The sequence below is a fragment of the Ahaetulla prasina genome, chromosome 1 (assembly GCF_028640845.1).
Source record: "Ahaetulla prasina isolate Xishuangbanna chromosome 1, ASM2864084v1, whole genome shotgun sequence".
In the NCBI taxonomy this organism is placed as follows: domain Eukaryota; kingdom Metazoa; phylum Chordata; class Lepidosauria; order Squamata; family Colubridae; genus Ahaetulla; species Ahaetulla prasina.
The window spans coordinates 53,582,403-53,644,842 of record NC_080539.1 but is presented as its reverse complement, the minus strand read 5'-3'; the positions used below and the strand labels follow the sequence as shown (position 1 = coordinate 53,644,842).

Sequence of the window (62,440 nt, the reverse complement as noted above, 5' to 3'; positions counted from 1 at the left end):
TTTTACAATATCCTTCCCCCAGGAGTGGGGAGGGAATGGGAATTTTGCAGTATCTTTCCCCTGCCATGCCTACCAAACCATGCCCACCAAACCATGCCCACAGAACCGGTAGTAAAAAAATTTGGATTTCACCACTGGTTGGCACCCACAGCCTTTCTAATCCTTCTCTTTGGAAATGAAAGAACAAGGGTGGGTGCGCTCCCCCACTCCAATTTAAACATATTTTAAATCTTATCATGCTAATGCAGTCTATTACATGCCCATCTGAAAAGCAGATTTCAGATTTCGTTAATGATAAAGGATGGAAGGGTATGTTCCAAGATTGCAGTGTAGTTTAGGTTTTTTTACCGTAATTATCAGTTTGTGGGCAGCCTTAACAGTTAAAATAACTATTAAATAACTATAACTGTAGGTGTCAAAACACTACTTTTGAGACATCTGATTTGCTTTCCCCCCCCCCCCAAAGTACAGATTTAGGTAAAAGTAAAAACTTGGGTGAGCTGAACTCTTGGTGACTTCTTTGGTACATCTGTGTAGTTTTTTGGCAACAGTACTGCTGGAATAAACTATTATTTCCAGTCCATGTGGTCATACCCTTGTTGTCGGTCAAGGTGGCTGAAAATTATGGGAAATTTAGCCCAGATGGAGGGCACCAATTTTAGAAAGATTCAGATTTAATTGACAAGTGCCTTATATTTTGCCTTTTGAACTTGAGACATATTCTAGTAAGATAAAAGTTTAATGAAGTTTATTTCCAGGTAAGTGGGCAACAATTTCCTCTCTATATTAACCTGCAAAATGTAAACTACTGATAAAAGATGTAAAACAGTTAAGTCAGTGGTCTTTCCAGTGGTAAAGCTGGAAATTGAAAAAGACCAAGAAAATGGAGGTACATATCTTGAAATGATGGATTTGGAGATGATTATTAAGACCATCATAAGTGGCAACAAGAGCCTATAAATCAGTCCTGGACAAAATAGAATATGATGGCTCCATTGAGGTAATTATTGAAAAAGGGAAATTAATAAACTTTGTGCCTAAAATGCGAGTGAATGATAGGCAGGATAAGAGAGGAGGATAAAGTAGATTGACAGGTCCAAAGAGATTACTGAAATGTCCTTGAAAGAGCTATTTTCAACTTATTAAAGATAGATCAAGATGGCTGTTTTTTGTCTATAAAGTTCCCACAAGTTGTACTGGGTTCAATGACAATTAGTAACTAATAATATTTATATTAACTATATTAGGCATTTGACTGCTCAAGGATGCAAACAAGGAAAAAATAGATTGTTAGAACAACAATTTGAAATGAAACCCTGTTTGACGGAAGATAGTGTGGAAGAAACTGAAATTGGCAATGATAGTTTCAAAAAGAAAACTTAAAAGAAAGCATTGCCATTTTCATAACATGGACAGGAAAACTGAGTGGATGCAACTGATAAGAAGCTGGGATCAGTGCTGGACTTCATTTAATATTTCCTTATAGTCCTGGTACTTCCTGATAGCACTCCCTGATAGAGGATTGTATAACTCATTCCAAGTCATCTGTAGGACTAAAATATCATACACATTGTTGAGGCCATGTCTCTGACTCGTCTTTAGTTTTCTTATGAACTGGGTTCAGATCAAGTCTGCTTCTGATATATGCAAATATGTTTTTAATATATTTTTATATTATGTTTAATATGTTTTAATATGTTTTTATTTTACGTTTTTACGTAAGAATATTTATTTGTACATCTACTTGTATCTTGCATTTGTTTTGGTTTTTTAATGGAATAAGAGAACCACACAAAATTATTATAATTAAGTTTTGAGACTATAAAATATAACCAGTGGTGCCAAAAACAACTTCATTTAGGTATTCCATTTTGATTGCTGCAAAAACTGGCTAAAACTTCCCCAAAACATGCAGATGCTGCATTGTACTTTATACTCCTCTGTTCATAAACCTCAATATACATCAGTGTTACTCTTGTAAATATGATTTGCTTTGCAGGTATATACATAAAAAAATAAAAACTGAAGACTATCCACATTCTTTATCTAAATAATATTCTGCAATTCTGACATATGTTGACTTTGTATATAACATACAAATGGATGAAGACTATTGCTTAACACAGTGTAAGCCGCCCTGAGTCTTCGGAGAAGGGCGAGATATAAATTCAAATAAAAAAAAATATTGGCTTTGCACATATTTATTGCAGATAAATTTATTGCACCAAAATAATTTTAAGATCCTGCTCTAGTTTTTTTAGGATGTGTAAACTTTATTACAACTAATTAGTGAGTGAACTCCAGATATTGATGGAAAGATGAAAATGAAAATGAAATGAGGAATGAAGAACAACAGATCCTGCTTTCCTCTAAGCCAGGCCTCGTGTTTGCATCTACCAATATTCTTGTCTTATTTGTGAATAGATAAACACTGAGGTTTCCTGAAGCAACTAAAATGAAGCTGGCCTTTGTTGTTTTGAATGTACAGGCTAGGAATGCTAGAGAGGAAGAGCTAAGCGAGCTCAATCCTCTCATTAATTATGCAGAAATCCTATTAAAATACAAGCATCGATTGTGTTGCTTCTACCTCAAGGGAACTTTATATTTAGATTTTAAATAATTTCCCGCCTTATTTGAGGAACGGACAGTTTAAAGATGTGTTTTTCTTTTGGAAGGAAATTTTCAGTGCATAAAAACTTGCCTTGCAGGAAATTATGTCCAGGACAGAGGTCTGCTTAAAATCTTGCAAATATAACCATGATATAGTTCTGTTTCTCAGCCACAGGGAACCACTGACGGGGTAGATTTAGAAAATAAAATTATGATGCATGCTTGTTACTTTTATTTTTTTACATAAGAATCATTTGTAAAAGGCTTCAAATTGGAAGGAGAGGACCCAGTAAAATTATGTTTGCTGTTAATATGTCAAGCCAATTAGAGGAGAAGAAAAAAATAATAATCCCACTAATGGCATTCTGACTTGGGGGTGTGTGGAAAGATAATATAGCATATCAGTCCCGTGCAACAAGAAGTGAAATTATCTATACCACATAGATTTCCTAAAAGTTGGCTTTCTGTCATTTCAGGGGGGAAAAAAGAGTTGTAAACCAGATTGTACCTGTTACAGTAGAAGAACAAATGTGTTCGCTTGTTTGCTCAGAAACTGTCTGACACTGCTTTACTTATCAAATCAAATTCAAATAGGGAATTCTGAAAATTTGTCAACAAACAGCCCAGTATTAAATGTAGCAGAAACATATTTGGTGGTTCCCAAACTCTTTGTCCAGTCTGACTTCTTAAAGATTCTTAAAAAGATTGTGTTTATTTCAAAACTATAAAACCGGGAGCAGGAATAGAACAGCAGAGTAGAACAGCAATCTCTAGCATCATCTCTATTTCTAAAAATATCGCTGGGCCTCATGCAGGCTTTCTTAGAAAATAAAATGATAAATATTTAATTAAATGTGTGCTTTCCTCTCAAAAGAAGGCAACAGGCCGGGAGTGAGGAGCATCCTGGCCGACTTAAAGGATTAATGGGAATGCTATCATTTATTTATTCATTTTTATCGCACCTTTATTTTTTTTATAAATAATCCATATTTTAGTTTATGGTAGATAGATATTTTGTGAATGTTAATGTCACATTGGCCTCCAATTTCTGATCATTCCCTCTCACTCCTAGATTCTTACCTTACCTTACCTTGCTGTCATATTGCCATTTCCAAGTCCTCTTCCCATTATGAAATAAGAAAGTGTACCAGCTAATTTCATTGTTCAGGATTACCTCTGAGAGTGTGCAAAATGAATGCATTGTTCTGCTTTTTCGTGGATCATCCACACAGTTTCCCTTCCTTGGCTCCAAAACAGCTACTTCTCGTTTATTGAGGATATGTGTCCTCTCAACAACGCCTCCATTTGAGGACCAGCCTGCTGCTGAGGCCAGACTGAATCTCAGCAGGAAAGTGATATTTTCCATTGGAAAACAGAATAAGACTCCTTATGTAAACATTCTGTGTCAGAGGGAAGATCCTGTAAGATGGCCACTTTTTTTGTATATGTAGAACTCTGTGCCTCCATTGCCATTTCAGCTTTGGCTGCTGAAGAGAACAGAATATCACCCAGAAAACCTCAGTTTTGGGAACAGGGAAATCCCTTAGTTTCCCAGAAGCCATGGAGGACATGGTCAATTTTCCTGGCTGTCTTACGTTGTGGTTGCTGACCATGCCAAGGGAAGGGAAGAGTGGGTCAGTTCATGGGGGCAGTGTAATGATGGAGTTGGATGCAGGGCTGTAGAAGCACCACTCTATCTTCCTAGTAGCAGTAGCAAACATCACCCTTGTGTACGGGCAACAACTCTGCCAATCTTGTTGCAGGGACACTGCAAGGACAGGATGAAAGTGCAGGTAGTCCTTGACTTACAACAATTCATTTAGTGACTGTTCAAAGTTACATCACTGAAAAAAGTGACATGACCGTTTTTCACACTTACAACCCTTGCAGCATCTCATGGTCACATGATCAGAATTAGGATGCTTTGCAATTGGTTCATATTTATGATGGTTGCAGTGTCCCCGAGTCATGTGACCGCTTTTGCAACCTTCTGACAAGCAAAGTCAGTGAGGAGGCCAGAGTCTCTTAACGACCATATTACTAACTTAATAACCACAGTGATTCACTTAACAACTGTAGGAAAAAGGGCGTAAAATGAGGCAAAACTCATTTAACAAATATTTCACTTAGCATCATAAGTATTGGGCTCAATTGTGGTCCTACATCAAGGACCTGTACATCTTCAGGGCTGTGCAAATGAGCCCTAAATAGCTATAGGGTAAAGTTTCATATTTATAACCATTAGTTGCAATGTTCCTATTTTTATTTTTCCTGTAGTCCTGTGTGATAGATTAAAAATAGGACAAACCAAATACAAATTTTCTCAGAGGAACCTAAAAATGTGTATTTGCTGTAATAGAACACTTCTTCTCTAGTCTTTGCCTGAGACAGAAATTAATAAGAGAGAGTGGCTAACAATGTTTTACATTCAAATATACATCAGAATATAAGTATATATCATAACATAACATAACATAACATCAGAGTTGGAAGGGACCTTGGAGGCCTTCTAGTCCAACCCCTGCCCAGGCAGGAAACCCTACACCATCTCAGTCAGATGGTTATCCAACATTTTCTTAAAAATTTCCAGTGTTGGAGCATTCACAACTTCTGAAGGCAAGTCGTTCCATATCCTCCATTTCACTTTTACTGCTTAGTGTTGAGACTCCACAGCTGGGAAAAATAAAGCAGGAATTATACAGATTAGGAAGGTACCTTTAATTGTAGTATGTAAATAGAAAAACCTTGGGCATTGTGAAAGAAATTTCCGATCTTCATCTAATGGTGAATTTGTTTAAGGCAGGCAGGGTCTCTGAATTATTTCAAATGCTTCTTCCTAGGTTTCCTGTCATTGAATTAAGTCACTGTTTTTAAGATAAATTTCCAATAGTTCTCCTGTCCCCAAATTATTTATGCCTTCTTTCCCTTCCATTACTTTTCCAGCCTTCCCACAATCTCTCATACTTATGCCAGAGGATGGAAGGAAGGAGAGATCTGATCTCAATTCATTTTGAACACTTGCATATGTTATACTTGCTAGGAATATTATTCCAGGCTCCATTAGATTTTATCCTGCTATCAGAGCATTTATATATTTGAAAAATGTAAATGGCTATCTATACAGTAGCACATAAAATGCCCTAGGTAGCTAACACACACACAATCCTCCCTCTATCAGCTCAGTCAGCACCATAACACTGTCCTCTTAAAAATCAAAGATGAGCTGTGCTCATCTTCCATCCTGACCCAATACTTGAAGGAAGAGCCATGGGAGGCAAAAAGGGAAAAAACCCTCCATATCTCGGAGTGGGGAGGCTGTTCCATAGGGTAGGCATAGCTATAGAAAAGGCTTGCTTCCTAGGTTCCACCAGATGACAATATTCAAGCGAGAACTGGGATGAGCTCACTATAACCAATCTGGTGGGATTATTAGATCAGGTTTTTTTAGCTTGGCATGTCAAAAATTCTGAAAATGCCTAACTTGATTTCTTTCTCCCTCCCTCCCTTCCTCCCTCTCTCCCTCTCTCTCTCTCTTTCTCTCTCCCTCCCTCCCCTTCTCCTTCTCCCTCTCTCCCCCCCTCTCTCTCTCTCACACACACACCAAACAAAAGAGAAACAATTTTTATTGTTGGTTCTGATTCTGATTTAGTTATTTTCTGTTTGTTGTTGCATGTTGTCCAGAGCCCTTTTAGATTTGGGCAGGTTGTAGTGTAAATAAATTTTTTAAATGGATATTGTATTATACACGTTTCTATATTTAACGGTTTGTTTCTAAATTTTAGAATTTATATATATTTGAAGTAAATCTGTTTCCAAGTGATACTCTCTCTTTTACTGATGCGGAAATCTTCTTTTACTCTGACTACAAGCATAACTCTTTGCACCCACATCAGTCTTCCATTCAGAAAGTAATATATTTGTTGCGTAGATATAGGGAAAAGAAAGAAAATAGAAAAAAAGATTGTAAATAAGCAGCTTACAGGTTTTTTAACAGTTTTTTTAACATTTCTTTTTTCCATATTAGTTGAAAAATTTGTATGATTTTTATTTGATTAAAATATAAAAAATATATTTGTTACACATAAATGTTTATGAGGAGTTGCAAGGAATAACTTCTATTAAAACTGCTAAACAACAGCTTTCTCCTTTCCTTTCCTTTCCTTTCTTTTCCTTTATTTATTTATTTATTTATTAAATTTTTATACCGCCCTTCTCCCGAAGGACTCAGGGTGGTGTACAGCCAAAATAAAAATAGAATATATACAATTAAAACAACATTTAAAACATAGCATATTGTAAAGGCTGATAGTTAAAAATTTAAATTTTAAATTTTAAAATGTTAAGAAAACCCAATTAAAATTTAACACTATTATTCCAGTCCCGCTTGAATGAATAAATATGTTTTAAGCTCACGACGGAAGGTCCGAAGATCAGGCACTTGACGCAGGCCAGGGGGAAGTTCATTCCAGAGCGTCACTGCCCCCACAGAGAAGGCCCTACTGCTGGGGGCCGCCAGCCGACACTGTTTGGCGGACGGCACCCTGAGGAGACCCTCTCTGTGAGAGCGTACGGGTCGGTGGGAGGCATAGGGTAACAGCAGGCGGTCTCGTAAGTACCCGGTCCTTGGCCTCTATCCACAAAAAGGTTGTCCACCCCATTATAAATAATGGCAATCTTATTCAAACACTATCTGCATACTCCTAAAACTGGAATACTAGTACAAATAGTAGTACAAATAGTAGTACAAATTTTCATTGCTGAAGTATAAAATGGGATTTCATAACATACTGAATTATGATGAAACAATGTAATGAATTTTGGATTGATGATGTAACAGAAACCCAGCCTATCTCTTCCTTTCCTTTCCTTTCCTTTCCTTTCCTTTCCTTTCCTTTCCTTTCCTTTCCTTTCCTTTCCTTTCCTTTCCTTTCCTTTCGTCTTCCTTTTTCTCTTTCCTTTCCTCTTCTTTTCATACAGATGCCCATGACACTGAAAGCAACTTGTTTTGTTATATAAATGGCCACATAATAAATTTGTACCCTAAAGTAGCTTATCTAGCTTCATCAAAATTTAATTAAATCATAGTAAAAACACACATGCAAACAAATGGAAACCTGGCTACAAATCACATTAACTAAATTAATGAATTCATAACAAGAATTAAGAACATTAATGATTTGTACCCAATCCAAGTTAATTAAAAACCAAATTTTATGGCTCTACAAATAGTGATTATAGCGAATTGTGTCTTTGTCAACAAACATTATTGAAACAAACCATTGAGGAAAGATATACGTGAGCTCATTTTATGGATGCCAAGAACAATTATTGCATTATCTTGATGATCACTTAGGAATAATAACTCTTGAGTACAGCTGCTAATTTTATTGAAGCGAAGTTTCAATAAAATTAGTTGAGCAATCTTTTTTAGTCTGAGACAGGAAGATAGGGTGAAGTTGGACAAAATATGCAGTATGAAGAAACTAACTGGATCAACAATGAAATGGTTATTCCATACTTGGTCTTGTTATTTCTAATTGGCTTTTGGACAAATCATTCTCCCTTAGTCTTGCCTACCAGACAAGGAAAGCTTCGGGTAAAATGAAGGAAAATGTCAGATATGCCTTGAGTTCTAAATGAGAATAATCCTATGAGTGGACCTAGACTCTGGTAATGATTGATATAAACGCATGATACAGAGAGCTAGATTTTCCTGTATGTTAATTTAAAGTCACTTCAGTAGCTATTTTCAAATCACACATAACGGATGCATCTCAATTCTGCTTTTTAAATATTTATGTTATATTTTATAGGCCATCAAAAAGGGATAATAAATGCATTGTAATTTTTCTGATGGCAGCTAGATAATGAGACAAAACTAAATTTGTATTCCAGACAACAAGAATTTATCCTATTCCCCATCTCTTTTTCAATGGTTTTAAGACTGCTTCTAATTAATTATTTGAATTATACTTGCAGAGGTTTCTGACACATTATCAGTCTTGAAGATTGCACAAAATATAACTAAGGAAGTGGCCTTCAGCTATATAGGGTGGTTTGTCAGATGCTTGTAGCTTTCCAGTGTTTGCCATTTTAGTCAAGAATGATCAACTGGAACTTTATGTTGCTTGACATACAGTATATGGCTGATTTGTTTGGTGATAACTCTGAGATGCAAAACTAATATGTAAATAAAGAATGCAGAAATAAGCATCTTTATCACTTTCTCTTTCAGGTATGCCTGGGAAATTTGTATATTAAATTTATATATTTAAACAGTTTGAAAAGAAAAAGCCAAAATGTTAGTATTGAATATCAGATACTGGAAGGAATTGATAAACTTCTAGAAAAACATCTGAAAGAAACCAGCAATTAAAAGAAGACCACATTTCTCAAAATTTAATTGCTTACAGAGAAGCCCTATTTCTAGTGTCTTGGTTTGTTACTCATTTATGACTATGATTGCAATGAAACACCTTTGTAGGTATGATTTACAGAAAAATATGAAAATAAAATTACACCTATAATTGACTGACTTGGTTAGCATTTAATTCAGGAATATCTGACTTGAATATAAGTTTAGACTAAACCTCATTCCTAGAAACTGAATCTAGCATTACTGACATACAGAGTAGGAAATCATTGGCTCACCAGTTGATCCAGGACTCCCATCCTAAATAGTAAGAAACCCTGGGAAATATTTAGAAACATAGATAACACTATTTTCTGCCTTTCCTATATTGTCTTTATACATTCTTAATACGAATAATGAAATATCATGGGAATGTGCGATGGAGCAAAATGATGGTCAGAACCAACTGAAGATCAGTTATAATGAATAAAAGTTGACAGTACTGTTCAGGACAAAATCTAGTATTTTTCTGTTTCCGTGCAAAAAAAGTAGTTAATAATTACAATTCATTTTTGGTGCCTCAGATTTGGTATATATGACTCCTTAATTTATTGATTTGTCTTGATCATATTTCTGCCTTGCCCTTAAATCTTAGTACTGTTGTTGTTTGTCTTCTGGAATCCTTAATCTTCTGCTTTGCCTTTATAACCAGTTTATGTTGCTCTTTGAACCCAATTGGCTAGTAGGAAATCTATTAATCTTCTCATTGTTCCCATCATCCATCACCTTCCATTTATGATTGTATGATTGTAACTTTGTTGCTTGTATCCTTACGATTTATATTGATATTGTTTCCTGATTATTTGTACCTTATGACTATCATTAAGGGTTGTACCTTAGAATTCTTGATGAACATATCTTTTCTTTTATGTATACTGAGCGCATATGCACCAAGACAAATTCCTTGTGTGTCCAATCACACTTGGCCAATAAAAAATTCTATTCTATTCTATTCTATTCTATTCTATTCTATTCTATTCTATTCTATTCTATTCTATTCTATTCATGTTTTGATTTAGATTTATCCAAATCTAGGGTTCTCAGACTTTGTGATATCATGGCAAAATTGACCAATGATTTCTGTGCCTGCCAGATGAATAAAACTCCCAAGACAATAGATATCCAGGAAGAGAGTCTTTGTTATTGCCTCCACTCACTGGAATAGTCTCCCCCCACAGGGTATGCAAATCCCCACTTACCTAGCCTTTCAAAAGATCTTGAGGACTTTGCTTTCTCAATTCTGATGGGACATTGTAGAGTGGCCTGCAACTCTAGGGGTAGTTAGCACCTTCTCCTCCATCTTTTAACCTTTAACTTATTGTATTTTTGTTTTCACTTGCCTACTTTTATTGATGTATTTTTTTACAGTTTTTATGCTTTCATACTTTTAGTTGTACACCACTCAGAATCCACTCTGAGAGTGTGATGTGCCGTATAAACTTGATATATAAAATATATCTACTAGGAGATAGTAGAAACACATTTTTGGCTGAATGGCCACACCCAAATTTGTCTGTTCAAAACTTTTGTTCTTATGCTAAGAAAAGGAAACAGATGAAAAACTGATTTACCATCTTGATGATCCAATCTTATGTGAGGTAAGTTCTGAACACTTCTGTGACACCTCTACCTATGTTGCTCCTGAATCACAGGAGACGAACACACGGTTTGAGAATCCCCTACTATGTGAATTAATCAAAGTTGTTTTATTAGGTTGCTACTTGATAAAAAGATGCTGGGAAAGATTGAGGGCAAAAGAAGAAAGGGACGACAGAGAATGAGGTGGCTGGATGGAGTCACTGAAGCAGTAGGTGTGAGCTTAAATGGACTCCAGAGGATGGTAGAGGACAGGAAGGCCTGGAGGAACGTTGTCCATAGGGTCACAATGGGTCAGACACAACTTTGCAACTAACAAAAACAACAACTTCAGGAACAGCCAGCTGTATATTGATTTGTTGCTGTTTTCTTTTTGGCAGATGGGGATACTTCTGAACAAAGCACTCAGCCACACCCACCACTTTTTTGATGTTCTAAGAATGGCTATGGTCCTGGAGACAAACTCATAAATAAAATTAATACTGGTATCTAGCACTTTTCTCAGCAGTATGTTATTTTTCCTCTCTCAAACATTTTAAAGGAAAAAATGTTTGCAAGAAAAAATGTTTGCAATCCTATTAGTTAAAATTCTGAGAAATCAAGAAAAGGACTGTGCAGATGTATTGCTTCCTCCTTCATAAGCATGGATAAAATCAAATACATGTACAACTATACAGGCACATTCTTTCAGCTATGCAAATCCTAAATTTTTTGTTTCAAATATGTTCCTAAACCATATTTGTGAGCTATTTGTCCTCTTGCCAGCTCTCCCCCCAGTTTTTTCTAGGTTGCCTCTATCTTAATGAATGCATGCTGTGGAATCAAACAAAGCACTCCAGTTGAGCTTTGAATAGAGCAAAAACCATTTTATCCAGTGCCATAAGTCTTCTGTCAATACATTCTACCGCAGCATTTGCCCAGCAGCCTGAGAGTAAAACTGTATGATGGAAATTCATGCCTTAAATATATTTCTTTCCTCCATGCCTTTCCATTTTGTTGCTGTTGTTAAATTATAGAATGAAGTTATTAGTGCTCCAGGCAGAAGTAAATTAGGATAAGGCTGGTAAGCTTCACTTTCAAAAAAGCCTTACAGAAGGCTGTCATAAAAGCAGCATGTGTGTGATGTGTTTGTGTACATGCTGATATTATGGGGTGTCATGGGGAGTTTCTCCTAACATCAGTAGAGGTTTTGTTTCAATTTTTCTTCTCTACAAACAGTAGAGAAAGAGACCCAGTTTGGTGTAGTGGTTAAGGCAGTGTTTAAGGTATGGTAGGTGCAACTTTTCCAGGAACCTCCATTACATAATCCATGCATATTTATTTATTAGTATATTTTAAAGAATAACATTGAAAGCAGCTATGATATCATTATGATACAATCTCCACAAACAATTATTTTAAATATAATGAAAAACAGAGTTATGTGTATGAATTAAACAGACTGGATCCATCAGTTAAACTGGCCAGAGTCACTTACAGGAGATATTGAAATGTAATAAATAAATGAAATCCTGAATCATCAGCTAATGCCAAAGGAGTTACTGTTTTCCAGCAAATTGTTTTTAAAAAGGTCATTATATTCTTCCCATAACCAACCCTACTCAAAAGAAGAGTAGCATTTGAGTCAGTTGATTTTTTCAACCATTTTTTAAAGGAATCTTCATACGGGATGCCTTTTCATTTCATAAATCAAAATGAATGTGAAGACTCATTTTTATGGAGGAATCTGATAACCATGCAATCACTTTCACTGGACTTGTCTATGTAGTATTGCACATGGATGGTTTGCATTTCTGGATGCAGGAATTCCTGAATTCCTCCAGCATAGTTTAAAACCTTATTCCCCATTCTTTCATTTGACCAGAATTGTCTGGATTAAGTTTCAGTTTCAGAAAGAGAAACAAATAGTTCAAAAGCCCCACTACCTGAAGCAATTGTGCTTTCTTTGAGTCAAGTACTAACCAGCATTGCCCCAAACTTGTTTTCCTTTAAAGAAGGAATCTTTATCTTCAAAATAATTTGCTCTGTGGGAGAGTTGGAAAACAAAATTGCTTGAAGGAATACCTAAAGTTGTTGTGGAAGTCTATAAAGTAATATAATTTGGAGCTACAATGTAGATGGAAGAAATATAAGCTCTGTGATCAGGTTTCTAAGTAATTAATGAGTTCTGAAGAATAAGTGCATCTTCAACAATGGATTAATCCTGTTCCCCCTTTAAAATTCTCACATTCAGACAGAATCTTTGTGCCCCTTGAAAATCATGTAAATTTTCAGAGATACAGTATATATATATTTATTTTGTTAATTAATGGACAATTCCATTTAAAACATTGTGAGTTAATCTACTTTTCTCTACAATTTGCAGATGTGTTAATCATTTTTTTAAAAAATGTTGGCTTTTTAAGTTTTAAAACTTAAAACTTAAAATATTGGCACCTTTTCCATATATATGCTTTGTCTATTCTGGTTTACTTGTGTGGAAAACATAAGCAAATCAATACAATAGCTTTTTGCAAAGTTAGAGGGAGCCTGTTTGGTGAAAATGGAGCCCATTTCCTGTTCCTTTTATCCTCAAATTACTTTTAATTTCTAGGAAATATCAATTTCTCTTCTTCATACCACTGAACCACCATAACTTTCCCAAGAAGTTTCAAAAAACTGGCAGTTTTTCCCAGCCTGGTGTTTTCCAAACAAGTTGAAACTTAGCTTCCAGCAGTTGCTAGCATGGCTATTCGTTATTTAAGATTTCTAGGCATTGTAGTCTCACTATGTCTTGAAGGCAACTGATTGGGCAAATTGGCATAACAGTTCTCAGAATAGTAATATACTCTTTCTTTGTTGCAGTTTAGTGCCACAGTGTGTTCTAGCTATGCTTTCCACAGCTTCAGTTTCAGCCTTGAACACTTGGATACAAGCAGGGACCTTGTAACTTGCAATTGCAGTAATGCTGCTAATCACTGGTACAAAATATCTAGCTGTCCTAACTGTCTTGCTGCTTTTTATCCATTCCCTATCAACAACTGAATGGCATGCATGCATCAGTTAATTAGACCTCAATATGAGAACTGTAGAATTTGTGATTCCCAAGAAACAAGAATTCTTGTAACCACCAAGAGAGACCAGTATCCACCAAAGACTATGGATATTATTCAGCTCAGTCTGATTTCCATGCTGATACCAACAGTGAAGAAACTACTGATTAGGTGAGACATATAAGAATTATCCTGATAAAACATCCACACCATCAATAGATAGCTTATACTTGAGAAATGTCAAATATCTTTTTGCTGTTTTTTTTTAAATCAATTGAGGGCTAGGTGTTTATTTTTTTTAACTGTGTTTCACCAGCATTTTAAAGGTGTATAGGTTTCAACTCCCAAATTCCCTGGCCAGTTAAAGATCACAAATCAATATTGGGGAGGTTGAGAAACACTGACTTTTAGTCAGGCAATTATCACACATTTCTTGCCTGAAAATAGCAGATTTTTGGCAGTCAAAAGTTTTTTTTTATTGAAAAAATTTTACAAGATTTTTTCCCCCATACATCCCCCCTCCCCCCAACCCTAACCCTTCCCCTCCCTCCTCCCTCCTTCTCCCATCCCCTCCCCCCCCAACTTCCCAGAGCAAATACAGGGTATCGTATCTAACAATCATAAACTAAAATATAATTAACATAAACTCCCATCCCTCTTCTTGAACCTTAACTCTTTTCCATAAAAAAAGAAGAAAAAGGAAAATATTAATACTAATACAATTATCTTCTATTCATTTAAAAGCTATTTAGTATTTTGTTATTTCAATCTCCATTATATATGAAAGATATTATTTTGAAAGGTATTATATATATCTTTCAAAAATAATCTTTCAAATATGGTGATAATTCTACCTTCTCATCTAAGTCCATTAAATTTAAAGTCCTATCTTCTGTAATAAACAATATCCCATCTTCCAATGTTATAATATCAAAAGTTATTCCTCAGTATACCTGATAATCTATCATATTTATATCTCCATCATACTTAATAATAAACATCATCTTTCCTTATATAAATTGAACATTTACCTCATATTCTTCCCCATATTCCCCCACCATAACTTTCTAAACAATTTATACCCCATTTATCATACAATCCATAACTTCTTTCTACTTTTTATATTCAAAAATATCGCTTATAATTTACCCTATCCCATGAAAGGAAAGTCTTTTCATTTGAAAATATTACTTCTTTACTCCTTGCTGTTTACATTTAATAGTTACAATCATACTTTGATCCTTCCCTATGGCTTTCTGGGTTTCTTCTCCCAAATTTACAGCCCCAATTTTAGGTTGTATTTGCTTTACTTCCTTTTCCCCTTTTTTAAGCATTCCCACCTCTCCTTTCATCTTAACTTCTAACAATGGCAAACTTCCAACCTTCAATACTTTAGTATAAAAATCTCTTACTTTAAAAACTGTATTAAGACAATATCTCCCTCCCTTATAGTTTACTGTTAATCCAGCTGGTACATTCCATCTGTACTATATCTGGAAATTTCTAAGCTGATCCACCAGAAAAGCATATTCTTTTCTATTTCTTAACATTTTAGGAGGAATTTCTTTCAATACCAATACCTCTTGTCCCAATACTTGAATTTTATTTTTGTAAGAAACTTGTGAAATTTCATTCCTAATCTTACTAGATGTAAAATAAATTACTACATCTCTTGGCAAATGTCTCTGCTTTGCAACCCATGAATTAACACGGTAATTTTTTTCAATTTGGATTTCAAAGTCTACTGGTTTCTGTCCAATCAGCTGTGCAAAAGCCTCTGCAAAAAATTTTTTAAGTCCTCTCGTTTATTTTCTTTCAAACCTCTTACTCTCAATGTAAATTCCATAACTCTGTATTGCAATAGAACCCACTCTTCTTCTGCTCTCTCCACCTTGATCTGGAGCACCTCTATTTTATTTTTTAAGTCCAAATTAACTTGATTAATTTCTTCAACTCTATCATCCAACTGCTTTATATTCTCCACCTTGGTCTGAAAGTCATAACATAAAATAACATAACAACAGAGTTGGAAGGGACCTTGGAGGCCTTCTAGTCCAACCCCCTGCCCAGGCAGGAAACCCTACCCCATCTCAGTCAGATGGTTATCCAACATTTTCTTAAAAATTTCCAGTGTTGGAGCATTCACAACTTCTGCAGGCAAGTTTTTCCACTTATTAATTGTTCTAACTGTCCTCTATTTTGCTTTTTAAGTTCGAATTAATTTGATCCATCTCGTCCACTTTTTCACCAATTGTTTTGTGTATTCAACCAGAGTCTTAAATGCTACCAGCACTTCTCTTATCTCTTCATCCTCAGCTGCAACAAAGTCTTTAGTTTTCAATATTTTCTCCTCAATTTCCTTAATTTTTTTATCCCGAACAGAAATTTGAGCCTTCAGAAATTCCTTCAACTCCTCTTGTAATTCATATAGTTGAACTATCGGCGCTCCAACTTCCTTGAAAACAGCAGGCTGTATTTGTACAGAAGCCATCTTACTTTAATTTTATAATTTGAAACAAAGTCAAAGTCTTTCCATAAACACAGTATTTAAGATAAATTAGGTCAGTTGTATAATCCTTCTAGTTTTCACTTTATAGTTTCTTCATATAAGCGTAAATCCAGCAAGTTTAAGCAAAGTTATAAACTGTAACAGTGTTAATAAACACCTCTTTGACTTTCACTTTCACGCCCATTATACTCAGACGCCATTTCCTTTCTTCTCAAACGGAATCCACACACGGGGTTGAGGTCTGGTACTTACATCTACCTTGCCTCCTGACATTGCTCTGTCTGGTTAAGTCAAAAATCCATTTAAACTCAATATTGATCGCAGATGTGGTCGTGGCATTTTGCTCTGCCAAAAAAAGACAGAGGCGTCCTGGATCCGGAGTTCTTTGGGTCCCCAAGGGAGCCCTCCCCTTCAAGCCTCCAGGATCATTCCTGGTGCTTTTAGGGGAGCTCTACCTCCACCCAATCGCTCACCCGAGGGAAAGGTTTCCAAGCCGCTAGACAGCTGATTTTCACTGTCTTGGCTCTACGCGATCCAGGGCTGGCAGTCTAAAAAGACCGTCCTCAATGACCAGCGGAGCCACAGGAAGTCTGGCAGTCAAAAGTTTTTGTAGGACAACCAAAGAGAAACATTATAGATCAGACGTAATTATGAGCCATATCTATTCAATGGTTGCATTCAGTTAATGACATCAAATGTTTTAAAGTTGACAAGCTCAGTTTGCACAATATACTAACAATTTCATAGCATTACATTGTTTAGGAGGTGATGGTTTTGAATGATGCATGAACTGTGTCTTATACAAACCTAGGAAGTGGACTATTGAAATGCATTGTGTGAATGCAGGAAGTAATAAGCCACTACATCAGGAATTTTCTGCATTCAAGGCATGTGCTCTATTACTAACCTCTGATCCTTCCATGTTGAGCGTGACAGAAATCACCCAATTTGCACAAGGAATTGTTGGCCCAACTTGAAAGAAGAAAAGCTTCAGTGATGAACCAGTGAAGCAGCCACTGGTGAGCTTCACTTTTCTGACCCTCTCCCAGTCCAAGACTATGAGTCATCTGAGCATTTATAGTTCACCTACAGATTCCAGTGCCCAAGAGAATATTATTAACAGGGCTTGGGAGATCACAGGTTGATCCAACAAAGAGGAACAGAGATATATAGGCTGTCTTCTACTAACCAGGAAATCAAAGCAGACTTCAGTAAAGTAGCCAGATTTTAGCAAGATAAAGCAGGACATAAATTAATCCTATTCCAGCTGTGAAATGCAATATTCCATGACTTATTTCCTATGAATGTGTCTGTCAAGCTTGCAAATTACACTGCTGATTTTGAAAACTTTGTAAGTTATGTTCATATTACATGCTAGAGTAGACTAGTCAAACATGTTTGTTTGTTTGAGATGCAGTGTATAATGGTTAGCCAAGCATTGCCATATAAATACTATCTGGATCAGGCTATTGCATTAATCTGTATGGTTGATTGGACAGAAATAATTCTATAAACACACCATTTATGTTTTATTAACCTTTATTTGGGATTTTAATTGCAATTAAGTTTTACTAACTTTGATTTAAGATTTAGCATGTTTGGAAAATCCATATGTAGGAAAAATTTTCTTTCTTTCTCCTTCTTTCTTCCACTTTATGACTCATCCCATTACAGCCTGAGTATTGTAGTCAATTTTTTAAATTGTTAATTTAACAAACAAAAATAACAACTGAAGATACAATAAAAAATGAAAGAACTATATGCGTAATGGTGAAAATAAATTTTAAAAAGAAACAAATATAGCTTAAAGAACTGACTAGCATTGAAATCTATATTCCACTTATAAGGCAAGATGTTCACTTGTTAATTGAATACATGATAAAATATCTCTTCCAGTATTTGAAGTACATTATCATCTATTCAAGTTTCTCCAAGCTAAACACACTCAGTTTCATTCACTTACTTGAGCTTGTTTTTATATCTCTGACCATATCTATTCAAATTCCTTTGGATTGTTAGTATCCATAATGTAATACAGATGACGTCTAAGCTTTGCATAAAAAAGAAAGGAACTAAACAATTTGCAGAACACAAGACTTTGTGCTGTTTGAGGGAAAAGTCTGACAACAGTCTGTAGCTGTTGTCTCTTATTTCTCAGGATTTATTTGTATCTTGTTGCAGTTAAGAAGCTCAAGGAATAGATATTCCTCTCAGATTAATCTATAAGCAGATAATCAGTTTGTAGCTGGATGATGTTGTATAAATTTGTTAATTCCTGTGAACTCTTGACAGGAAGATATATCCACAGCACACACTTTTTCATTTAAAAAAGTAGATTTGTTCTAACAGTTAATGTTGAAAGGCAATAAGAATATATATCATTTCTGTTGTTCTTAAGATTTAAATTTCTGTTTGGTTTATACTTCTGATAAACATTGTTAGCACATTTGCTAAATATTTTGAAGTAAAAATCATGATTTTTGCAAATTCCTTGTTAGTCTCAGACCCGTATGGGTGAGATTCAGTATAGTTGCTCCATTCACAATTGGTACAAAATGTGGCAGTGTGTCTCAAGCAGAACATTCTGTATCTCTGCTTCACAAGCTGCATTGCTTACCAGTCTTTTTCTGGGTCCAATTCAAGATGCTGATGTTGACCTTTAAGTCCTTCATGTTATGAGACCAGCTTAGTTGAGAGACTGCCTCTCCCTAATTTCCTGTGCCCCTTCCACCAGATTCAGTAGAAAGGGCATGTTACAGGTTCTGTTATTTAGGGAACTGGCCAAAAGGCAGCAGGCTTTTCTGCTCCGCTGCACACATTGTGGAATCTTCTCTCTCAGGGTAATGTTGGCCTCATCACATTTTTTGAAGGTCCCTTAAGATCTGATTATGCCAATAAGACTAGGAATCCCAGGGGACTGGTGAATTTGTGAGGTGCCTCTATTATTATTATTAAAACCATTTGTCCATTATTTCCTTGGTTTGTTAGTTTTTTATAGTATTTAATGTTTTTCATGATCTGGTTTATGTAATTATGTACTGCTTTAGCTTTATTGCACACAGCCCACCTTTGGTGAAATTGATGGCTAATAGTAAGAGAATTGATAGTTTAGATAGATGTAGATAAACTGAAAGTATGCTCACAGAATGCAGCTATTCTTCTAAGACTTCTATTAATAAACCTCATTCATTGTTAGGCAAGGGTATTTGCTTGACTGTTACAAAATATTCAAATATAGATACATGTGATTATTTTAAATATTCCTCATGCATTCAAAAAAATACTCCATATTCTGGGCCAATTATTAATTAACTTCATGGCAAGCTATTATGGGATTGAAATGTCCTTTAGCTGCAGCAAGAATGTTTGCCTGCTGCATAACTGCTACAGCCATTCATAAATCTGTGGAAAGGAGCAATTATAAGGCTACATTTATGCACTTTTGGAGCAAATCATGTGCGTAAAATGCCATAAAGTTGCATATGCATAGCATAGTATATAATTCTTCATTATTGCATTTTTATTCAAAAGTAAGTTTCAACATGTTTAGTAAAACTGAATTGAATACCATCACAATGCCCCATTCTAAGAGTGGAACACTTGGACATTGGAAATCAAAGTGTCTTTGTAAACTCTGTTTTTGTTTGCCCATGTCAGAAGGCTATTTAAAGGGACAGGAGAAATAGGCAGAAAAATCCTGTTTCTACTCTGCCTTCATAGGGGATAGCAAATAATTCCAGCCATTCTAGCTGAACTCACAGCCCTTAATCCCTCTTTCATATTTTAAATTGCCAACCTGCTGTTTGATCTTTCTGCTAAATGAAAGGGGCAGGTTTCATTTTCCAAACACAGCAAGAGAGTTCTAGCCCTCTAGGAAAATTAACTTTCCTGGTTCAAGTCCTCAGCCACTCATTAGTTGTTCACATTGCCATATTCACTTTTAGATTAAGCAGTTTGATATATTTTCTTCTATAATACTTTCTGGAATACTATTTTAAGGTAAAGCTTCCCCCTTGTGTTCCCCCTTCTGCCCCATTTCATGAGCAGAGAAGCAGCTACACTGAGCCATACATAACCTTCTCTTTCTGACAGCTCTGAGTTCTCCTCTTGTCATATCCGAGACATTACCTTTGTTTAGAGACTTAAGACAGGTTTGTAGCTAATAAAGCTCTATCCATCAACATGGGGATCAATTTTAAATATTTGCCTTGCCCTAGACCTAAGTATTCCACTTGCAGCTGCTATTCTTTTTTCCATAGTTTTAACAGATACAGTATTGCAGGAAACAAGACAAAATGCCATATACTTGTAGGTCTCTGGGAAATTTTAAATAGGTCAGGAAGGTTTCTGAATCCATATAAACAACCACTCCCTTATGTTCTGCCATATCTCAACTTCTGAGCCAAGCTGGGCCGGTTCAGATATGTTGGAACTACAATTTCTAGAATTTTCAGATGTTTGAATTATTTTGTATTTTTGTTTCATATTTAGAATAGAATAGAATGGAATAGATTTTTTTATTGGCCAAGTGTGATTGGACACACAAGGAATTTGTCTTGGTGCATATGCTCTCAGTGTTCATAAAAGAAAAGATACCTTCATCAAGGTACGACATTTACAACACTTAATGAAAGTCATAGGGTACAAATTTAACACTTAATGATACAACACTTAATGATAGTCATAGGCTACAATTAATCAATCAGGAAACAATCAATTAGAGTATAAATTGTAAGGATATAAGCAACAAAATTACACTCATAAGTGGAAGGAGATGGATGATGGGAATGATGAGAAGATTAATAGTAGTGCAGATTTAGTAAATAGTTTGACAGTGTTGAGGGAATTATTTGTTTAGCAGAGTGATGGCGTTCAGGGAAAAACTGTTCTTGTGTCTAGTTGTTCTGGTATGCAGTGCTCTATAACATCATTTTGAGGGCAGGAGTTGAAACAGTTTATTGTCCAGGATGTGAGGAATCTGCAAATTTGAATCCTTATTTGAATTAACTCAGATACAGAGATGCGTTAAGTTCCTTCCTCTTTCCATCATGTTTTTATCACTATAATTCAAGTCCTACTCTGGATCAGAAGCAAAACATATTTTCTATCAGAACAGCTGAGCCATTTAATCAAACTCGTTCACCTCCATTTTTACACTGGAAATGGATTTAATTTGGATTTCTATGTCAGTTATGCTTCTCCTTCTGGATAGGTTTCACTCTAGCTAAAGCATCTTTTTTTTTTATTTCATTTTGTCACAACAGTATACACAAACATTGTCGTAAATAAAACAACATATCATGAAGAATATATATATATATATAAGTAAAAAAATATGCATCAGCTATATTAATGTGATATAATGAAGGGAACAATAGGACAGGAACGGTAGGCACTTTTGTGCTCTTATGCACGCCCCTTATAGTCCTTTTAGGAATGGGGTGAGGTCAATAGTAGACAGTTTTTGGTTGAAGATTTTGGGATTTTGAGTAGAGACTATGGAGTCAGGTAATGAGTTCCAAGCATTAACAACTCTGTTACAGAAGTCATATTTTCTGCAATCAAGTTTGAAGCGGTTGACATTAAGCTTGAATCTATTTTTTGCTCTTGTAATATTGCGATTGAAGCTGAAGTAGTCTTTTACAGGAAGGATATTGCAATAGATGATTTTGTGTGTTAAACACAGGTCATGTCGAAGTCGACGGAGTTGTAAGTTTTCTAATCCCAGGATTTCAAGCCTGGTGGTATAAGGTATTTTGTTGTTTTCGGAGGAGCGAAGAACTCTTCTAGTAAAATATTTCTGGATGCGTTTGATTGTATTTATGTCAGAGATGTGGTATGGGTTCCAGACGGATGAGCTGTATTCAAGAATAGGTCTGGCAAATGTTTTGTATGCTCTAGTTAGTAGTGTAGAGTTTTTGGAAAAGAAGCTGCGTAAAATTAGGTTTACGACTCTTAGAGCCTTTTTTGCTATGTAGTTGCAGTGGGCTTTGGCATTAAGGTCATTTGATATGAAAACTCCAAGATCTTTGACAGGGTGGGGGTCGTCAGTAAGGTAATGACCATCAAGTTTGTACTTGTTGATAGGATTATTTTTTCCAATATGTAAGACTGAGCATTTGCTGGTTGAGATTTGGCGTTGCCAAGTTTTAGACCAATTGGAAACTAAGTCGAGGTCTTCTTGAAGGGTAGAAGTATTGTTAGTGGTGTTAAATAGTTTGACATCATCAGCAAAGAGAACACAATAACTTGAGATGAGGTCACAGAGATCATTTATGTATAGTATGAAGAGCGTTGGTCCAAGAACCCTACCTTGGAGAACGCCACTTTTGACAGGAACAGGATTTAATATAGCGTTGCCAATTTTGACCACTTGTTGTCTGTTTGACAGGAAGGCATTTATCCAATTGTGAAGAGGTTCCAAAGTCCAAAGACCAACTCTCTGTTTTGGTCATGGTATGCTTTTCAAATTGATCCTATCAATGCATTTGGGGTACATACAACCATAATCTAGAAGGCCTGTTCATTTTTCACACAATTATGCATGACTCAAGATTATCCAAGATTAATGGTAATTGCAAGGGTATTTATTAGGTATGTGGGAAAGAAAGAGTGGCTTTTACGCTTTGTTAGAGGATTTGTTCTAAGGCATTTAGAAAATGGGTGTAAATTACTTTTCATATTAGTGAGATTTTGCAGCATAGTGTTCCTTTAGATCTTAGAATGTACTTACTAATTTAGCTTAAAAAGGTATGTGTGTATTAGTGTCATGTCTCCCTTCTATTAAGTATTTAAATAAGAATGGGGGGAATCCAAAGAAATCTTTTAAAATAATGAGGCATTTTATAATGAATGTGTTAGCAACCCAAAATAAAATGACATAAGATTTAGAGTGCAGCTTTTTGAGGAAGATATGGAATAAATCAACTTGAACTACTAGGTAGTCACCAAAGAGGTTTTGCAATATAGTAAGAGTCATAATCCTTTACAATGGCTTATGATACACATATTGCAGTACTAAAGTGCAGCTTACCTGAGTCTTTTAATTCCTTTAATTATTTTAAATTATTTTATTAAATTTATTAATACAATAAAAAACAGAAAAATCAAGCATAAATTTGCAAAAGTAACTGTCAGTCATTGACCATAACCCATTTAGGGAGAAAATGTATGAGAGAGCTTAATTCAGTGGACAGGATCGGTGACTGGCAAGCAAAATCTTTTGGTAGATGAAAAAGGAACAGGAACTCTTAAGGTTTTTTTTTTTTTATGCTAAAGAGTTGGCTTCTACAACACTCATACATGAACAAGCATTGCTCTGAATAGCCACCATAAAGGATTCTTAATTTCCTGTTCAAAATAATGTGATATTAAAATGAAATCTAGACAATCATTTTTACACTTTAAAACCTACAGCAAATGAAACTATAAGTTGTTCAGTGATAAAATAATACACATTGCTTTTACAAGTCCACTGTAAAAACAGCATAACCTGTTGCTACAAAAATCTTTTGATAAAGACTGGAACAGATATGATTAAAGAATAGGGTTTTTTATTTTAATATATATTTCAGCGGATATCTCACTAAAAGTAATAGAGCTTACATTGCAAAGACATGATAAAGTTTGAATATCATTCATTTAAATAGATACCTTTTGCTGAAAAAACAAACATCATCATATGTTTCAAATTTCTTTATTAAAAAATATCAGTCACAATATCAAAATACCTTTTAAATTTCTTGGATGGATTCTGTATTTTAAGATTAAGTTACTCTGCTGTCCTCTTTATGTAAACAAGGAAATCTTAAGACATGCTTATTCTAGAGAATTTTTCATTGCATGCAATAACAATTTATTTCCAGATAGGTATTGATAAGTTTATTTCAAATCTAGATTTTCAAATCTAATCTATCATCAAGGCATCACATTTTCCTGTTTTATTATGCGTATTTCATTTCTTATGTGATGAAATTTTGCTTCAGGGGCTCATAGGTCTTCTTGGTCCAGTTATCTAAATGTTCTATGATTAAGCAAAACAACTACATTTCTTATTCCACTGCTTTTGTTTAATTTTCCATATATTAGAATGTGAATGCCAGTTTGTATAAACAGGCATCTTTTATTGACATGAAATAACAGAAGCTCAGTAATAAATAATAAACAGGTTAATTAAATAAATTATAGCCTCTGGCTGATAAAGATATATAGGAAAGAACAACTATTCTGAACACAGACATGTAACAACTTTATTGTTTTCTTCGGTGTGTACACAAATTGAAATATATGGCAGATATCAAAAACATAATTTTAATGAGGACAACAAATCTGATCTTGGGTAGCTGATGCGTATATGAATAAGAAAAGGAGTAGTTTCAGTTTTGGGTGTATGTCAGAAAGTTATATCTATGAATGAAGGCAAATATGTGCCCCACAGAATCCAATCTGGGTCCGTCACCCAGATTGCAGGATCCAATCTGGGTCCATCACTGATCCTGCAGTTACATAAATGTCATCTAGGTTTCTGGTGTGTGTGTATGAAAGCAGATTTCCATAGTTTGGTGACATTTGTGCTTTGGAGAATGATGATAATGGAAGGACCAGATATGAGCTTTGGGGAAAATTGTGCCACATTGTGAATTAATATAATGGGGTCGGGGAGAAAGAACTATTCTGCTAGTTGACATGAATTGATGAGTGACAAAGTCTTGCTCAAAAACTACAGAAAAATTATTGGCTTCTTCAGAGACTCAAGAATGAATGAGAATGGTGATTGGCAAGAGTCTTAGAAAAAGTTTTAGTTATTTCAAATAGTAGAATCAATCAGTGGTGGGATTCAAATAATTTAACAGCTGGTTCTCTGCCCTAATGATTTCTTCCAACAACCAGTTCACCAAACTGCTCAGAAAGTTAACAACCGGTTCTCCCGAAGTGGTGCGAACTGGCTGAATCCCACCACTGGAATCAATCCATCCTATATAAACATCATCATAAAAATATAGGCAATTCCCCAGAACTATGAAATAAAGGGAACAGCTCTTAGGAGGAAGTACTTTTCTCTCATGCTGCCATGTAGAACAGTCTACCTCTGAAATAAGACTTGCCCGAAGAAAGCAAGTTAAAGTAACCTTCCAGAAGTTTTTTAAAAATTAGAATTAGTATGAGTTATTATTAATGATATTCTGAGTTTATTTCGCACAATTCAAGATGCTGCACATAATGCTCCTGCCTACTTTTTTCCTTATAACCTCCACCAACCTTGGACTAAAGAGAAGACTGACCTGGGGAGTCACCCAGCTGGAGTTTGTGCCTAAAGGAAGATTAGAACTCACAGGTTCCTGGTTTGTAGTCCAGCCCCTTATACATTACAGCAAATCAGATATATTGTTAAATAATGCTATCAGAATATATGTTATTTTATTTGGGTGTTTTTATTATTCCATTTCTGAATGTTATTAGTGCATTTATGTTTGTAATGGATGTTTTATTTCTGCATGCTGTTAAGAGTCATGATTATTATAGTATAAAAATATATAAATACTAATTTTAAGCATGTCTATTCATGCATACACATGAAAAAAGATTGACTAAAAAGTCTTATTGAAATAATTATTATGATTCATTATGAGATAATTGATAGAATAATGGACATGAAAGAAAAGTAGGGATGCAAAAAATCTTGTAATGAAATACTTGCAAAAAGAGAAATGAATTCTATAAAATATTATAGACAAATGTTATCTAATGAAGTGAATGGAAATTGAACATACGGCAAAAGAATGTAAAAATTCCTTGGAACTGAATGAAAAGAATCATGTTACAGCATAACACAGAAATATAGGAGCTATGAAAAGGAATGCCTGGTGAAATGATGGTGTGAAAGAGGCTATGACTGAGAAATAGACACATAATGGTATTTATAGAAAAAAGAGTTGCAAAGATTGTAATCAAGGAGAGTAAAAGAATGAAAAGGAGAGAAAAATAAAAAGAAAATACAGAGCAATTCTGGTGGCTGATTTAGAATGAAATTGAAATGAAGGAATCCTGAAAGAAGAATTTTAGAGACGTATATAGGAATGACAGCAGTATGTTGAAAAAAACACCTCTCAATGCTCAAGAAATGGAGCTAATAAATGCCGTGAGAACATGATAAATCTGCAAGTTCTGATGGTATAATTGGAGAAAGATTAAAATATGGATGTAGCTTCCATTCTAAATTTTTGTAATTTGCCTAATGTTATGTGTGAAAATGCACCTGGGGAAAAAGGACATCATTGTTCTCCAAATTAGGAAGAAGGTAGCAAGTGAATGAATAGCATAAAAATATGTTGAGCTGGTTTGGTCATAAGAATGAATTGCAAAACAAATTATAAGGAAGAGTGAATGGGTCAAATGGAAAGTGAAGTCTTAAAATGTCATGGTCAGGTAGAGTTGATGAGAACTTTTAAAAGTGAGACACGAGAATTACAAGGAACAAAGGACAACGCATGACATCTGATGATTTACAGGGGTGCAACAAGGATGATTTGCAAGGGTAGAAAGATAAGAAGAGGAGTACTGAATGGTTCTGGTGTAAACTAAATTATTACAATATTGACTTTTCTTTTTCTTATCCCATTGGTTAATTTCTTTGGCTTATTATTTCTTATTCCTCTTCTGCACAAAGTCAGGTCATTATGGCAGCTTTTCAAGTCATATAAATAGTACCACTAAGTAGTACAAAAACATGGGTTTTTAAAAAAAAATCAGTTTTTTTTTAAGTGCTATATTTTACATAGTACAATTTACATTGAGCTAGCAGCTCCTCTTGCATATCAATGGAGTTTTATTTGTCATTTGTTCAGTCAATAAATTATTTGGAAGGGTATTTATTCAGATATGCTTGTTTTAATAAGAATCACTGTTGGACTTGAAGATAATAAATCCTATTTGAATGCAACATAGTTGATATAAGTTTTGTGATAATCCAAAATATGTTTATTATATTAAAAAGGGAAAAAATAGTGCTCATTATTATAAAAACAATCTCAGGGGAAATATAGCCAGATAGTTTGGATTTTTTTCTCTAGAAACTAGACAAATACAGTAAATTGCCTTTTTCTACACAAAATTTAATTTGGAGAATTATTCCATATATCAAGTATATATTTGTTTGATTTCCCTAGAGAACTATGTATATTTACTGTCACAATTTTATATATCCTTCCTCCAAGGCACTCAGGTCTGAGTTATGGCATTATCTATTTTATTCACACAACAGGATTGATAAAAGGAAATTTTTCTTTGTACAACAGGTAGTTAACACTATGAAATTCATTGCCCTCAGCTACAGTAATGGCCATTATTTTTTATGTTTTTAAGGGTGCGAGACAGGCTGAGCAGCTAAATATTACCTTCTAAATCTCAGATAAAACACTTTAAAATACCAGCTGCTGGGAAACAACAGTCAATGAATGTTATTGCCTGAAGCTTTCCAGTTGATCATTCTGTGAGACAGAAGTGGGCACAAGATGGTCAGTGGCCTGATTCATCCAGCATCTTCTAACATACTTAATAATCTCTGATTTGAACTGTGAGACAAAAGCCTGCACAAGGCTTTTTAATCATGTCACAGAGCAGCAAGGATCGGAACTCATCAATAACCATCACCCTGGTATTGTATTGTGATATGGGGAAATTCAAGGTATTTTTTACAAGTCTTCATAGTAATGAAGCTTAGTTTGCTGCAGAAGTCATGTTTAGTTCACATAGCAAACCCTCCCTGAAAACATCTATCAAATTGTCAAAGTTCGAAGTTATGCTTCATGACAGCTCTCTTCAATAATTCATCTTTGGTTCCATTGTATCACTTTGACTTATTGCCATGTAAAAGTTACTAGGATTGGAATCCTAGACATTTTTTTTAAAGGGGGTGAAAAAAATTAGGCCCACAGAAAAAAAACCCAGTGATGACAGATTCTCATCTAAGTTGTGAATCTCTAATCTGGAAACTTTACTGACTTTGAATGTTTTAATACAGTGTTACTTGACTTTAACAAAGTTAGATTATTTCCTGAGGTGACAGTAGCACCATAAAGCATCTTATTAAATGCAGTAATGGTTTGACTGCCATGTTCTTCATTTTTCAATTCACTGAAAGAATTTTTAACCAGTGTTTTTATATGAAAATGAATGTTAGAGTTTACTTTTAGTAAGTTTTTAGTTGAATAAGCTTCTGAGAAAAACTCTGTACTAATATTTTAAAATGATGGATCTCAGGGCATCTGACATTAAGGAGGGTATTTTACATATGATTAATGGGAAAAAATATAAATACTCTTCAAGAGAGTCAGATGAGAAATAGACATCATTGTTCATGTTTCAAATATTCTTTTATCTAATTATGTATCTGTTCAAACTTTGTTTTTCTGACATTGTTGAAGAAATGTGCAAGGCTTTTAACTGGAAAGGATGACAAAAAAGAGCATGCATGGTACTAGCAATGATACGATATTTTTAAATATCCAGTTTGTGGCCATTATGTGCTTCAAAATATCATATCAATTTTCTGCAGGAAGATTTTAAACTTGCCTTAGGGTTTGCCTTCAATAGCAGATTTGGGAAGGAGGACAATGATTTTTCTCAAAAACATTTGTACTATTGCTATAAATCAGGAATATCCAACCTTGGCAACTTTAAGACCTGTGGATTTCAATTCCCAAAATTCCCCAGCCAAAATGCTGGCTGGGAAATTCTGGGAGTTGAAGTTCATTGATATTAAAATTGCCAAGATTGGACACCCCTGCTATAAATTGCAACTCATAAACAAAAAGCTACAATCCAAGGAGCTTCACTGGATATATTCTGAAGATTGACCTTCATTACTACTATTACTATTACTATTACTGCTACTACTATTACTATTCAATTTGTATTCTACGCTTCTGATTAGCTTTTTCCTTTCGGAAAAGCAGCTTGTCCTCCCCATACTGAATCAAGATACCCAACTTTCAAGAGTAGCTTTCACGTAAGTTTCAACATAAAGAATCACAATTTTCCCGTAATTCTTTGCATACAATACCAGTAACTTTGTTCCTTATATTGAAACCAAGACCTGTATGTATTGTGTCAAATCCAAACTGAAATGCTGTTAGAAAAAATTCACTGAAATAAATTGGACAAAATAGTGATAGCTAACAAATCTCAGTCATTTTCATGGGTTTCTTCTACATAAACTTGGATCTGACCAGTATTTTTTTAAAAAAAATAATGTATATGTTTAGATGAATATGTTTGTTTATATCTATCAAGGGAGCAATTTAAGGCCTACAAAAATATATTTGCCGCCCCCAACCATTTCTTTTGTAGCTCTGGATCCACTCTGACTACAGTTACTAAAAGTTGGTGGCATCGTTTTCTGCCATTTTGACATGAGAATGCCCTAAAATAGACTTAACATGGTTTGAAAAACAACAGCAACTTTTCCTTTCTGATCAAAACTTTGAAGGGGGGGGGAAAGAACGTTTTGGCTCTGCCCCTTTGCGTCCCCAGTATCTTGCCCCTTGACTATCCACAGGCTGTTACGTGTGGTTCTGGTAATTAAAGGTTGGACATTTCTTATTGATATGTCATTTGAAATTCATTTCAAAATCAAGAGTGTTTTAAATCAAGATGCATTCAGCTCTAAATAGTGCGTACCATCTAGGACTTCTCAGTATTTGGAGAAATGAGCGTGGAAACTTTCACACCTGCTGAGACGATGAAAATGAAGATGTTTTCTCCCTTATGAATCTTGGCTCTTCTGAGGTGAAGAGCAAGTGACCATCCCTCAAACAGAACAGGGAGATATTCCTCTTAAGTCACAGAGTATTGTACCAGCTTCATAATTCCTCAGACACCAAGATGGAAAACAATGAGGAAGAACTTACTACTTTCTTCAATATATTAAGTTCTGCTATGAAATGCAATATGTGCTATTTGTTAATTTAAAAATTCTGCAGAAAGACTCCTGCTATACCTAGCAGACCGGAACTTGAGCTCATGGTAACACTGCACAAAGCTGTGGTATATGAATGTAATAGGCAGGGCTAGCAAAACAATTCCACTGACTACACAAATCCCGCCGAGAATTCTTCCAGGTACCGTGATTGGACAAACATCCCCATAACCAACTGTGGTCATGGAGATGATAACCCACCAGCAAGCAGCAGGAATGCTTGCATAGCCTTCATTGGGTTTTCCTATTTTCAGTCCGTGTTCAAGAAGCTGGGCAAGAGCACTGAAAATTGCCATCGCAACACAAACAAAGACGAGCAGCATCACCATCTCTCTGTAGCATCGCTTCAAAGTCAGGCCGAGTGTCTGGAGGCCGATGAAGTGGCGGGCCAATTTAATCACCCAAAAAATCCTCATCATTCTCAGAACCCGTAAGGTGACTCCAGCCCTCTGAAGCTGAGAATTCTCCCCTGTAAAAATTGTCATCAGCACAGAAATATAATAAGGAGTGATAGCCAGCAAGTCAATGATGTTCAGTGGTCTTTTAGCAAACTCACACTTGTCTTTGGAGACAATGAACCTCACAATGCACTCTGCCGTGAACCAGCCGATGCAAATTGCTTCAATTATCCTGCCAAAAAGAACATAAGCAAAACTATTAAATTTCTTTGAAACTCTTCATTGAGAATATTTTTCAATGCTAGAGGCTTCTTTAATGGACACTATTACACAGACATGGACTAAGACTTTTAGTAGACAAGCATGCCAAATTCAAAGTCAAATGGGACTTTATACAGATCTCTGCTTATTGTCTGTCTTTCCAAAAATCATTATTATGTTAAAAGTCATCTATGTACATCTCTCACCTGGTTTATGTTTTCCTAAAGCCATTTTAAAAATATTTTGATTTCTAAGAGAAGGGATTATTATTATCACTGAAATCAGAGGAACTTTAAGATGTCAGTCAGGTTAAATGTTTTGTATATCTTTTCATTTACTTCTTTGATTTTGGGAAGAGTGAGTTGTATATATGTGAGAAACCATTTAATATTCCTATATTTGGTTCAAACTATACTACAGTTTAATTTCTCTGCGAATACCTCTTCAAAATACTAGTGTTGGGCCATTTAAAATGCTTTTCTGGATGAATGATTACTATTCAGCAGTAAAATACCTCAAGCAGTTCTCCAAAGCATTTGAAATCACCAAACAGAATGGAACAGCTCTGTGTTATTACAACCTTGAAAGAGCAGCAGATAGTTTTTGCGAAATATTAGAATTCAAACAGAAGCTTTAAAACATTGATGATTCTTCTGATTCAAGCTGAATATCATGCTCAGACATGCCTAATGCTTTTTGAACAGAACACAGACTTAATCATTGCAGCAACCCCAGTCATCAAAATAAAAGCCAAAGGAGATCCAAAGCTTCCATAGATTAAGTAATCTCCATATGTGTTGGACTTCAGTTGGCCATTCTTTGAGCTAGCATAGTATGGTAAGGAGCCAATATTCCAGATGTCCAGTAAAGAGCAAAGAGTTGGTTGGCATCCAGATATTTGCAGCAAGATGTGATAGTTCTGCTTAGGGAGATTAAAGTCCAACTCATCTAAAAGACATGGTTTGTTGGGAAATGATGCTCTACAATGATCACTCAACTTCTTCCCACCTCTAAAATCATGCTAAACTATATCCTTGCTGTTTCTTCAAAACAACATAGTTTAAAACAAAGTAGAGGTTCCAGTCTAGCAGTGCTATTATCCCAGAAGTTTTAATGCACAAGGAAGAGAGAACTTGCACTGTAATTCTGAAAATATTCATGGAGATGATATGAATGTGGGACAATTTGGACTCCATGTATATAAAAAAGTAGTAAGTTTGCAACGAACAGTTCTACCCTGCTGTTTTCCTGAATTAATTCCAAAATGTCGAAAATGTCATTTTGAAATTCACTTGGTTTTCATTTCTGCATTTCTTAGACTTCTATCAGCTGGGTATTGAAAAGACAACACCACCCCTCTCTTTGCCCACTGCTTTCCTTGTATTGCAATTAAAAGAGTCTAAAAATTCAGAGCCGGTCAAAATGGGATGCCAAAGTAAGCAAAATCCTATGGCAAGATGAGCATAACTCATGAAGAAATCTCCAAAGCTGGAATCATTTCAGCATTTTTTGGTTCCACAATGGAGATATGCTAAAACAGTTCATCACAGAGTCCTCCCACAGCTGTACTTTTGGCTCAGGCTGTTTTATATCCATCTCCACTGTATACGATGTTTCAATACTTGCATACGATTTTCACCAAGAAAGGAAAGCTTTCCTCCAAAATACTTACCTGTGAATTGAATGAAAAGAAAAGAAACTGCTGTTGAGAACAAAAAATTGGGGAAGACGATGCAAATGACTGGAGATATCACTGCTGAAAAGCATGGTTGCCTTTGAAGATTTGTTTGAAGATGTTTTCCTGATCAATTTTAATCCCTTTTCTAAAGTCTAATCAGGATTTCTCTTTTTTTTCATTCTGTGTGAAGCTACTCCTTCCCCTCACTTCATCTCCATCTATTTCCTTCTTCTTTGCTGTTTCTCTGGAAGTAGAAAGGTACGTTTCTGTGCTTCTGTGTAGGAATGATTTTTGTGTGCCAAAAGATAATGGTTGGTATATGCATCTAGATATTAGATTTTATAAACTCAGTACCTTATTTTATCAGTAATTAATAATCAGTTATTATTAATTCAATTAATATTTTTGTTTGTCCTATCTTTGCTATTTTTTCAAGTAAGGTTTATGAAAGTTTTACAGGCAAAGCTATATGCATATATATGTAACACCTACACCCATATATCAAGGAAGGGGAAATTTCCAGGACTGAATTCAAATAAAATTAGTACCTCTACTGGACCATGTGAAGAAAGTCAACATGGCACAGGGCTTTTCCCTACATTGTAGTTTTTCTGTCTGTTTGCCTTTAGGATTGGTGGTGGTAGTGGAACAGGATAGGGAAATATCTTAAATTGAAGACTGATTTTTTTTCTCCCTGGTAAATATGGTGCAATCTTTTTGTATTGAAATGGGTGGTTTTTTACTTAATTTGTTGGTAGAGTGTTTTAACTTTCTTTTTCAATCCTTAAGATTTATTAACATTGCATATTAAAGAGACAATGGTATTGAGAGACTGGCCAATCATTCTTTACATATTATTTAAACTTAATAACATGATTTACATTTAGTTCACTACCTATCAAGAGAATGTATGTATTTACCTAAGACTAGAGACCTATCCAAATAACAACTTGATCATGTATTTTTAAAAATGGGAGGATTAGTTCTGGTCATCTAACATAACCTGAATGCCGTAATTCATAATAGAGCCTAAACTATTCAATTATGCATATTTTCCTCCATTTCATCAGGGAAGCCTTCTCTGTCTTGTTTTAGTCTTCTCTCTTCATTCTGCTTTCTGAAACCTGTTTCCTGATGAAGAGCAGCAGAATCTGTCAAAATCCTAATAAATGCAACAATGGTGACATTTTATTTCAGAGTGGTACGTGTTAACTTTCTCTGATTATTTTTAATTTAAACAATGAATTATGCAATCTAGGTTTACCCTGGTCTGTTGTTTCCAATTTAGTTCCATACATAATTCTGTTAAGGAACAAAAAAGTAAATAAATATAGAGTAATATGTTATACAATGAGCTATATGTCTACTCAGTGCAAACAATTACTGTATATCTCCCGCACCTTGTAATGCTGAACCACAATCCTTAAAAAAAAAAATTAGTTCCAATGGAGAATGTAGTAATATTTTCAAATCTGGTGCTCTTCCAAGATTTGGGAGGATACTATTTATTTCAGGGGTCTCCAACCTTGGCAACTTTAAGACTTAGGGACTTCAACTCCCAGAAGCTGGCTGAGGAATTCTGGGAGTTGAAGTCCACAAGTCTTAAAGTTGCCAAGGTTGGAGACCCCTGATTTATTTGACATATTTATAAGGACACCTGACTCCAAATGAGTCTGGACAAACAGAGGATGAAAAACAATTAGTCAAAAAATAACAATAAGTTTACCTGGAAGGAATGACCCACAAGTGAACTCTCATACAGGCCTTCTTCTTCTTCCTCCTCTCCTCCTCCATTCACCCTAATCCAAGGCCTGAAGGAAGAACTGGATCTTCAGAATTTATCAGAAGAAAAGCAGGCACCTTGAATCTCTAAGAATTTCCCATGTGTTTTGGAATTAAACTCATTCAAAATTGTAGTTCAGCATTACTTGCCGGGACACAGAGACAGCTGACATGAAAAATAATGAAGCTAAATATTCCAATAGATAGGACCATTTTATTTCTTTTGTATTAAAGCTTCTTTAATTTAGAATATTTATTACACTTCTAAGAAAATTATTTTAACAATTGTATGATGATTCTAAACTTAGATCTCTTAAAACTCTCCGAGTCCTGGGAGATTACTCTAAACCAGTCCTTTCATTTAATTACTTTCTTACTTTTTGCTCTTATGGATAAGACTTAAATAAAATAGACTTCTAGTTTAAACTGCTTCAGAATTTATTAAAAATCAGGAATAGGGCTAGTTTGTTGTATTCAAAGTAATTATATTCTGAGCTGTCAAAGCAGCTTTCAGTTGCAAACTGCACATTTTTCTTTACAAAGTTTTATCAAATTTTTCTGCAAATTTGTTGAGAGCTAAAAATAGAAAAATCAAAGGAATGGCCTTATCATCCACTAAATATCTGAATAAAATGGAATATACAAGACAAGAAACATGAAGTGGGGAAAAACAAAAGACAAGACAGCCTGTGATTAAACTTGACAACATCAGTTTGTGGATGAGGATGTGCTTTTATTCTTGCATCACCTTTAGAAACCAACAGCATATTCCCACCACTACCTTTACACAATCCCAATAAAATCAGTAATTAACCTTTTCTGAATTGTTTAAAAGTAAATGTGAATTTGGGGTAGAATAACATTTATTATTTGTTCAGAAGGAAGATTTACTAGCACTTACCTTCAAGTATACTTAGATTCTGTGGATCATCAAATCTAGCACAATGCTATTTGTATTAATTTTGCTTGTTTTCTATTTGCTGTTCTTCCTCATTCTTGCCTATGCCAACAATCTCCTTCACAATTGTTCTTTCTGCACCCACCCTTGCATAAATCTATCCTATGACAGGTCAAACAGGCAGTGAAAAAGCAGTACTGCTTAATTCCTTCTTTGCATCTGTCTACGCAAAATGGAAAATAGCCAACCTATCAAAAGCAGCACTATGGAGACAGAACAGGAATGCAGATCAAAACAGGCAAAAATAGATAAGATTTCTGAATGAAATGTTTTAGAACTCCTGTAGCACAGGGGAACTGCAAAGGTCTGGAAAAGAGCTTATGTGGTTCCAGTGACAAAAAAACTGCAAGAAACTACAGACCAATCAGCTTGACATCAATACCTACAAAACTCCTGAAAATAATAATCAAGCAGCAGTTTTGTACACATCTAGAAATGAACAAGGCAATTACTGGAAGCCAACATGGGTTTGTTAAAAACAGATCATGCCAGATCAACAAACCAATTTTATTACTTTCTATGATAAAGCGATTAAATTAGTGTATCAGTGAAATACTATGGATATAGTGTACTTAGACTTCAATATGGTGAAGTATTTGACGAAGTGGACCACTCCATGTACAGCTACGTGGAAGGAACCATGCAGTGGGATACCTCAAAATTTTGGGCTCTTCAAAAATCCTCATAAATGATCTAGATGAGATGATAGAAGGGGAAACTCATCAAATCTGCAGACAACAACAACCAAGAGGAAAAGTTTGGAAGATAAGCTCAAGATTCAGGATCTTGACAGACCTGAGCACTGGAACTTATCCAACAAGGTCAGTTCAATGGTGAGAAAAGTAAGATCCTGCCCTTAGGTAGGAAAAACCATTTGCATAGGTATAGAATAGGAGGTACCTGCTCAAAAGTAGTATCTCTGAGAGGGATTTAGGCATCCTGGTGTATAATTGTTTAAGTATGAATCAGTAGTGTGCGGCAGCTGCCAAAAACCCAAGGCATCTAGGCTGCATCAACAGAAGGATAGCATCATGGGAAATGATAGTACTTGTGAGGCCACACTTGGAATATTGCAACCAGTTCTGGAAACCACAATTCAAAAAAAAGTGTAGAGAAGAGCAATAAAGATGATAATGGGACTGAACACTAAACCATACAATGAATGACTAAAGGAATTAGGTATGTTTAGCATAATAAAGATAGCAGTCTTTCAATATCTGAAGGGCTGTCATAGGAAAGAGGATGTCAATTTATTTTCCATAGCAACTGAGGGCAAGACAGGAAACAATGGGTGGAAGCTCATGGAGGGTCAACTAGAAATGTGAAGGAATTTCCTGACAGTGAGAGTGATTAAGCAATGGAAGAACTTGCCTTCCAAGGTTGTGGATATTCCATCACTGGAGGTTTTCAAGAAAAGATTGGACAGCAATTTGTCCAGGATGGTATAAGAACTCCTGCCTTGAGCAAGGGGTTGGACTAGAAGACCACCAAGGTTCCTTCCAGCCCTATGATTCTATAATTCTATGGGAACCATTGGTCCAGTTTGATTAATGCTGGTCACTTTGATTAAAATCCTTTTCAAAAATATTAGCATTTTTTCAAGTTCTACTATATGAAATCCTTATATGGATTTCACATAATTTTTTATAAACTTCAATCCAATATGATGTAGGTTTGTACTAAAAGGGAATTCATGTAACATTTATTATCCTTCCAATGTTTAAGAGCCAGCAACTGTTTTAGCATGAGAAAAGGAGGGAAAGAAAACAACTCTTAGTTCTCAATATCACTCCAAATAGAATATGCCAATGTAGCAGTATAGTTCTGTCCCATATTTTAGATCTGCCTCCAAAACAGTTCAGTGTATAAACTACCGCAGGGGTGTCAAACTCAAGGCCCGGGGCCCAAATCCAGCCCGGGGGGTACTTAGATTTGGCCGGTGGGTTCGCCTTCGAAACAGCAAAGGACCAGCCTGCAGCGCTCTGCCAATGAAAATAGGCTCCCAAGCTCCATTTTCAGCTGCCACAGCCTCCTGCAATCCTCTGCCAGTGAAAACGGAGTTTGCACGCAGCCCTCCCGAGCTCCATTTTCACTAGCAGAGGGTTGCAGGATGCTATGGCAGCTGAAAACGGAGCTTGAGAGCACTTGGCAGAGCACTTGGGCCACCACAAGCTGGCCATGCCCACCTGGCCACAACCACCCCGACCCCCCAAGGTCAAACACAACCCTGAAGCGGCCCTCAATGAAATTGAGTTTGACAACCCTGATCTAGAGAATGACACTACAAAGGAAGAAAAAGGGTGACTTGCCCATAAGAGCTAATGGGCCCCTAAGTAGTCTTGCCGGGAGACAATTGAGCACCAGATCAAATTATCAAATAGTTCCTCCTTTTACCCTAACCCCAGTTCAAGAGGTTTTGTGCAACTAAGTTTGATGCACTGGATGTCCTATCTGTTCTCCCTTTCTTCAAAAACAAATTCTTGTTCCTTTATTTGGCTTTTATCCGTTTTATCTCCCTAAGCTTCAAAGTCAGTTGGTAATAACATATTTGGAAACTGACAATCCTCTGCTTGTCAATTCCTAAACTTGAAGACATACCATTCAGTACAAACAAAGCAAAATTTTAAGCCACAATTCCGTCTACTTCACTGAAAGTAAATCCCATTAAATTGTAAAGTTTTCCCCATGAAAAATGCATATATATTTGCTGCAGTGTTTAGCATATGCTAAAAACGGTAAATATGTTCTTAGCTTTTCTTCCTAAAGCAGCTGGATTAGACAACAATTTCCAGTACCTCCAGCAAGCCTATCTATGGTAACTGTACTGCTGAGACTGATGGGAAACTAATCCAGCTCTACTGAATGCTCCAAATTGAGGTCTAGTCATACAACTAAAAATTTAAAAGGATTTGTGGATTCTTTTGTGGATTTGAATGTGGTGTAAATATGACTTAGTTATCTATGTTTAAAGGGAATTTAAAACGAAGTTTAAATGCTTACAGGCTAAGACTGCCAACTTTCTTTTAGCTTATGACAAAGTTTTAGTTTTCATTAAAGTATGAGTATTCTGCTACAGTATTGACATTCTTTAGAATATCAATCAGCAAAATGATAGTTTTTGATTGATATGGTTAGCTGCCTAGCTAATGATAGCTAACATTTGCAGAACCAGATGCTGAAGTTTAATTCTGTTTAAGAATCCAATCATTTTATGCTCAGCTAAACACAAACGGACTCACAACTCATGCATATGGTGTTAAGGGCTGGATGGCTCAGTCTTGTTTCTGAGGCTAGTAAGTTTCTAATATTCATCTCTAACTCTCTAAAAGCTTCCATTAGACAGATTTACTGTCATTACAGGATTAGTGTGCATGTGTTCTATGTGGCTTCATAGTGTCAGGTAGTATTACCTATTACACTAAAGCACTAAAAAAGCTTCCCAGGATTAGATTTTCCATAGCATATAATTCAATAGGTTATGCTCAGAATTCATTTACTGTGAAATTCACAAGCCAAGATCCTTTATGAGGTCTCTGCCATTTGGAACCAAGTGGAAAATGGAGTTTACATTTTCAAAAGCTAAAGAAATTCAAGTTCAGTTCTTCCATTTCTCTTTCACAGAAGGAAGGGAAAACCTTCTGTGGATTATTTTCCACACGTTTATCCCCATGATAACTACCATCCTGTTCTCCAAACAATATGGTTACATTATAATATACACGTAATGTATATTACCATTATTACCATGTAGTAATGGTTTTAATGTGTTATATTACACTAGAAAATTTTTTTCTCCCCCTAATTCATCCCCATCAAGGTAACACAAGCACTCTTTTAAAAACAGCAACTTTGCTCATGCCATCATCCTAGAACATTTAAAGAAAAAGGAATGCTTATTAAGCAACCTTAAGCTTTTAGGTTTCTCATATCCACACAATCCAAATAAGTGATTGTTTCAGGATCCAATGTGGACTGTTACGGGGACCACGGGTTTGGTCTTTGACCCAGACAATATTATCCTGGGACACGTATATTTGTCTTTATTCATAAGCGATTGTACTTTGCTGCTTTGTCCCCTTTTTCCCTTTTTTCCCCACTTTTCTGATTAATCTCATGACCGAGTTAAGCTTTTCCTGTAGTTTCAGTGGGAACAAAGAGAATGAAGTATGTATGATTGTTGCCTTGGGGACTGCTTTTTGTTTTTAGGGCAGAGCTGAGGCAGTTGCCCTGCCTGCCTGCTTCATTGTTTTAAGGCTTATCCATGCTTGCTCGCAATGTCACAGGGACCTATGGACATACAGTGCTTGCAGCTGTCTCAGAACTGTGTTACACCCCTTGGTTGTAAAGAACACCAAGTGGCTGTGGGTTGCAATCAGCCAGGTAAATCTTGCCTCTGAAAAAAATCAGCCACCATTAAGAGAGAATAAAAACAGAGCTTTTCTCTGACTGGCCATGGATACTTGTGATTCAGTCTCCCTCTCTTTGGAGATTCCCATGTTTCCATGCAGTGATATTTGGGTGGTTACTTGACTGCTTTGGTTTTTGCCAGGAGGCTATTGCCACCTGCTTCCTATAATAAGAGAGCAATTAAATGCAAAGCATAAATATATTATTGATTTCTATGGAAATCAGGTGCTTAACTTACCAAAAAAGAGAAAAGCTATTTTGCAAATGATGATGATGAGAATGTGCCTAAGAATATCACAAATTGTTTTCAATATGCAATGCCAGCAACTGGGTTCTTTTATATTCCCTGCTGAAATACTGTGGGTTGCAAATGCATTATGTTTTCTTCCTTAATTGTGATAATTTATTTATTCTTGAGAGCAAAAGGGGACAACTACTCATGGAAAGCAAACCTGATATTTTTAGAGACCACAAAGTAATCTTATACGTTAATCTGAAATACATTGTTTGGCAGTTATTTGTACTTCACTGAGTGGATTTTTTTTTTAATCCAAACATGCAGAATTAGGATATAAAACTAGAGTTCTCAACTAAAAGGCAACTAATCTGCACTTCCACAATCTGTTCTGGAAGACTACATTACAAGTAAAATACTCGACATATGATATCATCATACAAACATTTTTTCTTGCCATCTTTCATTCTCAAAAATATGCATGCCAATCTGGATTATTGGATTTGGAATAGTTCTACTTAAAGTGAATAAAACTGCATCAACAAAAGTACCATATACTGCAAATGCCTGACACTCCTGAAATTTCTAAATAAGCTCAAATCTTTTGAAGACATTTGCTTGTGTATTAAGATTGCTAACATTTATACAACTAAATTATGATATTATTTATGTGTTCTATTCACTTTTAGTTGCCCTCTTAAAAAAATAACACCCAAACAAGCCACATTTGTGTTCCATTGTTACAAGCTGAAACTTAAACTTTTCTAAGAATCTAGTAAAATGCAAAAAAAAAAAAAATTACAAAATGGAAGGCCACAGCTTGCAACTTGACAAATTATTAAATTCTAGAGGATTGGGAAAATAATATTAGGAAAAATGATTGTCCTCCAAAGAAGAGAAACAAATAATTTGTTCCAAATTATTCCAAAGGTAGCAACAAAACACAAAAAGTTGGGTATCTGTTTAGTTTATCAGGTGCATTTTATGCACTTATGATGTGCTTTGTGCATTTATAATGCACAAAGACAAGCCACCATGAGCCTTGTAACTTGCAGAATAAATTTTCACACAGCTGCCAGTGGTGGTTTTCTAAAGTTTCGCAGCTCAGATAAAGCAAGCTTACATAATGCCCCAAAATGAAATTGTGGGTGCATTGTTAGTTTTTTCCAATAACAAGCTAATGCAATTTTAGGCTGTTCACATATCTCATTAGGACAAAAATGAATGCATGGATTAGTGCATGGAAGGCCAAACTGCCACTAATAAGGTGTTTTCCTGCCTCTTGTTGCATCTCCTGGATTATTCTGTCAAAATTCGTCAGCAAATTGCCAAATTAAGATAGTAGTTTCTTTATTTAAATAAAAAACAGATTTATAAGATGCATATAATAAATTTTCAGTAGTTTAACAAAAGCCAAATTGAAAAAATGCATTAAAACTTCCATCTCTTCTTTTCTGTTGTCATACTTTACTGCCGCATCCCCTGCAGTATTTAGTGGTTGAAAAAACAGTTAAGAAAAATAAAGGGTTGGTATTAGCCCTAAAACTATTATTCACCCTTAGCTTAAGTTTATATATGAACCATCAGGTATTAAAGTTCTCACAAACCTGGATGTTCTTGCAACAACAGCAGTGCTGTGAAATGTGAAATGTGTAGAACAATTAACAATTTTGACAAAGTAAGGAAGATCTACATAGGCCGCTGAATCTAGGTCTACCCTTTAGAATAGAATAGAATAGAATAGAATAGAATAGAATAGAATAGAATAGAATAGAATAGAATAGAATAGAATAATAACTTTATTGTCACTTTGAACGTACACTAATCGGCATACATTAAAATGAAATGTCATTGCATACAGCTCTCAAAGGTTGAGATGATCAACCAGTGTTTTTTGAAATTTGTGTGGATGTAAATCTTCATCTGGAACCAGAGTTATCCAAAAACATCCCTATATGGGTACAGCTGAGGTTTAAACAGAAGTATGGGAAAAACTGTAGGAAAAAATATTCTACAGTTATAGGAGAATATATGTAGCTCAGGGTTGAAATGAGGAGTCCTCGGTGCTCTCTGAGCTTGGTTGTTTTCTTGCAGATGTTTGATTAGGTAACATTATCAGTGCTAGTTTGTTATAATGATATATAGTAATGTAATGATGAAATGTCTGTAAGAAAACAGCCACGTGCAGGGAGCATCAGGGCCCCTGAAAAAATATTCAGCTGAAAATAAACTGGTCTGTGTTAGTGCTGAGTCACATTATCAATCAGCATAATTAAGCAGCTTGCAGACAAATTCTGCAAATTGTTACGATTAAAGTTAACAAACAAATGTGATGTTAGCGTTTCGGGAGACCAATCTTGTTCCTCACAAAATAAAAGCAAAGGTAGGGGGGATGCATACACAAAACAAAATCAGAACTTTTCTTGTTCCTTCAGAGTAGTGCATATATTCTTATTGTGATGGCAAAGAACAGAAAAATTGTAGCCTTAAAAATCTTTGGTTTTTGAATTTCAGCCAACTCTTTCATGAAAAGATCTATAATCAAGAAATTTATTTAAGTAACAGCTACTTGATATGTTCAGTAAAACAAATCTCTTTAACATTACTTACAGCATTTTGGATAGCTGGCCATCTCTGACAGGTAACACAACACTAAATTTCCTCCACTGGCAGGATGTGAGACTAGATGACTTTTGAGATCTTTTCAATTCTAGGACTCTATAAGGCAGATGTGTGTCTTTTTTCATTGCATGTATTTGATATATTATATAGAACTCAATAGCACACATTTCTGTGAATTACTTTCCATTAGCAAAAAAGAGGTGGATTCCCACCCTCCTGGAAGATTTTAATAGAAACCTAAAGATCTATTGGTATAGCAAGTGTTCTTTTTAATGTGAGGTCCATGGTGCACTGATGACATTACCTAGTTTGGTAATGAAATGTCTGCAAAAAAGCAGCCAAACTCAGGGAGAACCAAGGACCCCACAGTTCAGTCCCGAGCTAAAAATATTCTCTTCCATTCTTTTTAATCTCTGCAGTTTTTATGACTTTATATGATCACTGATGTGTGTGTATTTGGTAACATTTATTACTTTTTTTTCATTCTGGTTTAATTGATATTATTTGCTGTACTTCATTGTTGTACTGTAAACTGGCATAGGGCCTGAGTACCTGAGAGAGTGTTTGTTTTTAAGTATTTCTGCCTGCTAAATACATTTTGGCAAAGTTGGTTCCCACCCCACCCCTTCTAATAATCATGTCATCATATGGGACCAAGGAAGTATGCCTTCTATGTTGCAATCCCTTTCCTCTGGAACAGCTTCCCTCCGGAGATATGGACAACACCAAAAGCACTGCCTGGCTAGGTGACTCACTGGTTAAGACGCTGAGCTTTTCGTTCAGAAAGTTCGGCGGTTCAAATCCCTAGTATAGGTCTCCTGTGTGAGCAGGGGGTTGGACTAGATGACCTCCAAGGTCCCTTCCAACTCTGTTACTGTTACACTTTAGAAGAAAAGCACTTTGGTCTCAGGCCAGAAGTTGATGTTTTTGTGGGGCCCCTCATGTCTTTGTGGGGCCCCTGGTTTGATATGGTTTGATTGTTTTAGGCCCAGCTGCCTGTGGGATTTAACTGTTTTATTGTTTTATATTTGTAAGTAGCCTAGTCTATAAGAATAGGTGGCTGTTATAAAGCTCATTATCACAACCCATCATCTGCCATTAGCAGGCATGCCAGGAGTGTGAGGATATAAATTTTAAAATGAACAGTTCTATATATTTTATACACATTAGATATGTATACATAACATCTGTTCATAGAAGAATATATGTTCTTGTATATGTTATTACTTGTCACTGGACTGATCTTTTTTTTGGGTGAGTTGTATGTTAAAGCTGCTTTCATCACTAAAACAACCCTATCGGATGATTAGCCCATGACCCTTGCTTCTTAAAACCAAAGAAAAATTACTTCAGAAAAACTTGAAATAAATATGTTGGAGATCATTAGGCTATTAATTAGAAGGTACTAGCTAGCTTTGCCGATTTATGGATTAAAAGATTACTTCATTTTACTTAGATTTAAGGGTCATTTTATCCTATTTTTGTATAAAATTTCATGTTGCTTGTATTTAAACAAAATATCAAGGCATTGTGTAAACCTATCATTTAATTAGCTAAACCAACTATACTGTTTAAAAAACTTGCATCATGTCTATGGGATTAAAAAATCTTACTGTAGTCAGATCTTGAGATATATAAGGAAGCAAAATAGAGCACCGTATATCTGTGTGCGTAATCAGGATGTGAGTGATGGCACTAATAAGGCTGCTCACATTAAGGTTATAAAGTATTCTTTAATTTGAAGCATACCTTATTTTGTAGCACTTTTCAAGTTGCAGATCCCATTTGGCAATCCTGCTTCTTGAAATAAAATAACTCGTTGAGCTAAGACTATTTCAGTTGGTACAACCTTCTGGTTCCATTAAAGAACAAGTCAAGAGTATGTAAAGTACAATCTGATGGTTGCAATCAGACTGTAGAAAGATGACATATGACTGCAGCACCATTTAAATTCAAATGTCCCTTTGAGCAAAACTGGTTGGCAATCCTTTTGGCAACCTGTTTAGAAAGCTTCCTCTTAAACATATAGGTTTCAATTTGGAGTTTGTATATAGTTATGGGAAGATTATTCAAAAAGTAAGATGCTTATTTTATAATAATGTTTTACTTCAGGGGCAGGATAAATAGCAATAATCACAGTTTCCAGTACTTCAGTGGCAGCAGGTGCAATTATATAATGATGTAATAAGCCTTTCCTATCACTCCTTTTGAGTACTATAAAACTTGGAAAACAAAATCTAGATGACTGCAACCATGGTGGAAAGTAGAAAAAATCAGAACTGCAGATACAAGAGTACTTTAAGGCTATGATTCTGCAAAATCAATGGCATAGATTATTTTCTAAAGAGAAAATATTCCAGGAATAATAGGCATTTGAAGCAAATGAAATCTGGCATATTTTCCTCTCTTACGTGGGACACAAAGATAATTAAGATAATACTATTACTGGCCCAGCTTCTGTGGGTGGAAGTAATTAAGCTTTCATAGATCTACATTAGACAAATGGAAGAATACCATTATAGGTACATTCTTAACAGCATCAAAAAATAACCCAAGAAAATATATCTATATAGGATAAAGCATGAAAAGTTGTCTGTATACAATACAAATATATATTTGTTTGATGCATGATTGAATGTATTATAAAATCAATAATCTTTGAAAAAGTTGTTGATCTGTGGGACAATTTGTTTTATGGTAAAAGGATTTGCCTTGACCTTTTTCCCAATTTGGCACCCCTCCTAAAATATTGCAATTACAATGTCAGATATCTGTTGAGCAAAGACAGTGGCCATTCTATTTAGGTATTCTGGATTTTACAATCACACTTTGAATAAATCAGTTCAGATGGAGATAACAGCTGTGGTTCAGCAGGCAGCAAATCTGAGGAAAAGGAGGACAAATTTCAGTGCTGGCCTCAAGTTGCCAGATCATGTTGGTTCCAACCTGATTAAGAACTGAAATATCAAACCTATTTTTTTTCCAAACTTCTTTTAAACTTCCATAAAAAATATAAGAACTTTCATAAGGGAGTCTTGGAGATATGTTCTGGGCAAGATGAACAAAATGTAAATTGAGTTCTTCTAGTTGATCCCTGGCTGATCTGCAGTTTATCAGTAGGAATCTTTTTCTTCTAAATTAAGCTACAGAAATTAACCAGGCTTGGGGTAACCATGAGGGGATTTTTGTAGAACTGAGAGTTCAGTCTTGTTACCAAAAATAAATTCTTAGGCTCAGAATGTGCTGAAAGACACCCTGTTCTTTAACTGGTGTGTATGTCTTTGCGCCTGACTCTGGTGGGTGGGTCTGAGGGCTTTTGGTAAAAAAAATAATAAAGCAAATTCAAAAAGGCTGCTCTCCTTAGTTCTAAATGGCTTGTAAACCACTTACTGGCATTGAACATGAAGTTAGTACACGCCTAATATTCATTAGATTTCTTCCTATAGCAGGAACTGATAGAAAATGACTGAGAACAATGAAGGATATTTTTCTGCCTCTATGTGATTTTCCCAAGTTAAATACCCTTTGACTGAAGGATTCTCAGAAAAAAAATTGGTAGCTTCTGTATAAAACAACTTTAACAGACTTCTCTGGGGAAGAACAAAATCCTTCCAATGAAAAGGACAACACATTTTTGCATGATACCAAGAGGCCATTTATTTGTTCCAAAGCAGCCACTATAGTCCAGAAAACTTGGCTGACTGATTAGGGTAGTTTCAGCATTATTTTATCCGTTTCACTGGAGCTCAAGGAGGTTTTTACCTGTAAATGCTACAAGACTCACACAGTGAATTCTGTTTTTCTAGTAGCCTGAAGTAAGCCCCGTTAAATTTAACCTTGATTCCCAGGAAAGCCAAACCCATCTATAAGTTGTATTGGTAAACAGTCCCTTAGAAGTTACTGATCTGGTTTTAAGAACCACCTGGTTGTTAAACCAAGCTTACCCCTTGCCAAATGAGATGGGTAATGAGTTGGGATCTCCAATGTGGCAAACTGATGCTGGCAGAAGAAGACACAGAGAAGACCAGATGGGACAGAGGTCACACCACTGATGGGGGAAATATTAATCACTTCATCCTACCCTGAAGGCTCCCTGATTGAGTCTGCTGTGTACCTGCTCTGCTCCTCCAGGCTTCGGTTCTCAGCTGTACGCCACTCCGGCATGGTGCTGGCACACAGCACCACCATGGAGACGATGACGAACAGGATGGAAATGGTGGCCAGGATCTGGGCAGCCACCGACGAGGTGGGCTCCTCGAAAGTTCTCCTCATCCTTTCCAGCCATTTCTTCTCGCCGGCACCAGGTGGGGCCACAGCATCGCCGCTCCTCTGGCCCTTGGGTAGCTCGGGATGGCCGTTGCTTTTGCCACTCCCGCCTCCGAAGGGCTCCACCCGGATGTCTTCTGCCGAATAGAAGGTATAAGTATCGGACATGCGGTCGTCCAGCCGGCGCTGGCAGCAATAGTCCAGGTGGGATCCCTCCAGGCCCCAGTAGATCATCTCGTTGTAGAAGGAGAGTTCACACATGTGGGGCACAAAGCGCAGGTGGCCGTAGCGCACGTACAGCAAGATAAAGCCGAAGGCTTCGGAGTGCCGGTCGAAGAAGTACTCGTTCCGCTCGCGGTCGTAGTCGTCGCACACCTCGAGGACGTCTTGCTCCGACAGGCAGCCGTGCAGGCGGCTCACCCGCCGGAGGGGAAAGTCCTTCAGCACCTCCCGAGAGAAAGAGTAGCGGGTGCCCCCCACGTTCAACACCACCACCGGCGGGCCACCCCGGCCAAAGGTCATGGCTTGTCGGGGGGACACAGAAGCAGAAAGGGGACGCGAGGGGGGGAAATGGCGGCTCCGGCTGCCTTCAGCCCCCGAGGAGCGGGGCCGGGAAGGGCGGGGTCCGGCTGCCCCCCCGGCTTGTCTTCGGGCAGGCGGGCGCCCTCTGGGTTCTCTCGGTCCCTTCACCCCCCCCACCCCTTTCCCCTTCCCGCCTCCCCCCCCCCACTTCGCCGTCCACGAGGCGGGAACGGCGGCTCTGCTGTCCCGGCAAGGCGTCGAGCGCGCGGCGGTGCGCCTCCTCGAACAACCCAGAGAGTCTTGGCTATGCCCCTGGCTTCAGCGAAGGGTGGCGGCGGGCGCCTCGTTGCGCCCGGAGCAAGCGGCTACCGGAGTGCCCAGGGCTGCTTGTAGAGAAGCGCAGCCGCCGCCGTCGCCGCCGAGCAAAACCCGGCTGGCAGTGGAGCGCATGGCTGAAGGAGCCGAGGGAAACTCCTGCGAAGTTGGGTCGGTTCGGGGCTCCTCCGCTAAGCGCAACCTTGCTTAGCCCCTCACGGCACCGGCTCTGACAGCGACGCTCTCAGGCTGAGATGCCCAGCGGCTTTCGGAGCAGAGACTGAGGCGGTGGGGAAGAGACACGCCTCTTCCCTCGCTCCCTCCCGCCCTTCCTCCCTGCCCAAGCACCGGAGTTGCCTCTCTCCGACTATGCTGGGAGGAGAGTAGAACCGCCTGAAAGAATTCCCTGCTTTTCGCTCTTGATCAATCAAGCGCCTTGCTGACGGTTACATTTTCTTTCGACCGGCGGATTTCCAGTCTTGCTCCGCGGAGTTGTCCTTCCTTTATTCCCTCCTCAACATTCTCTGGTCTCCCATTTGGGAATGTTTCATTCGCATTGATTAAAAAGTTCTGATTTCTTTCCCAGACCAGCAATTTTACCAAAAAAATTGACAGGACTGACTGAAAGGGGGGTGGGAGTTTGAATTGGTACACCCCCACGGTTTTTTCCCTTATTATTTTATTTCCCTGGCTCTAACACATTTATATCAATTTAACTGATTATAAAGCACTTTTGAGGGACACTTTTGAGGCACTTTTGAAAGATTATAAAGCACTTTTGAAGGCTCAGTGGCTAAGATGCTGAGCTTGTTGATCGAAAGGTTGGCAGTTCAGAGGTTCGAATCCCTAGTGCCCCGTAACCAGGTGAGCGCCCGTTACTTGTCCCAGCTTCTGCCAACCTAGCAGTTTGAAAGCACGTAAAATGTGCAAGTAGAAAAGTAGGGATCACCTTTGGTATGAAGGAAACAGGGTTCTGTTCCCCTTTGGTGTTTAGTCATGCTGACCCCATGACCACAGATACGTCTTCGGACACCGCTGGCTCTTCGGCTTTGAAACGGAGATGAGCACCGCCCCCTAGAGTTGGGAATGATTACTACGTATGTGCGAGGGGAACCTTTACCTTTAAAGCACTTTTATCCTTCTAGACTTGGAGTACAGTAAATACACTTTCTGGATGTTTGAAACAAGCTTCTCTAACTGACTTGCAGTTGCTGATGATTCTTTTAGAATTGGTACCCTGGTTATGTTTAGAGCTTCTGGAAGGAAAAAATGGGAGGAAGGGAATAATAAAATTCTTATTTTCTTGTACTACAGAGTTGGACAAAAAATCCTTAGAAAATGTAGGCATTACATTCATCTAACACATGCTTTACAAACTAGTGAAGCAGAAATATTTGATCACTACCTTTCTTCTTGTTTATTTAAAGTTTCTTGGAATCAGATGGCATATGTACCATGTGTGCTTCTATATAACCATTACTGATACACATCCTTTGAATCTCCTTATTATTATAAGATCCCCCCTCCCCACATACATTTTAACATTTAACAGATTAACAGAGTTGGAAGGGACCTTATAGGTCATCTAGTCCAACCCCCCACCAAGCAGGAGACCCTATACCATTTCTGACAAATGGCAGTCCAATCTTTTCTTGAAAGACTCAAGTGATGAAGCTCCCACAACTTTTGAAGACAAGCTGTTCCACTGGTTGATTGTTGTTCTTGCTGTCAAAAAGTTCCTCCTCATTTCTAGGTTGAATCTTTCCTTGGTCAGTTTCCATCCATTATTCCATCCATTATGTCTGGCCTTCAGGTGCTTTGAAAAACAGCTTGACCCCTTCCTCTCTGTGGCAGCCCCTCAAATATTTGAAGATTACTATCATGTCTCCCCTGGTCCTTCTCTTCAGTAGACTAGCCATGCCCAGTTCCTGTAACCGTTCTTCATATGTTTTAGGCTCCAGTCCCCTAATCATCTTGGTTGCTCTTCTCTGCAACCTTTTCTAAAATCTTCTCTGCACTTTTTCTAAAATCTCAACATCTTTTTTATAGTGTGGTGACCAAACTGGATGCAGTACTCTAGGTGTGGTCTTACTAGTACTTTATAGAGTGGTATTAGTACCACACTTGATCCTGCATCTGATGACATCATCAGTCTCCCTAAAAGTTATAGTAACTTAGCTGTCCCTTTAAATACTTTCTACCCTTGAAATATTATTTTTCTGTACTTTGGTTCTTAGGTTTTCTTGATTTCTAATCTTGCTACTTTTCACCATTTTGCCCTTTAATAGAAAGGAAACTATATGTGTATTCCCCTTCAACTAATTGAAACAGTAGCCAATATTTAATATAACCCATTTCATACAGTCTTTGTGGGAATAAAAAGAGGAGGAGTTATGTTTAGAGATCGAACACAATAGTTTGTATGGAAAAGAGTTAACTTTCACTTTCTCCAAGAAAAGTTGAAAATGTTCCCAGTTATGAAACCTTGGAGAGCTGCCGGTCAGGGTTACAAGAACTGAATTAAGAAACCCCATGCTCTGACTGAGCATGAGGCAGCTCCTTATAGTCAGTGACTTTATATCAGCTCTGAATTTAAGATATGACATGATATCTGTCATTGATAATTGGCAAGTAAATGCTTTATCCATGCAGTCAAATGGTTTTTTCCATTTGAGGCATGTGACAAGGATCATTTTTATATTTAGTTTATTCACAACAAGTCAGAGCAAAATCCTCGTGTCTTCGCACTTTAACATAAAATCCATTAGCCATTTCCATTTATAATTGGACTGATGCCCGTTTTCTCTTCTGAACTATACAGTTCTGTTTAGCTGGTATGTCTATAACACAAATGAATTGGGAACAGATTTAAATACTAAAATCTTTATATGCATAATTAATCCAAATACACTCAAAGTATTGCAAATATGCACGAAACCTTTGAGTCTATTTGTATTGGTTGTGTTTATATTGTGCTCCAACATTTGAGAAAGTGCTTAGATACAAATACAGAGAAGAGTAGAAAAAAAATGAAATATATTATTTTTTCTTTTATTTTTAAGTATGATTTCAGGAATGATAGATGCATGCTAATGGAATTAAATGAGGTCAGGTTTAAAGAGCTTTCTATCAAATGACTAAAAACAATGACCAAGTATTAGAGTATAGTTCATTCGATTTGTGATGAAGACAGTATCTAATATTTTGCAAATTACTAATAATTACTGTTTTGTGTATGTATCCCAGGTTGGTCAGAGATTTACTGGGTTTTAAACTGCCTTTAATGCCTATCAAAGGAGGCTGTTTATCAAATCATTTCACAGCATTGTGTTTTAGTCAAAAGTTATTCTCCAAGGCTGATCTGATGATGCTAAGGGCTGAAGACAGTTGGATCCCCCTCCTGCCCTATTAGGAAGCTTGCCATACCGTTAATCAATTACTGATCCCTAAAGAGGGAGGCTCTCCTAGCAGTTTGAAAGCATGTAAATGCAAGTAGATAAATAAGTGCCTGTTCGGTGGGAAGATTACTGCATTCCCTGCAGTTTCGGCTCAGCTAGGAAACAGAGATGAGCACAGCCTCCTAGAGCTGGGCAAGAGTCTCTCTCCTTTCTTAGTCTACTGAGGCAAAATATTTTAACTGAATCCCTTCAAAATACACCGTATCCTGTCCCTGCTCTCAAAATAGCCCATGTAGCATGCAGGGTCAGACAGAGTACACAGTCATATACCTCTGGAAGAAATGTTTTGAGTAGTCAAAATTTCATGCTTTGTTGTATTATGTCCGCTAGAGGTCATAGCTAAAGTCATTTCATCTATTCCTTTAAGCATACATTGATTTTCTGAGGAGATGGGGAAAACCTGCCCCCAAGGTTCTCAATTAATTTTATTCCATCAAATCTCCACATTCCTTTTCCAAAAAGCCTCCATTTACTCAATGAATTTGGGTCTAGAGAATTTTTTTTAATAAAATGGCTTTTCAAGTAATGTTTCACAGATCAGTGAATTGTGAGCTAATATTTTACCTTGTATCTAGTTTTTTATTACTAAAATAAAACTGAACTCAGCAGCAACTGTTATGCCCTTATATTCTACCTATTTTTAGGGAGTAAAATGTCAGTTATCAACAACATTTGATAGTTTTCCTCCCAATTTTTTGGGGGGTGTTTATTATTTATTAATTAATACTTTTTTGGGAAATAGATCTTCAGTAAAGTCTTTCCAATGTTTTTCCTAACCTAATATTCATTTTACCTTTTTGAAAAAAAATCTGTATTTAAAAAAAAAATTCTGTACATAAACAGGAATACTTGTTTATCCAATATAATTGTCTACACACTAGCACTTTATTTTATACACACACCTAGTGCTTCTTTTGGGGATCTTATCCTTAGAGACAAGAAATAATAATAATAATAATAATAATAATAATAATAATAATAATAATAATAATAATAATAATAATAATAATAATAATAATATCAGATCTTAGAGGGGGCGCAGTGGCTCAGGGCTAGGACGTTGAGCTCGTCGATCGAAAGGTCGGCAGCTCAGCGGTTCGAGTCCCTAGTGCTGCCGTGTAACGGGGTGAGCTCCCATTACTTGTCCCAGCTTCTGCCAACCTAGCAGTTTTGAAAGTACATAAAAATGCAAGTAGAAAAAATAGGGACCACTTTGGTGGGATGGGTAACAGCATTCCGTGCGCCTTTGGCGTTGAGTCATGCTGGCCACATGACTACGGAGACGTCTTCATACAGTGCTGGCTCTTCGGCTTTGAAACGGAGATGAGCACCGCCCCTATAGTCAGCAGCGACTAGCACATATGTGCGAGGGGAACCTTTACCTTATCCTTAGAGAGCAACAGTTGTTCTAACATGTCTATCAGCCTGAATTCTTTCTTATGCATTCCTTATCCAGACGTTTATTTTATCAGTTGCTGCTAAGATGCATAGTGTTTGTAATCCTCATTTAGGCATTATGATACTTTTCTTGTTCTGGTTATGCATTTTTTAGTGCATTCATTACTTTGATGATCTCTGTAGGAGTGTTCGATATTTGATTCGTAAGTTGCATCAGATCTGTTATTTTGCCAGCTCTTTTCATTAGCAACCTAATTACTCATCTTTTTTGTTGTTGTTAAGGTAATTGTCTGTCTTCTTTTTTATACTTAGTTTAATGTGCATTATTATCTTGCTCTGCCAGAACATCCAGGGATGATGACCCATCAGCCATGGTAACAAAGATTTGTATATAAGGAGTAGAACCAGTATGACTATATTGCTGTTCATGCCAGACCACAGGTTTTGGTGTTCATTTTCACATGTTCATACTCAAATTCTGAATATAATTTCATCAAAGCAGTTTTAATTCAGGCAAATGCCCTAGGCGGGTATGAAGTAGAGCCAGCAGCAGACAAAATCCTTTTGCATTTATTATTGCATAAAGTTCTTGCGATTTTCTTTCTGTGGATATAAAAATGAAATCCTGGTAAGAAAATGGGCTATTGAATCAGCATCAAAGGAAAAGTGGAGTCTATCTAACAAACATCAGTATAAAATAAAAGAGAAGGTGAAACCTAGGAAATCTTACCTTGGAGACTAGCATACCTCCCAACCAGTGGTGGGATTCAAGTAATTTAACAACCGGTTCTCTGTCCTGATGGTTTCTTCCAACAACCAGTTTGCCAAACTACTCAAAAAGTTAACAACCGGTTCTCCCAAAGTGGTGCGAACTGGCTGAATCCAACCACTGCTCCCAACATACTTCTCTCTTTAGAAATTGCCTATTTCTAAAGAAGTTTCGGCCTCAGTCCATTAAAGCTATGTTTTTAAGTCCTTTGAATAAAGTTAAACACTACAATGCCATCAATCATAGACTTAATTGGAAATACTTTTAACATTGTGTACAACCTTTCAGGGTTTTTTTTAATTTTGTTTTTTTAAATCCAAAGTCCATAGCACGTTTTTGTGCTGAAATCTCGAGTTTTTTTTTTTTTCTTTTTCACATTATACCGGATGGTGCAAACTTGGCGGGCTTTTGCATTAGCGCGGGGAAGCCCTGCCGGTGCAGTGAGAGGGCGGGGCGGGGGAGCCGCCAGCCTTCTCGGCTGAGGGAGGGAGGCTTTCCCTGACCGGTAGCTGCCTCATTTCCCTCCCTCGGCTTATACTCGAGCCCCCAGTTTACCCCAGTTTTTTTGGGGTAAAATTGGGGACCTCGGCTTATACTCGGATCGGCTTATATTCGAGTATATACGGTACTTTGAATTGGGAACCAGTAGTAAACTTCTTATAAGGGTGCCCTGGCTGACTGGTCTGGCTGACTGGTCTGTCATCTGTCAGAAGCTGACTCTGATCTATCTTTTATTCCTAATTATTATTTATTTATTTATTTATTTTATTAGATTTATAAACCGCCCTTCTCCCGAAGGACTCAGGGCGGTGTACAGCCAAGATAAAAGAGACAATATACAATTAAAAAATAAATTAAAAAACTTATTACACAGTGTGGCCGAAATTAAAATAATTAACATCTAAAAACCCCAGTTAAAACTAAAAATTTAAAATTATAAACTAAATAATTAAGAAAGCCCCGCACGAACAAACAAGTATGTTTTCAGTTCGCGGCGAAAAGTCCGAAGGTCAGGTATTTGTCGTAAACCAGGGGGAAGTTCGTTCCAAAGAGTAGGGGCCCCCACAGAGAAGGATCTTCCCCTGGGGGCCGCCAGCCGACATTGTCTGGCGGACGGCACCCTGAGAAGGCCCTCTCTATGGGAGCGTACGGGTCGGTGGGAGGCATGAGGTAACAGCAGGCGGTCCCGTAAGTACCCAGGTCCCAAGCCATGGAGCGCTTTAAAGGTGGTAACCAAAACCTTGAAATGCACCCGAAAGGCAACAGGAAGCCAGTGCAGTCTGCGCAGGAGAGGTGTCACATGGGAGCTACGTGAGACTCCCTCTATCACCCGCGCAGCTGCATTCTGGACCAACTGAAGCCTCCGAGTGCATCTCAAGGGGAGCCCCATGTAGAGAGCATTGCAATAATCCAGGCGGGAGGTAACAAGAGCATGAGTGACTGTGCATAGGGCATCCCGATCAAGGAAGGGGCGCAACTGGCGAACCAGGCGAACCTGGTGAAAGGCTCTTCTGGAGACAGCCGCCACATGATCTTCAAGCGACAGCCGTGCATCCAGGAGAACACCCAAGTTGCGCACTCCCTCCTTTGGGGCCAATAACTCGTATCGGGGAGCCGGCATCCACAGCCACTCCATCTTGGAGGGATTGAGCTTGAGCCTGTTCCTCCCCATCCAGACCCGTACGGCTTCCAAACACCGGGACAGCACTTCGACAGCTTCGTTGGGGTGGCCCGGGGTGGAAAAGTACAGCTGAGTATCATCAGCGTACAGCTGATATCTCACCCCGAAGCCACTGATGATCTCGCCCAACGGCTTCATATAGATGTTGAACAGGAGGGGCGAGAGAATCGACCCCTGCGGCACCGCACAAGTGAGGTGTCTCGGGGTCGACCTCTGCCCCCCTGTCAACACCGTCTGCGACCGATCGGAGAGATAGGAGGAGAATCACCGATAAACGGTGCCTCCCACTCCCAACCCCCCCAACCGGTGCAGCAGGATACCATGGTCGATGGTATCGAAAGCCGCTGAGAGATCTAATAGGACCAGGGCAGAGGAATGTGCCATTATGAATGTTCCATACACCTAAAGCAGTGTTTCTCAACCTTAATGATTTTAAGATGCATGGACATCAATTCCCAGAATTCAAAAATGGGAGCAGCATTACCTGGGAACAAGAGATATGAAAAGATTGCATACAGATTTGATTTGATTTCTCAATACATAGTGAATAAGCAACTCATGACAAGCACTAATTTATAGCTGTCAGTATTTAAATAACGATCAGGCACACTGAGTCAAATTTGCACAGCATAATATCTTTTAAAATATATTTTACATCCAGAGTGCCAAAGATAGAATCATGGAGTTGGAAATGACTCAAGAGGTCATCAAGTCCACTCCCTTGCACACTGCATGATTCAGCACACCATCCCTGATAGATAATTGAAAATCTCCAGTGAAGGACAAAAGCCACTACTTAAATTATTCTATAAATGACAACTCGTTATAGTAAAAAAAATACTTCCTAATGGCCACATTCTTAATGTTTCATTCTGTTAGCCTTACCTTCTAGAGCAAAGGAGAATAAGTCTGAACCTTCTACGATGTGACTGCCCTTCAGATATTTGAAGACAATTATGAAGTTACTTTTGATAAGATGATATAAATCAGATGCTACCTGTGTTTCCCCAAAAATACGATCTCCTCAGAAAGTAAGTCCTAGCTTGGTTTTTAAATGTGTGCCCAATATAAGCCCTACCCCCAAAATAAACCCTAATTAAGACCCCACCCACTCCAGGGTGCATAGGTAAAAATTAAGCTAGAGTGGGGATGGGGGTGGTGGAGCTGCCCGACTGCTTACCTTTAGATAAGCCAGGCCTCACACACCTCAGCCCATTTCTTTTGCTGTAACTGGGATGACTTTCCTGAAGGCCTTGGTAGCCGATAACAGAGCTCCAAATCGATCTGGAGCTCTGTTATTGGCTGCAGAGGCCTTCAGGAAAGCCTTGCTGGCCTTGGAAAAAAGTTCCTGAAGGCCTCTGATGGCGAAAAGGAGGCTGGGAGTGACGTGCACAAGTGAGGTGAGTCAGTGGATAACACATACACCCCGGAAAATAAAACCTGGTGCCTTTTTTTTTTTAATTGAAAAAGTTTTACAAAAAAAAACTCCCCCCTTTTCCCCCCTCCCCTCTACCCTCCCCTCCCCTCCCCTCCCCTCCCCTCCCTTCAAAAACCTCCTCCCCCGACTTCCCGGAACAAACACATTTTTATTTTAAAAATAAAACAAACATGCTAAAAATTTTCCCTCCTAACTCAGTTATATGCCTGCATTTCTCATCAAATCCTAACCTCCCCCAATGCAATCAGAAATAATACATCCTAATCATTCAAAGGCAGTCTGATATGTCTTCGTCTGATATCTGTTTTGAATATAGTCAATCCATTTTTTCCATTCATTTAAATATCTTTCTTGCGTATTGTCTTTCAAAAATGTTGAGATTTTTGCCATCTCAGCCAAATTGGCAACATTCAATATCCATTCTTCTATTGAAGGTAATTCTTTTTTCTTCCAATACTGTCCTATCAGTAATTTTGCCACTGTTATTAGATTTAAAATCAATTTAGTCTCAATTACTGTACAGTCCGTGATAATTCCCAATAAAAAAAATTGCGGCAGGAACTTTATCTTCTTTTTCAAAACATTTTGTAAAATCCATCAAATTCTTATCCAAAAAGCCTTAATATTCTTGCAAGTCCATCAAATATGAAAATATGTAGCATCATCACAATTACATCTCCAACATTTTGCTTGCATATCTGGATACATACACGATAATTTCTTAGGATCTAAATGCCATCTATAAAACATTTTATAAAAATTTTCCCTTAAATTCTGTGCCTGCGTTAAATTTAACATTTCTAACCCAAATTTTTTCCCAAGTTTCCAATAATATTGGCTCCTGAAAATTTTGTGCCCACTTTATCATACAGTCCTTTACCAAATCCCTTTCAGAGTCTATTTCAAGTAACACATTATGCAATCTCTTTATATGCTCCTGAGACTGATTTCTAATTTGCTTTACCAAATTTTCCTCATTCTGCACTATACCAATTTTCTGATCTTCCTTCAATATGGGCAACCTGGTGCCTTTTTTTGGTGGCAAAAAAATATAGCACAGGGTCTTATTTTCGGGGAAATGCGGTATTAGAAACCTCTCCTAACTTTGTATCATCTGCAGCTTTGGCAAGTATTCCTTCAACTTTCTACTCTATATCATTGATAAATATATTGAACAGTAATTGGGTCCAGGATTTGAGATGTTTCTCTGCATTGATTTTACACTACTTATAACTACCCTTTGAGTTTGATCCTTGAGGCAATTGTGAACTTGTCAAATCTATATTTGACTATTTTCTTAATAAGGATTCCATGAGAGGCGTTGTCAAAAGCTTTGCTAAAGCAAAGATATACTATTAGTTACAAGGTGGCTATTATGTGTAGGTAATCTACAGTTAAATTTACAGTCCAAGACTGGTGTCTATGGAGGTTCTCAGTCATCCAGGTCATAGTTGTCCCATAGGTGCTTTTAAAAGAGGCAACTGGACTTTCTCGTCCATTTATTTCTTGAAAAAACTCCTTTGGGACATCTAAGATTGGTGGAAATATAATAATTCAAATCCTAAGCAAGGGTCTAAGAATTGTTATTATTATCATTTAAATGCATATACCACCTTAAAAAAAACTCTGAATATTTGAAACCGAAGCATAAAGAGTCAGATGTGAAAGGCAGGTTTAGGAAACAAGGTCCTGAATTACCAGGAGAAAGACATCAAGAAGACGCGCAAAACAGTTCTGTATGTGTGAGCCTTTCAGAAAATGGAAATAGTAGAAACGATTCTTGCTACCCTCAAAAAAGATAGCAATAGCAATTGCATTTAGACTTATACACCATTTCATAGTGCTTTATAGCACTCTTTAAGCAGTTTACAGTGTCAGCATATTGCCCCCAATAATCTGGGTTCTCATTTTACTGACCTAGGAAGGATGGAAGATTGAGTCAATCTTGAGTCAGAATTGAACTCCTGGCTGTGGACAGAGTTTGCCTACAATACCACATTCTAACCACTGTACCACTGCAGCTCACAAGAGAGGGTATTGTATCTCTTAAATGATGGGGTGGGGAATTATAGAGGAGAAGACATTTCTTGAAAAGAAAAAGAAGTTGATTAAAGTGACTGAACTGCATGAGGATGTTCCTCACTTTTTCCTCTGTTTTTAAAGGTAGTTTGAATTTGTGAAAGCATCTGGCTACCTGGCTGGATTTCAGCAGATTCAGTTCTTCCATCTTCAGTGCAACATGCTTTTGCCAAAATCAATTCACTGTATTACATTTTGGCTTCTTTTGATCTCTTTTTTATCTACCCCCCCCCACACACACACACCTTTTTATAGTTCAGCTCTCATTCCAGAAAAACTAAAATGCTTCAATACAAGCCAGAAATGGATTTTAAATTTTTTGGAGAGAACTTTGAAGCTTTTTGGCAGCATTCCTCCTTTCCTGCCCTACAGCCAACCCTTTAATGTCTGCAGCGAACAAGTGAGAACTGTTCAAGGCAGAAACTCTTCGAAAATATCCATCATATCTCTGAATGGCTCATCTGCATCCATTCAGGGCCTCTGGTGGCTCAACAGACTAATTGCCTTATACACTGTAAGCCGCCCTGAGTCTTCGGAGAAGGGCGGGATATAAATGTATAAAAAAAATAATAAAAAAAATAATGCAGTCTGTTATTAACACAGCTGCTTGCAATTACTGCAAGTTCAAGTCCCACCAGGCCCAAGGTTGACTCAGCCTTCCATCCTTTATAAGGTAGGTAAAATGAGGACCCAGATTGTTGGGGGCAATAAAAGTTGACTTTGTATATAATATACATATTGATGAGACTAATCCGCCCTGAGTCTTCGGAGAAGGGCGGGATATAAATAAAAAAAAAAAATTCACAGCAGACTGGCCTCTGTAGAGATTTACCTAGGTTGTTTCTATTTACACGGATGTTCCATATTACTGTGTTTCTCCAAAAAATGACCCACCTTGAAAAGAAGCCCCATCTTGTTGTTGAGCGCGTGAGTTCAAATTAAGCCCCACCTACAAAATTAGCCCTTATTAAGACCTCGCCCACCTCATGGTGCAGGGGGTGAGGTGAGTCACACAGGTAAAAAAATAAGCTAGGTTGGGGATGGGGGTGGAGTTGCCCTACTTACCAGGCCTCGCACACCCCGACACCTGCTTCGCCTTCTGCGGCCGCTTGCCACCACTCGTACACATCACCCTGGCCTCCATTTTGCCTTCTGCAGCCGATAACAGAGCTCCAGATCAGTCCAGAGCAGTGGTGGGTTGCTACCAGTTCACCCCAGATGGGTGAATCAGTATCGGCAGCAGCGGGAGGCTCCCCCCACCCACCCGGACACTTCTGCACATGCTCAGAAACATTGTGCGTGCGTGTGTGCACCCACAAGCGAACTGGTAATGACCCACCCTTGGTCTGGAGCTCTATTATCGGCTGCAGATGCCTTCTGGCAGGCATCTAAAGGCAAAACGGAGACTGGGGCAATGAATGCGAGTGGGCAGCAAGCAGCCACAGAAGAAGTGGGCCAGCAGCGGGCTCCTCCTGTCAGTGCCACCACCACAAGGTGAGTCAATAATTAGAACCTTCCAAAAAGAAGGTCTAGCTGTTTTGTTTTGTTTTATTTGTATTTATATCCCGCCCTTCTCCGAAGACTCAGGGCAGCTTACAGTGTGTTAAGCAATAGTCTTCATCCCTTTGTATATTATATACAAAATCAACTTATTGCCCCCAACAATCTGGGTCCTCATTTTACCTACCTTATAAAGGATGGAAGGCTGAGTCAACCTTGGGCCTGGTGGGACTAGAACCTGCAGTAATTGCAAGCAGCTGTGCTAATAACAGACTGTTTTAGCAGTCTGAGCCACCAGAGGCCCTGGTCAAAACAAAATAAGACCCAGCCTTCTTTTTGGAGAAACACGGTAATAAAATTACTACAAAGAAACACTATCATTACTGGAAATTCCCTGCAATGAAATCTATAACTGAATGAAAATATAATCTTTCCTCCAAATCATTGGATTAGAGGCGTGTACTTATTTTATCAATTAATAGCAAAAAAATTGGTTACTCTAATTAAGTCCCATCAATTCAATTCTTGTCTGTAAATATTTTAATTTAAACTTTTCTGGGCTTAATACAATATCTGAATCATCCCAAAATGTTATACATACAATATTTTCCCCAGGAAAAGCCACAGCAGATCCTTGAGTTATTGCTAGAAGCCTAACTTTAAAAAGTAGTTGGTATCAGGAAAAGAAGTAAGGGATGACAAAACAAAAACACATTTGATTTGATTTATCGGTAATTCACTTAACATAATTACTCCCCATGTATTAATACATTTTTTCTTTGGATATTGACTTGAAAACTTCGGAGGAACTCCAAATACTTATATTACATAAGTTTACATAGCACAACATTTTAGCTGTTGCCATGGGTTTTCAAACGGTAACTTCCCCCCACCCACCCAAAAAAACCTCAATAATAGCAATAGCACTTAGACTTACATACCGCTTTACAGTGCTTTACAGCACTCTCTAAGCAGTTTTACAGAGTCACATATTGCTCCCAACAAGTTGGGTCCTCATTTTACCCACCTTGGAAAGATGGAAGGCTGAGTCAACCTTTAGCCTGGTCGTATTTGAACTGCCAAATTGCAGGCAGCTGGCAGTCAGCAGAAATAGCCTGCAGTACTGCACTCTAACCACTGCGCCACCGAGCTGATATTTAATTTATAGATGGATGTAGGAACATAGATAGCCATTATGGCCAATAACTATTTGGGTATTTTGCTTATCCACTTTATAAATGATAGCAAGATTATCAAAGAGATATCCAAACTTGAATTAGGAAGAAATTTAGAACAATTAGTCAGTGGAATGGCTTTCCTCCAGAAGTTGTGGGTGCTTCATCACTGGAAGTTTTTAAGAAACATAGAAAACTGATGTCAGAAAAAGAACTAAGACTCCATTGAGTCTAATCTTGTACTTCAGACATTGCACCACTTTTGTTGCTTTACTGGACTCGTTCAGTCTTATCAATATCTTTTTTTAAGTGAGGTCTCCAGAACTGGACACAGTATTCCAACAGGGTCTGACTAAAGTCCTATATAGTGGGATTAGCACCCCATTTTTCCTGCTGGTGATTCCTCTAGTGATGCATCCCAAAATTTTGTTTACCTTCACAGCTGCCTGGCCATACTGTTTACTCATTTTGCAGTTATCTCCGATGAGTATACCCAGATCCTTTTCTTCTGTTGTTCTGTTGAACACAGTAAACTCAACACTGTAGCTTCCAGAGGATTCTTTTTCCCTAAGTGCATGATCTTATATTAAACTGCAGTGTCCACATTTCTGACCAACCTTCCAGCAATGCCAAATCATTTTCCATGTTACGAGGAAAATGTGAATTCTTATTACACAAATGCAGCATGTGCACTTGTGAACCAGTAGGGAAGGTAAGTAGATTTCACCCCTGTCATTACCCTTCCTGGATATCCTGATCAGCGTAGATCACGATGGCAAACTAAAAACACAAATGTATTGAAAAATCACCCACACCAATCAAATGTTCCACTACCAAAGTAATAACTCAGCTTCCCACAAGATAAGCTGTCTAAGAACTCTATTCATACGAGCACAAACACATTGCAGCAACCCTGAACAGCAGAAAAAGGAAACAGATTGTAAGCCCTGGGGGCCATCTTTTTCTCTGGATCTTCAGGGCTGCCACACTTAGTGCTGTGGGAAACTGGGAAAGGGGATTGCATGGAATTGCAGGGCAGTGGTGGAATGCTGCCATTTTAAAAACCAGTTCAGTGAGCACGCAATTCCAAGTCCAAAAGTAAAGAAGTAAACAATATCCCAAACAAGGAACTGCCAAACAAGCTAATAGTAAACAGCCGAACCAAAGGACCTCCAAGACCAAACAACATTGACAGGGCAAGCCACTAGAAGAGGTGTGTCAAACTTGCAGTGTCACGTTGTCATCACATGATGTATTGTGGCATTTTCCCCCTTCGCTAAACCTGGGGTGGGCATAGCCCACGCATGATGCATCCGGCCCGTGGACTGCAAGTTTGACACGCCTGCACTAGAATATAAACTGAG

General features: G+C 37.3%; 1 protein-coding gene across 2 annotated transcripts; it reads right to left on the bottom strand.

Moving 5' to 3' along the window:
• Positions 1-23,436: 23,436 nt before the first annotated feature.
• Positions 23,437-47,416, bottom strand: KCNG3 (potassium voltage-gated channel modifier subfamily G member 3). 2 transcript variants are annotated; one of them, XM_058165247.1, is made up of 2 exons: positions 46,557-47,416; positions 23,437-30,764 (listed from the first exon to the last, which is right to left on the bottom strand). In XM_058165247.1, the coding sequence occupies exons 1-2, from the start codon at positions 47,261-47,263 to the stop codon at positions 30,119-30,121; spliced, it is 1,353 nt and encodes a 450-aa protein (XP_058021230.1). In that variant the 5' UTR covers positions 47,264-47,416; the 3' UTR covers positions 23,437-30,118. The 2 variants fall into 2 exon arrangements, with proteins under 2 accessions (XP_058021230.1, XP_058021228.1); XM_058165245.1 differs by having other exon boundaries at positions 46,590-47,399.
• Between the last annotated feature and the right edge of the window lie 15,024 nt (positions 47,417-62,440).

Excerpts from the sequence above, each read along its gene's own strand:
- KCNG3 (XM_058165247.1), bottom strand. The coding sequence starts at position 47,263 with ATGACCTTTGGCCGGGGTGGCCCGCCGGTGGTGGTGTTGAACGTGGGG. Across the intron at positions 30,765-46,556 it reads TCAATCAGGGAGCCTTCAGG|GATAATTGAAGCAATTTGCA; the intron begins GTAGGATGAAGT and ends TCTTTTTGGCAG.